Source organism: Podarcis erhardii, assembly GCF_964252035.2.
Source record: "Podarcis erhardii genome assembly, chromosome: 11".
NCBI lineage: Eukaryota > Metazoa > Chordata > Lepidosauria > Squamata > Lacertidae > Podarcis > Podarcis erhardii.
In genome coordinates, this window is record NC_138501.1 from 22285423 (window position 1) to 22346370 (window position 60948).

Consider the following 60948-nt stretch of genomic DNA (forward strand, 5'->3'; position numbering starts at 1 on the left):
CATTTTATTTTTTTGAAATAAGGTGTGACAAGTCCATGACCAATGCATCCAACCAGACAGCACTGGACATTGCTAAATTTTGGGGCTATAAGAATATAGCTAACTTATTAGCTAATGTGAAGAGTGGACTGGAGCCATTTTTCCTGACCAGTGAAATTGGAGAACGCGAAATCTATTTTTGCAGGACATTGCTTGATAGGAAGAGTGAGAAGAGAACAGATGTGAAATGGTTGAACATAAAACAGAAGCAGCCAACTACTGTATACATCCTTTTTTCAAATTTAAGTCCATTAGTTGCATCAGATGATGAAAAAGATACCTCCCAGTTTCCAAGAGTTAAACTCCATAAGCTTTCTTACAAGGATGTAAAGGAATACCTGGAGCAACCAGAAACCATCACGCTGATTTTTCTTGGAGTAGAACTTCAGGTGAAAGGCAGCTTGCCTCCTACTCCGAAGGGGAAAGAGGCAAGCAACGGTGAAGACGATAGTTTGGTTGCTTGGTTTGCACTCAGTATGGATGCTAATGCTGCTGATAGATTTATACAGAAGCATCAAGAGTGTTATTTTCTTCATCCACCTATGCCTTCCTTGCTGCAGTTGTCTGAAAATGAAGCTGGTAAGATCCCTAAGCGTTTCTCTTTTTAGTCAAAATAAAAATAAATTGTCCAGTAGCACCTTAGAGACCAACTAAGTTTGTTCTGGGTATAAGCTTTCATGTGCATGCACACTTCTTCAGATATTTATTTTGAGTGCATCAGACCAACACGGATACCTACCTGTCTCTTTTTAGTGCTGGGAGAAAACTGGTTGATTTTATTTATCCTTTTCAGTTCTCATTCCTAGCAAAGTTTTTCTGCATTCAATTTGTATTGTGGGTTACTGCTTACTGGATTGCCTGTATTGAGCATATGTCTTCAGCGAAAACCATAATATGATTCTAGGAATAAGGTTATCACAGTCACTGCCGCGGACACAGCTTGATGTGTCTTGCTTGCCTTTCTTGTCCCCTTTCCTTCCTTGTTCTCTACTGCTGCTCCTCAAGATGCAGCTGTATTTTCTTTCTTGGCTAAAGAAAGTTAGGGCTGATTTTCCATTGCCCTTGTCTGCTGTCTCTCACAGAAGCATTCTGGTTACGTGAACCGCAACCTCATGGGTCTTTAGCTTGGCTGTTTTGAAGATCAGGAACATTTCAATGATACAGAAACCATGCTGTGGTTGAGCTTTCAAGGCTGTCATCTCACACCGTACTTTTGATGTAGTAAATCGCCCCCATATGTAAAGACCCAAAGTGGCCAAAAGTAACACAGTATTAGAACGAGAACTTCTGTATCAGCTTTAATTGCATAACATGAAACGGTTCTTCTGTTGATTTTCATGGTGAATTGGAATGCTGATGTTGCAATCTGTGCTGTTGAAAGAACCCTGCATGTTTATTATTTGCACTTTGTGGTCACTTTTTTAAGGAGTCATCGCCCAGGCTAGATCTGTCCTGGCATGGGATAGCCGGTATCAGTTCTGCCCAACATGTGGCAGCGCAACCAAATTAGAAGATGGAGGCTACAGGAAATCCTGCTTAAAGGAAGACTGCCTCAGCCATCAGGGCATTCACAACACATGCTACCCACGAGTTGGTAAGAGAATTGCAAATACGTTGTTTTCTCCCTAATAGTGGTGCAAGAATTTCAGGGCAGCCCACTGTAGTTCCTTGCAATCTGAACTTATCTAGTTGAAACCAACCTAGCAAAACTGCACATGCTGAAAGGGAGAAGGAAGGGACTGTGGCCAGCTAGAATAATCACATTAAAACATTGGTTCCTTGTTTATTTTTTTGTATTAAAAACAGACCGTGCGTGACAGCTACTATTAATCAAGCCTGGAGTAGATCCATTGAAATAAGTGGTCTTAAGTTCATTGATACCAATGGATCTATTCCAAGGATGACTTAGCTGGCCATCCTATTCCTGTCAACTTGCACGCAAAACATATTCTAGTATAGATATTCTTTTTAAAGTTTTTATCTGATCTTTTGCATGCATAGTCTGACGTTGCTTCCACACTGATTTATTGCCATCTTCTTTCCTTTCCTCTCATAGCATGTATTTTCTTTTGTTTTTAATCGTTTGTTATTTATTTTGTCCTCGCGATCTTGGCTGATATTACCAGTTCTGTAATATTCACAGAGAAAGTTAGTTGGGTGTGGTATTAAGTGGTTCTTCAGAAGCTTAAACAAAGGGAGTTGTGAACAGGAGGAGACATACAAGACCGCTGAACCAACAGCTGGTGTTTCTAGTGACATTTCCTTAACAAAACTAGAAGTCAGCAAGATTTGAAACCTTTGCTGGATGCCTTGCAGCATATACATTTTCCACAGGTCATCAGTCTTTGAAACGTATTTACCTAATGGGATTGTCATATCCGTCATGTTGACAGCAAGGAAACGGTATAGGTTGAACAGCAGACAGAAAGGGGAGAATGCAGCAAGAAGGTTGAATATCAAAGTGCAAAAGGATTGGCTTGATACTTAAAAGATGGCGCTCAGGTTGTTTTAAAGCCCACAGATTAAAAGCAGAGTCACAGAACAATTATGAACAACAAAGTAACAGATGAAAAGCTTGAATGAACCCATCAAATGGTGGTCAGGCCAAAGCCCTCTGATTCCCCCCCCCCAAATCAATGATAGTTTGACATCAGAGAGGAGGACAAATGGGAATCATTTTATAACAATTTACACCAAAATATAGACAAGAGTCACAGGGTCCGTTCAGATGCAAAATCATATAGAGTTATTTTTTGGGAATGAGCAGGCATAAACCTCAGACTCATGTGCTCCCTCGCACACTCAGAGAAGTATGTTTTGTTCAAACTAGCAGTGCAAACCATGGCCATCACCTGAGGGATGCCTTAGTAGGGTTGGGGCCATTAGAAAATTGTAAGAACTTTTCAATGTACTTTTGTTGTTACTGTTATCATTTACATTTATACCCCAATTTTCCTCCAAGGAGCTCCAGGTGACGTTCATAGTTCTCCCGACGTCATCCTCACAACAACCCTGTGATGTAGGTTAGATTGAGAGTGAGTGAGTGACCTAAGGTCACCCAGTGAAAACACACACTGGAGAAGATTATTCTATTCCAGAAAGGGACTCTGGAATAGATAATTGAGAGAAGACAGAAGAGAATCCTGAAGCATAAGAGAGAATCCTGTATCCAACAGGACCTGGAAAACTTGCTGCCATGACTCTGCTCTGCAGGAAGCTGAATCTGACTGTTCTTTGAATTGTGCACTGCACTTGAAAATGTATTCCACTGGACCATTAATCTGTGACTGAAGCTGAAGGCAAGAATTGTTGCTGATTAGGTCACTGCTTTCTGTCGAGTGTGCAACTAGGTCATTTACTCCAGTATTTATACCAAACGCATACTGCAGCTCAGGGTAATTTATCTCCCAAGTTCACTTTTGGTCTAGGCAGGTATATTCCCGCAAGACATTTGTGTTACAAAAAACAGGTGGATAAGTATTTTTAAGGAAACTGCATTAAGATTACCGTCTAGGGGGCTTGGAGAGAATTGGATTTCAGGCTTTTAAAGGAGACGATAATGCTGAGTGAGAATGAGCACACTTATGTTCTTTCTTGCTGTCTTTTGAAACAGTTTAAATTTGAATACATTTCTCTCACTTGAATTCTAGATCCCGTAGTGATAATGCAAGTTATTCATCCAGATGGTAACCACTGCCTTTTGGGAAGAAAAAAAAGATTTCCTTCAGGCATGTTTAGTTGCCTTGCTGGATTTATAGAGCCTGGTGAGTTCTCTTTGTATATATTGTTTCTTTCCTTTATTTCCATCCCAGATGTTAAATATAAAACTACTCCTTTGCCCTTTGATTTCTGATTTTGAACTTTGGCCTGCAGCAAACCATATTACTTTGTATAGACATACCTGGAAATATGTTGGGTTTATTTTAATAATTCACTAATTTGTATACTCTGGGCTGGTTCTGAAGTTGTGTAAGCAGACTGGGGTGATTTTTGTCCCTTTCTCCTGTAGCTTCTGGCATCCCCAAAAAGAAAAAAATAACCAATTTCCCCAGGACTTTGGAACCCCTTCTGTGAAAGACTCCTTCCGCAGAGGGGTTGCCATGGAACTAATAATCCATTGTCAGTTTTTTGGGATGTCAATTCCGCTTTCTTGTAACATACATTGTGGTCATTAAGTCTTTTTATGCCTATATTGTCTTACGTACCTTGAAAAGTGAAGGCCACATGACATCCAAGATGTGCTCCAGGATTGCAGCGAAATAGTTCTAACGATATAACTGCACATGACTCTAAAGGCATGGTAAAAAGGTAAAGGACCCCTGGACAGTGCAGTGCTCATTTTGCTTCAGGCCGAGGGAGGCAGTGTTTGTCCACAGACAGCTTTCCGGGTCATGTGGCCAGCATGACTAAACCGCTTCTGGTGCAGCAGAACACAATGACGGAAACCAAAGCACACAGAAACACTGTTTACCTTCCTGCCGCAGCAGTACTTATTTATCTACTTGCACTGGCATCCTTTCGAACTGCTAGGTTGGCAGGAGCTGGGACAGAGCAACGGGAGCTCACCCCATCACGGGGATTTGGACCACCAACCTTCTGATTGGCAAGCCCAAGAGGCTCAGAGGTTTAGACCACAGCGCCACCTGCGTTCCCCCTAAAGTCATGATGTCAGGGTGGCTATTATAGATGCATTTTTATTGGAAATATTGCCTGCCTTTTATTTGTGATACTTCTGATTTGTGTTCTGATCTGTGCAGAAAGTTTCAGATCTTTTGAGATGCTATAAAGCACAGGATGTGATTCTAGCTTGGAGCTTTGTCAGTTAACTGTTCTTTCCCTTCTTTGATTAGGTGAGACAATTGAAAATGCTGTTCGAAGAGAAGTAGAGGAGGAAAGTGGAGTTAAAGTGGGCCATGTTCAGTATGTCTCTTGTCAACCATGGCCAATGCCTTCGTCCCTAATGATTGGCTGCATAGCGGCGGCAGTGTCTACAGAAATTAAAGTTGACAACATTGAAATAGAAGATGCCCGCTGGTTCAGTAGAGAAGAGGTAAAGTTCAATTTAATTTCCTTTCTTATTGATTGCCCTCTGACTGTATTGGTTAGAGCATGCAGTATGGATATGCTTTTTTTCCCCAGGCAGACAAAAGAGTCCTTGTACTCCTTATTGTACAGTGATTACGTTGAAATTGAAAATTATGTGTTGCTAAAAGAATTGGTATAGACAGTTGTTCTTGTATTGAGCCCATAGATCTTTCCAGTAAGTTGCATAGACAAATTTCATAAACAAGCTCTAAAATTCCTGTAGACATAGCAATCATCCGGATTTGGCTTTACCTTTTGTGCCATCCTGCTACTAATAGAGATGAAAATAGAAGAGGTGATCCTCTTTTTATAATAATAGCTTCCATTTGTATAAAAGTATTCAGACTCTCAACTTTCAGGATAATATACCACTAAAAAGTTGAATCATAGAGTGACATGGTTCCTATTTCCTCCCTGTCATTGCTTTTTAACATTTGGCTGTTTTCATTTCCAACAATAATAATTTAAGGGGCAGATCAGATAAATGCAATTCAGAGACCACCCAGCTGCCCTTTGCCTATACTCACTGAAAAACAAAGTGTAATCGGCAATCGTGTCGGATTACATACATACACCGAGGCCTAGGATATATTAGTGTCTTTGATACTTTCTAGAAAAGGTCATGGAGCATGCGTGTGGTTTTTCTCCCACAGGTTTAGTCATACATTCAGCAGAGGGAAATAGTAAACGATTAATTGCACAAGGAGGAGTGAGCTCAAATACTTTATGAAACAAATTGGGGCTAGCCCAGTTGCACATCTCTAAAGCAATTGGCTGCTAGCCATAAAATCCTTCATATAGTGGATCATTAACCTGATGAACTACGCAAATTTCTTTACTGGATTTAACTTGCTCAAATATGATATTTTGTATATTTCAGGTTTTGGGAATTCTGAACAAAAGGAACCAGAGTGCGTTCTTTGTGCCACCACATCAAGCCATTGCACACCAGTTGATAAAGCACTGGATTGGAATGAATGCTAATCTTTAAATTCAGCGAGCTGATTTATCTGTCTTGTATCACTGCTGTAGCTGCTACTGTGTTGGAATTAAACTAGATGTAATTAATCATTCAGCATCACATGTGACCATTTTAGGGATTTTGCAGTACAGTTGTGCATGTGTACTTTCTTTGAGTACAGAGGTCATTGCTCCCTGGTAAAACGTGTTAGGATTGCAACCTAAATCTTTTAGTCTCCAGAACATATTTGTGCATACGGTTCATTTCTCAAATCGCTCAAGGTCTAACATTGCCTAAAGTCGGGGATGAGAGAGGACCTTTTCAAATGTAACTTCCCACCTGAAAGTTGCATTCGCTTCCAACTGGTTACTCTTGATTTTACAGAGTTTACTTACACCTCTCTGATTTTAGCTTTCCCGGGCTGTTGCTTCAGGCTATGATACACTTACAGCCTAAATCATTCTACCTAAAGGCATTCAGCCGTTTCTCAAAACTAGAGCAGAAGAAAATAAGCTTTCTCTGGGCTGAAAAAACGGATTGCAAAGAGCTAATGCTTTTGTGTACTGGAGCAGGCTCTTGAGCCTAACACGTGGATACCTGTATTTCAGGGACTTTTTTGCTTCACAGACGAGCCATTAGGATAGAGGAAGACTGGGAGGGATATCAACTAGAAGCAGGTATTCTAAGGCCTCTGTATCCCTCAGCCACAGGCTGCTGCAAAAGCCACTTTTAAATAATTGGAGGACAGTGCCTTATGATTTTTCCACATAAATATAAACCTCTTCATTCCTATGATAGACCTCAATGAAACAGTTATCCTGCTGTACTTCGGTTGCCGGAGCCTCATTTGCACAAATGGTACACCAAATCCAATATGGACAGTAAGTAAGGTTGACATTTGAGTAAGTGAGGCTATACATTGCACTTCATCAACCCTTGAATACTCTGCTGAAAGCTTTTGCCGCACTCAATTTCTTTATTTGTAGTTTGCCACAAAAGTATTTGCTGTTGGTGTTTTATTGTGATACAGTCTTATTAAATATCTTTTGCCTAAGATGTTGTTTAAGTTTGCCCTAACTTTGTTTTTAAAAATAAGAATTAACGCAAGAAAAAAAAAACCTGGCCTTATCTTTCTCTCCCCCCTCAGTCTGTTAAAACACGTGAAGGAAAAAAGGTGGGTGCCAATAGGCTGATTAAAGGTAGGCCATTCTTGAAGCTCCATGGAATTAAATATACTAATCAGATTCTGAGCTTATGGGACAAAAATAGCAATGGAAAGAAGTAGACCAGGCCAATGACACTTAACAAGACTGTCTCGTCTCTTCGCTTTGTTTGGATGCCAATTTTTGTTTTAACCTCCTTGAAAAACTAGGAAGACTTTATATAGAATTTGCTCAGGTAAGTTGCTTTTCTTGTTCTTGCTACACCACTGACAATAAACTATATGCTTTTTCTCCCTCACCAGTCAGGTGGATAGAGGAATTCACTTGTGCTGTTATTACTGACCCAAGTTTTACAGTAAAAAAGGGGGGGATAAGTAAAAGGAGAAGAGAAGAGACAGTGGGGGAAGGGGGGTTGAATAATAAACCCCAATAAGTTTCCTAGTAGATCCACATAGTGACCATCTTAATGCAACAACTGAATCGTAACTTGGTGGTAGAGTATTTGCTTTGCATCTCTGCTGCCTGCTTTAGCAAATGGGAATCATATCTAAGGAAAATATTTAGCTCCTAGTCTCTGTAAGTATTTCTCTTTGTATATCACTAGCCAAATGTCAGCCAGATCTGATGCAACAATATAACTCTGTTAATTCACCATGTTTGCTCCTATGAAATGCAAACATTGTCTAATTTTCCACGATGAGAAAATCAACTCCTCTTAGCCATGAAGAAAATTGCTTTTGAACAAATAACTTGCAATTCTAAAGTAGCACAGTTACATAGATGTAAGTCCAATTGAATTCAATCCAATTTATTTCTGGGTAGAACTGCATAGGATTGTACTGTTAATCAACTTCAGAGTAAAATTAGTTCTAGGTTTTTAAGTGTGTTTTTTAAAAAAAAATTTTTTTTTTACTCAGCAAGTTCAAGCATAACCCAGTTTCTTTGTAGCAAATCTTATTAAATGCAGTGCTGTTTACTTCTGTGAATAAGTGTACTTGGGATCATTGCCTACTTCATCAAGTGTCTAATTTGACTATATCAGAATATACTTTTAAGTAAATCCTCTGAACATCTTGCTAGTCTTATCAAAAGGTACACCATACTTTTTAAGATGATTTGCTGTAGTGGGATCCCAAATTCACTTCAAATTTTGCTTTGGGTGATATCTGGTAATTTAGGAATATGCAACTCCACCTCTGAAAAAAAAAATAGTTATCTGTATATTTGCTTTCAATTGTTTTCTGCTGCCTTTGAGGGCAACTCATAATTCTAAGATTTACACACACACACACACACACACATACATACACATTCTATACCACAGTGTGAAGTGGGAAATTTTCCAGTGCTTTATTTTTCCACATAAAAATTTCCATTTCATAAGTTTTTTAATGAATCTATAGGTATCAATTGCAAGTCCAATATTAGTCACTCTTAGCAGTTTAAAAGTTTCTAGCTTTCTATACTAAATACAGGTAAAATAAAAATGCTAAATTGGAGCACTCTTCAGCACATCAGAAAAAGCTTGGATACAAATTAAACTGCATTGGAAAATTTTGCAATTCAAAATTCTCCAGAAAACACACACATCACATGGCTCTGCACCTCTAATATGAATGAAAAAGCAATGTACGTATCTCCTACATTGGTCTCTACAGCCACAGCGCTGTTATTCTACAACAGTTTTGATTTATCCCTGAAGACGCACTGTTCCATTGTCTCCTGAGACAGACAAATGCCAGGAACCTAGAGAGCAAAATTAGGATTTTGTCTAAAATTAAAGAGTCTTCATGCTGTTTTCAGGGAATAAATCAAAACTGAAGAGAATGTCAATACTGATAATTATTTTCAACTCCAGATAGAGTACTAGTTTTGATGTCTTCTCAGGCTCTATTTGGTATGTTTTTCAATTAATAACTACATACAACCAACATACCTGGGCTGGATTGATGGTCAATGCAAAGCTGGTAAGAAAGTTCTGGCTAAGATAATTAGGGATTCTCATAGGAATCAATCGGAGGAATGGATCAGTGGTTTGAATCTGTGTTAAAATCTAATCTCGATGAGTTCGGAGTCAATCGAGAAGTTTCTTGATTGGAACTTCTGGGGTCTGGGTTCTTCCATGGCTGCATTTTATTTAAAATTAAAATTTAAAAATCTAGATTGGAAACTTGGAAAGTGATGTGAGGTTATCCCTTCCCCACGCTGCCATTTCTCCATGGAAAATCATATTCCACCAACGTTGTTGTTTGCCCTTGTTGGGGGAAGAGTACACAGAACCAAGTTCAAATAATTTTTCTCGGATCCAGATTTCATTTTGCTGATAAAAATAATTATCTATCACTGGAGAATTGTAAAGCTAGATGAATGAAATTTTGAGACATTCACAACACTTTGTTATTATTCATGCCTCCAGAGGGGCATGAATAATAACAGAGATTTTCAAGAAGCAATACAAGCAAACGAGAAGGAAGTTCTCTGCCTGTGGTGCAAGCTTTGGTTTGCTGCCTAGTATTGGTTCATGTATTGTGGAGGAAACTGCAAAATGCAGAGTCTGAAAGAGATGAATAAACCAGTGGAAAGGAAGAGCTGTTAAAAAGTGGAAGGTGTAAAAGACCAGAGTGGTAAAACTAGATCATTTTGAAGGGATATATGTGTTGTGCATTCTATGATGCTATGGCCATACTTGGGTTTTTTTAGTGAAAGAAAAATGCTTTATTGCACAGTCAGAGTTAGAAGGGACCACAAGTACAATCTAGTCCAATCCCCTAAGATTAAAAGTCTCGTGCTGTACCAACTGAGCTGTCTAACAAACTGCAGATTTTGATACCATGGCTGAGATACTATGAATGTTTTATGACTATAAAAGTCATATTTTGGAAATGTGCTGTTTTAACCAAACTTTTCATCGCAGGAGAAAAGTAATGACATTATTTTATAAATAATTTTATAAAATTCCACTCCATTTTTTTATTTTATTTTTTGTCATTTTGGCCCTCTTCTTGATTTTGTTCATAGTCCCTGACAACTTCTGTTTGTCTTCTCTTTCCTGTCAATACTCCTCATTATAAAGTCATTTCTCTCCTTGTTTTTCAGAAATAAGCAGTTTAGAAGCTAGCAGCTTATAAATAAAATAAGGTTTCACGCTGGGGCAGGTATTGTACATAATGATAGGTGCCATAAGAAAAAATGTGAATGATTTGGTGGGCAAATATTAATAACTTGTTTGTTACTTAACTGTTTATTCTGGATCCAGCCAGAATGCTGCTACTTGTTTGGGAATAACCTTGTGACATGAACACTATTTCCATATGGCATGAGTCTAATCTTGTAAATGGCTGAGCAGCACTGCCATCTTTGAGACGAGGAAAGTAGGGTGTTAGGTACTTTCTAAGTTTAGGAGCTTGATAAGCACTTGATCTTGCAATCCTCATTCATTCATGTAATCCTTATGGAAGTCAATGGGGCCATTCATATGTCTGAGGATTGTTGGATCAGTGTCATTCCCAATTGACTCAACGTACCTTGAAGAGAAACCTGCAGTGTGGCAGGTGGCGGGGAAGGAAAACAACTGAAGACATCCGGTGCAGTTCTTTAGAAGGCTGCGTAAGATGACTGCACACACGTGTGTTGGGATTGGGTGTGTTGTCTGCTGGCAGCAATGCCACTGTGAGACTATTCACCAGTATTTTAGTAAGAATGTTCCTATCATACCATTGCATGCAGCTTCTTGCAAGCTCACACAGCCAATTGCCAGGCTTTTATGGTTAACACTCTTTCAACTCAAGAAATCTTGATTTTAAAAACTCAAGGCATTCCACCTGATTTCACTAAACTAATGGCAGATTGGAAGAACACAAACTGCTTCTTGAAGCAATAAACCCAGATGCCAACTTTGCTGCCACATATACCCGGACAACACCATTACTGGCCCCAACAACATCAAACATAACCATCTAAGGAATATTTAATTGCCCTTCAGCTCTCTATATTGGACAAACAGGCCAAACCCTATGCCAAAGGATAAATGGACATAAATCTGACATCAGGAATCACAAGACAGAGAAACCAGTAGGAGAACGCTTCAATATAGTGTTCCAGGACATTCTATACAAGATCTCAAAGTAGTTGTCATATTACAAAAGAATTTCAGAAATAGACTGGAAAGAGAAGTTGCTGAATTACAACTTATTACCAAACTTAAAACCATGGAGAGACCTGGTCTGAATAGAGACATTGGATTCTTATCTCATTATACATGATAAAGCTATTTTTGGCCATCTCATCCCTTGCTTTTTCCTGTAAGACCAATTGCAGTTGTTAACAGTCGTCAACTGGTTTACCACACCTATCAGCCAATCACCCATTCCCACCACCCTTCTGAGTAATATCCCTCCCCACCTTCTCACTATATATAAGGGTCTGGTGACTTCTGTTTCAGTGTATCTGAAGAAGTGTGCATGCACATGAAAGCTCATACCAATAACTAACTTAGTTGGTTTCTAAGGTGCTACTAGAAGGAATTTTTTTTATTTTGTTTAAAGGATCATCTGTTTTATGCAGGGGCAAGAAGAAGGGCGTCTGAAGTTTGGACTTCTCTGTGAGGTCTGTAAGAAGCCAAGTTAAATTATTTTTTAGGAGAGCTGGATGCAGATGGTCTATGGACATTGATCTTCGCATGGTCTTGCAGAGTGTGATAAACGAACATTAATAAATTCCAACAGAATCTACCACGATTACAGCCAACACATCTGTAAGATGTAATAAGCTTTCTGGAATGATTTCTTCCTCTTCCTGCTATATCTTTATATACTGTACTGATCGTCTCCTTGCTACAGAAGAGGGAAGCAGAAGAAACCCATGAAACAAATAAATAGAAATATGTTCATGCACCTCATATGTTTTCTTATCATTTGGCTTCATTGGATGACCCTGCATTCTCGTCTTATGAGAGAGATGTTTCCCTACATACATGAACATTCCCTTTAATGTGAACTGAAAGTGCCAAGGAGATGTCGCAAAATTCACTTTGTTCCGGGTTTGCTTAACCTTTTGGGTAGCATCCAGACATTCAAACCGAGATTGTTCGGACCTAGAAAAATTCATAGATAAATATCATCCACCTGGTTTTGATTAAGTCCATTTCTGCCTCTATCAGATTTGTTTAGCCAACCTTTTTGGGGGATATTGTGCAGCCCATAAAAAGTTATTCCCTAAGTGGAGATGTTAGAGACATTCTTTAAGGGGGAAATTGCTTAAAGTATCAGTGTGACTCTTCGATCCATAAGAATGATGAATCACACTGTTACTTGTACAGAGCTTTGAAAGCGCCCATTTTAAGTTGATCCTTTTAAGATGGCTGTACTTTCAAAAAGGTATACGGTATATTGCTATATTCTGCTGTTAAGAGTTAAGGGTGGAGGGGAAACTCACGCAGTCTATCTTTTCATCATCTGACAGTTAAAGTGTTCCATTTTTAAAAAATAGAGATTTTTCTAAGTACCATGTCAACACAAGTGACAGAGCTAAAAACTTCCTATCAACACCCTTCAAAAAAACGGATATCTTGAGTTCCGTAGCAGCTTTTTATATTTATAATCTGACATTATAAAATATTTTACTCTTTCAGTACCGTCAATTAATGTCTCCCCTGCCTTGGACTTTAAAATTGCACTGCCACTTGATGAAACTCATCATCATTTCATTCAGTGCCCACAGTGGCACCTGGCAAGCTCCTAAGCTCTGTATGATTTTAATCAGTAATTAAAGCACTATATTCAGCACTTTGCCAAACAGAGAGGTTAAACAGGGAGAGCCCTGCTAGAATTACCTGTGGGATTAGAAGGGATGTTTTTTGTTTGTAGAGAATAACACTTCTTAAATTAGGCAATGGATGCCTGTTTCATGATTGCTACTGTCTTTTTTAAAAATAAAAAGTGTCAAACATAATATTCAGGGACTACAGTTTCTCCCCCACCTAAAGTGATTGACAAGGCCGTGGTCAAGTGTTGGGTGCTCCAGCTCAACCAAGCACCCCATTGTGGGAAAACCCAGTGAAGTCGTGTTATTTAATTCATTTATTCTATCCCACTTTTCCTCCTAACAAGCTCAAGGCAACATATGTTCTCACCCCCCAATTTTATCCTCATGACAATAGCTCAGTTGGTTAGAGCGTGGTGCTGATAATGTCAAGGTTGCAAATTCAATACTCGTATGGGACTGCTGTATATCCCTGCATTGCAGGAGGTTGGAGAAGATGATCCTCAGGCTCCCTTCCAACTCTATAATTCCATGATTTATGACAACCTTTGAGGTAGGTTAGGCTGTGACTGGTCCAAGGACACCCAGTGTGCTTCATGGCTGAGAGGGGATTCAGGAACATCGGAAGCTACCTTATAGAGGGCCAGACTATTGGTCTATCTAGCAAAGCAGTGTTGAACTTCTGGAATGTGGAATAATGGAACAAATCTACTATTTCAACCCACTGGTTCAATCTGGAGCCAGACTAAATTAGTTGAGCAGAATTCATGGCTAACTGGTCCCATTGGTTTCAGGTGGAACCAAGTATGACTTAGTTTGGATTCAACCTGGTTTGTCAAGATATACAGTATCTATCTGATCAGGGGGATGTGAATAACTTGCTGGCCATTCCTAATACTTCCTGAGCCTTCAAATAGTGCTTTGGAAAAACTGAATCGGAACAACATAACATTCAAAAATATGAAATTTTGCCAGTGAATAGAGCATTGCCCCTCAATCTGGCCTCAGCAAGCCCCACCTGCCTGCCTTGTTGCCTGCAACCAGTCCGAGGGGGTAGCATTGGCTGGTAGCTCGTTGACTTAGATGTCTTTGTACAACTCAGTAGAGACAAGGATGGGGACAAAACTAGAATTAAGAGCAGCTGGATAGCTCAGTTGGTAGAGTGTAATACTCTTAATCTCAGGGTTGTGGGTTCATGCCCCACCTTGGCCAAAAGATCCCTGCATTGCAGGGGGTTGGACTAGATGACTCTTGTGGTCTCTTCCAACTCTACAATTCTATGTTTCTAAGTAGCTCTGCCTATCATTGGTTCTGGCTCCACCCGCTGTTGGTCTCCCTTTTATCCACTCTACCAGTTCCAATGAGAACCAGCCAATTACAGTGGTACCTCGGTCTACAAACAGCCTGGTTAACGAACGCTTCAGACAACGAACTCCGCAAAACCAGAAGTAGGTGTTCCAGTTAGTGAACTTTGCCCCAGAAGACAAACGGAAGACAAACACCGGTGGTGGGAGGCCTCATTAGGGAAAGTGTGAACCTCGGTTTAAGAACGCTTTGGTTTAAGAACGGACCTCCGGAAAGGATTAAGTTTGTAACCCAAGGTACCACTGTACTGCATTTTGCCAATATTGCAAGGGCATTGGTGCTGTATCAGATGATAGGTAAAGCCATTCAACATACTGTCAGCTTGGGCTTCTTGTCTAGTTCTGAACTTATCTGTGAATATTGACCTGGAAAAGGAGACAAATTAAAGAGGAGTGGAAACCTGAAAATGAATACTTTCTAATGATTATCTCCCTATCCCACTGCAGAGCAGAAGAGCACTGAGAACATTCAGGCCTCCAACATGAGCAGGAAAAGGAGGAGAAGCTACAAGAGCAGGAAAAGCTCAGATACCAGGGAAAGTAAGTTTGCAACAATGGTTTACCTAATAATAGGGACTGGGTTGGTGATACTTGAAAACTCCTTCCCTTGCAAGCTCCAGTTGCCAAAAATGTGGCCTGTGCTCAGTGGGATGGGATGCATCCCAAAGATAAATAATGGAAATCAATATGGTCATAAAGCTATTTTCTGCTGGAATTACTGATGTGTTCCATATGCTAATAAGAGCAGTAGTCTTGTAATCTGGTGAACCAGGTTCACATCCCTGCTCCTTCACATGCAGCTGCTGGGTGACCTTGGGCTAGTCACACTTCTCTGAAGTCTCTCAGCCCCACTCACCTCACAGAGTGTTTGTTGTAGGGGAGGAAGGGAAAGGAGAATGTTAGCCGCTTTGAGACTCCTTAGGGTAGTGATAAAGCGGGATATCAAATCCAAACTCCTCCTCCTCTGAAAAAAAAAATATATAAATGGGAGCAGTAGGTTTATGAGATGAGGTTTCAGCCCTGTGGGATTACAGTTTGTTTCAGGATATGCACTTTTCAAAAGGCTGTTTTTAACTCTTTCACTTTATGCTTAATAGGTGAAATGCAGACTCTGCTCAGTTTAGTGTCCAAATTCTCAGTTAGTTCAGTCACCACTGAATATTTCATGTCCTCAGATACACCACTGTGCAGTTTCTATGCTATATGCTTGCTCTTGATTGTTTACATGGAGAGGTTATAGGATTTATGTAAGCACACACAAGTTTTTAATGCTTGATGTTTAGTTATGTTTTTATATTATATTGGAAGCCACCCAGAGTGGCTGGAACAACCCAAGCAGATAGGTGGGCTGATGATGATGATGATGGTGGTGGTGGTGGTGATATTTATCACCCCTTGTGATGAACCACATGGCCTAAATGGAGGGCAAGATGCCAGTCAATAATAGGAGACCATGGAAACTTTCCTCTATGCAAACCAGGCTCTCACACAACTAGGACACCAAAACAGAGTTTTTCATGCCCTTTGCAGTGGAGCTAGGTCAATTACACTGATTGTTCGGCTTCCTGCCAAAAGGAAAGGTGACCACCCATTGAAGGGACCCGAGAGAGAAGTCTTCATGCTTTCCAGCTGACTTGTATTGGTAGATCTATAACAATTCATTTATTCTGGATGTGGAATATTATGACTGAGCGTAGTAATGACAACTTAGTTGCTATCGATGAATTCATACAGGCAGGGTGTAGGGGCCAAGGGAAACGCAGCTGCTGCCAAGTATGACAAATGATGGCTTCTTGTGAACTATGGGAGCAGCTGAGCATAATAAGCATGTACCATATAAGTGGGGTGTACTGTTGAGCAGCAGCGGGGGGGGGGGGAGAGACACAGAGAAATCAACTGTTGGGCATATTGCAAGTCAGCAATTATAAATGCATGCACCGCTTCCAAAAATAACCTTTCGTAAGATTAGTAGAGTTTGTGGAAGCTCGCAATAACAATGGAGACAGGCAATGTTTTCGAGACAATCAAAAGTGATTTGAGAAAGTTGTTATTTCCCAAGCTGTGCCCAACACATTGATGATGATGGACCCTCTAGCATAGTGGTTCTCAACCTGTGGGTCCCCAGATGTTGTTGGACTACAACTCCTATCATCCCTGAGCCTTGCTAGCTAGGGGTGATGGGAGTTGTAGTTCAACATCTGGGGACCCACAGGTTGAGAAAGGCTGCCTAGCATCTCAGGTCGAATCAGAGCTTCCAGACTGTTTGTAACAACACAAAAACCTACAAACCAGCTTTACCACCAAATGTAATCCGCATATACAGTGGTCACGCTCACGTGTAACAAGCTCCCAAAGAGCAGATTACAGCTGATTTGCTCCAAACCTGAACCTTTTAGCTCAGCATGGCAAATAAGCCAAGGTTTGGTTTCGTGTGCCGTCTGAATTTCGGCTTGTGGTTAAAGCACTCTCCTCCGCAAGGGCTGTGGAAGAGCAAAGCAGGTGTAAACTCCTCTCCAAGAGCCAGCACATTTGTGTGGTCCTGGTAAACCAAAGTTTGGTTTTCCACGTTGTGCAAACCAGGTGACTATGAGCAATGTATCCTCATTCCAGCTATGGCCCCGTCTGCACTATACATTTAAACCAGTACCATACCACTTTATTTTTTCTTAAAATAATTTTTATTAACTGGCCAATCAAATTAAATCAAATCACATCACATAAATTCCGAATTACAAAGCCAAATTTTAAATTTTGTTGAGGGGACCCATATTTCAAGATCCGAAGGGGGATTCTGATCATCTTCTTGCTACTGCGTTAATGTCCAAATCAGTCCAAACAAAGTTCATAATTCTATCCAGTCTTATCTTGCTGTTTCCACATCACCTCATATATTTTCTCTTTTTTCTTTATGATCTCTTCTGATAGTCTCCTTAAGCCGATAAACACCAATAATAATCCTGTGTGAATTTTTCCGTTCTTCCAATCCTCAAATCGAGATGGTTTCCATATATCATCGCCTTCATAGATAACAGCGCTCTTTCCATCATTAATTACAGAACTGTCGTTCTTAAGTCCCACTGAGGAGTTTCACCCACAATAGAAAAACAGCTCTATTTCTCTACTTCTCCTCTCAGACTTAAGTCCTCCGACAAAACTTCCCAATATGGCGACGGCACTTTTAACTGCGTCATTCCAAAGCCCTTATACATTCCACGCTCTTCTCAAAACAGGCTTTGGTTCGAAAGTTTATCTCCACACAGCCTTAAATCCACAGCTTAAGTCCTTAAAACAACATTTCTGGCTTGTGGGGGGGGGGTTCTTGTTTAATCACATATAAGAAAGAAAGTAAGGTTTTTTCCCCCTCCCCCATCAGTCCCTTTGCCATACCGAGTCTTGGCATATCTTCTCGTGATTTATACTTGCTCCTTCGACTCTTCTGGTTTTATCAGAGATCTCTTCTGTTAGCAGTCTTTACTCCCCCTTCTTCCTTGAAATATGTGCATTCGCTTCATCCAAATTGTTTCTTTTGAAGTTCTTGCAGCTAGTGGCACGGATCAGAGACGGCGTCCAGGAGCGCCGAAATCCCACAGGAGGGCATTGTGCCTAGTGCCCCCATCCCCACAAATTCGGGGGTGGTATAGGGCCCGGGGGGGGGGGTAGGGAGGCTATTTACTCCCATCACAGCCTCCAAATTACCTCGTGTGGGTCGGAGAGATGTTATTGTCAGCCATCTTCTGATGCGCCCCCTAGTGGCCCCCCGTACCATACCACTTTAAACCACCATGTCTTTCTCCAAAGAATCCTGAGAACTGCTGTTGGCTAAGGCTGCTGAGAGTTGTTAAGAGAACCATAGTCTTCTCCCAGAGCTACTGGGAAGAGGATTGACTGTTACACCAGTCTTGGAAGTGTAGCTGTGTGAGAGGAATAGGGATCTCCTAAAAACTCTCAGAAACCATAACAAACTACAGCTCCCAGGATTCTTTGGGGGGCTGTTTAAAGTGATATGATACTGGTTTAAATGTATAGTGCAGATGATTCTGACTCTCCAAAAAACAACAAACAAACAACCCAGCCTAGATTTCCAGGTGTTCTTTAAAAATAGTAATGTTCTTCTTCCTTTACTTTTCACTCTTCAGATGAACATATGCCAGTCATCTGCAGATGCCAGCAAAACACTGAAGGTGCTGAAGGCAGAGGAAATAAGCACCCAGTAGAAGCTAATAATCATGGAGCTGAGGACATAGGACAGTCAGACAAAAATAGAAGCAATCATTCTTGCACACTAGAGAATGGAAGAAAGAACAATGAGGGTGCTCTTGAAAACAGAGAAGAAGAAAACATATCTGACAGTGCAAAAGAAGGAAAACAAGAAAAAGATTGTCCTTTGCTTGCTTTTTCTACTCAGCAAGATGAAGTCTTAGCAGTGATAAGTGTTGATGAATCAGAAACCTCAACAGGAAACATCACACTGGAATGCAACTCCGACAGTGTGCGTTCTCCTCAGTTGGAGAATGTGTTTATTGCAGAAGTGAAATGTGGTTCCTTTAATATGAAAGTGGAAGTGAAGGAAGATTCACTTCCTGGAGCAGACTCCGCATCTGGAAAATGGAAATGTCCTAAGAATAGGTGTTATCATAAAGGCCACTGTTGTAAGCAGCACAAGGAGCAAAGACCATCCAGCAATCTTTCTGGAAAATATGAGACACCATCGAAATGCAAGATCCAAATGGCCAGTAACCCAAATCCATCCATGTCAATTAGCATTGTAGGGAAGGAAATCAAGGTGCAATATATCAATAGGAAGCAGAAACTAAGGGTTAGTATCGAGCCTGGTGTTGAAGCAAGGAAATGTGGCCTGGCTAGGAGCTCAAAATATGGAAACATGTCCAGTGATACAGATTATTCTACCACCGAGGAATCTTATTCAGATTTTGAGTCAGATTTTAGCTTTCAGGAGAAGGAGGAATCATTCACAAGTTACATGGGTCCAGAGTGGTATGCCCCGATACCTCCACCAGCTGAGTTTGCTGACTCTGAGGAAATCTGCTTAGATAGTGCCACTGAAGTTGTATCCTTAAGTCCAGCAGGTGACATGAACATGTCAGATACTTTCTCAGCTGCCTTAAATTGTGGAGAAGGAAGTGATCTCTGTCAAGAGAAAGGTGACAGAAGGAAGGAGTGTGCCAATGGAAAAGATTTCTATAAAGAAATTGTTTTTACAGAATTTAGCTATACTGGAGAATCTCCTCTAGAAGACTGCAGTTCCAGAGAAATATATCCTGGAAAGAAACCTAATGATGAGATGGGTGATGCTCACCAAGTAAGGAACAGCAGTCTAATAGACACAAGGAATATTATGCGTGTTTCACACATGGAATCAAAAAACACAAGAAGCAATTCTTTCCCAGCCACCCCTGTTGATATATTGTCATCATTTCACCCTAGAAGAGACTCTGGTTTCTATTCAATGCCATCTTTATCCTTAAAAGTGCTACCCAAGCCAAGCAAAGCATTGAACCCTTACAGCAAGAATGCCCATATGCCTACCAGCTGTACAGAACTTTCCTCAAGTTTTGCATCATTGTTTGGTAATTTCAGAGATCTTAAATGCTGCTATTCCTTCACCTCGTATGACCATGAAATGACTGTGTACCATGCTGAGCTGGAAGAAAACCTAGGCAATGCTTTTTTCATGGATCACTCTTTAGAATACATAGAGGACTGTAGAGAAATGGATTGGGTGGCTGGAGAGGATTTTCATTCCATTCCCAATTCCAATGAAGAACATAAGGAAGAACGTGGACCCACTGAGTTTCTGAGAACACTAGATGTATCTGAGGAATACACTGAACTCGCAAATGGTGGAAATGATTGTGAGGTTCTAAGCAGTGATCACTACAAAGTCCAAGCATACATAGAATTACAGAATGAAGAATTATTAAATCAAGTTTCCTTGCATTCTGGAAACCAGTCTAGTGACTATAAAGATGACAATAACATTGCTGCTACAGAAAGCATCCAAGGCCAATTCTCTGCAGAACAGCCCAATGGAAGTCATCAGCTGAGTATTGCAGAGTCCGATATAACAAAGAAACGGAGAAGATCAGTGATGACTGTAATAACTGGAGAATTAGAAAGAAGACTTATCATTCAAGGTGACAGAAAGTCTGTGGCAGAATCTTTTGACTTGGCAATAAAAAAGGAGCCCTTATTGCCCTGCAGCATAAGGGAAGCATTTATGTCACCTCTGTTGGATGCTGAGGAACCCGATTTTGATAATGAATCCCAGAGCTTTGCAGAAGTTGAGGAGATGCCTGAAGACATGCATGAAGATTGCCAAGATGCTTCTGCCCAGGCTGATGCTGTATCTTGCTCTTTAGAAGATGAGCAGGTTTTGGCTGATACTGAAGCACCCGAGATGCTTTCCAGCAAACAAGATATATGTTTGTCTGATCTTTCTGGAAAACATTTAGCAACAGTTCAAGTGCAGGAGTTACTCAAACCTAGTTGTGAAAAACCAGAGGTACAAAGTGAAATAACGACGGATTTGGGCCAGAGCCCAGACACTTTGCCCCCAAACAACCAGAAAGGTAAGTACTTCCAGATTCCTTGGAAACAATACTTTGTTCTTACTTTATGCATCAAGGCAAAGGATTGCAATGAAATGTCCTTCTGAGAACTAGTCAGCTTTGTTAATCATAAAGGGACCCCCTTCTTAACTCCAATGGAGGAGCAGTCTAGACACAACTTGCAAGTTTTACTCCTGCTTGAAGGACACATATTTTTGCTGCCTCATCTTACTGTTTGTGCAGATACCTTCCTTGACCCAGTGCCTTCTGAAAGTAGGCCTCAGTTGTTCTAAGTAGAATTAATACTAGTATGCTTTAAACTCAAAATGTCACATATTAGCAAAGTAGAGCTGGACTTGGGAATGCTGGTAAGGTTGGTAAAATGCTAACATGATCCTTCAGTAAGGTATTTCTTTCTCTAATCCAGTTATTTTCAAATTGTGTCCAATGGTGTTCCTAAGTTAGCAAGCCAATAATGTCAGGCAACTTACTTAAAATAGAGTTGCCTATCTTTCCTTAAAACATGGAACTGCATGGGGTCACTGGCTGAGTCTAGGCCTAGACAGCATCTGTAGAAAATGAGAGTGCACCTGAAAGACTTCCCAGAATTCACTGCAACATACAGCTGAAGCCATTTGATGTTACACCAAGCAACTGTTATCCAACACTTTCCACTGCATTCCCCCATCACTGACCATGAAAAGTTAGGTTTTTGTTTTTAAATGGGTTTGTTGCGCAAAAACATAAAATCTATTTGGATTGTGTATTGGCCAGTGTGCCATTGAATCCTACCTGCAAAAATAGCAACAGTCTGGAAAGCCCCTGGCACTTGTTCCAAACACTGCAATTTCTTCAAGGCCAGTTCAGACAAACAAGTAGCTCTTTCTTCAGATGGCCTTAAATCCATGCGTCATAGCAGGCCAAATAGTTATTTATATGTGGTGCAAGGCAGCTTACTATCCTCCAGATGTGCGTCAAGCTTATTTTGAAACTTGAAAGATGGCAAGGTAAAAAAAAGGGGGGGAACGAATAGTTTCATAACCTATGTCAAATTTTAGATATTTCATCATTCTTTATACTTGGTTGTTCCCCTTATCGTGCTGTGATTCCTGATGCATATATCATTGCTTCCTTAATTTATAAGAACATTTTAAGGCATAAATAAAGAAGAAGAAGCAATAATCTAAAGGGCACATGACTGGCTTTATAAACCCTGCTGCTGGACAGGATGCTGCAAAGGCAGCTTAATAGAGATGGATATAAACAAAGAGGCAACCAAATATTCCCTGTGAGGAGGAAAGGAAGTTTTTAGTTTCTGGAAAGTGTATACCGGGAAGAACACTGTATCTCAAAGCTCCACTCCCATCCCTGTTAAAGAAGCAGCAAAGTGAATAATTTCTAAATTATTAAAGGGCAGCTTGGTTTTCCTCTCCTCGCCGCAAACTGCTGTCACTTTAATATTTCTTTTTCTTCTGCTTTAAAACCTGCATAGTTTATTTTCTGTGTATTACTAGTTCAATTGGTTAGAGAATGGTGCTGATAATGCCAAGGTTGCAGGTTCGATCTCCATATTCCTGCATTGCAGGGGGTTGGACTGGATGATCCTCAGGGTTCCTTCCAAGACAATTCTATAATTCTATGTGTTTTGAACTAGTACTCCTACCAGTGTGCTTTCTGGAACAGATGGACGTTGTAACACAAACATCCCACCAGGCTGGTAAAGGCTGGGTTTAAACCAATGTTATGAAAACAAGTTCCCTGCAATATGATTACACCTCCCGGTGGACACTGCAGCAAATTGGTGGCACTGTGGTTTAAATAGGAACCGCTCCGGCGGGAAGGTAAACGGTGTTTCCGTGTGCTGCTCTGGTTCGCCAGAAGCGGCTTAGTCATGCTGGCCACATGACCCGGAAGCTGTACGCCGGCTCCCTCGGCCAATAAAGCAAGATGAGCACCGCAACACCAGAGTTGGCCACAACTGGACCTAATGGTCAGGGGTCCCTTTACCTTTACTTTCACAGTATCCAGAAGTATTCAGAACAGGGATCAGCAACTGTTTTCAGCTGTGGGCCAGTCCACGGTCCCTCAGACCATGTGGTGGGCTGGACTATATTTTGAAAAAAATAATGAACGAATTCCTATGCCCCACAAATAACCCAGAGATGCACTTTAAATAAAAACACACATTCTACTCATGTAAAAACATCAGGCAGACCCCACAAAAACCCAGAGATGGATTTTAAATAAAAGGACACATTCTACTCATGTAAAAACATGATGATTCCCGGACTGTCCATGGGTCAGACTGAGAAGGCGATTGGGCTGCATTCGGCCCTCCTGGCGTTAGTTTGCCTACCCATGATTCAGAAGAACCTCCAGCGCAGTACATGGGAGGAGGGGAGGGAAAATAGTTCGGTCAGACAAGGTGGAATGCGTTCGCAGGTGAAACAATTGGAAGAGTGTGGCATTGAAGTCCATCCACAGTGTTGAGTAGAGTAATTGGTAAAATTTCTCAGTTCAAAACCTTCAAGAGATTCCAATTGATTTCAGGGAAGATTATTTTAAAAACTGAATATTCAAAATACAAACACTTGTAAAAGATCAGCAGATAAAAATCCCCATGCCTACTGTGACACATGCATTCAATCCTAATGAAGTGTATTTAAAAAAATACAGGATCTCAAAGCAGCTGTCTTATTACAAAAGAATTTCAGAAATAGACTTGAAAGAGAAGTTGCTGAATTGCAACTTATTACTAAACTGAAAACTATGGAGAGACCTGGTCTGAATAGAGATACAGTGGTACCTCCGGTTGTGGACGGGATCCATTCCAGAGCTCTGGCCAGATCCCGAGGTTTTCGCAACTGGAGGTGCCTATTCTGTGCATGCGTGTGACGCAGTAGAGCGCTTCTGTGCATGTGCGTGTGGCAAAACCCAGAAAAATACTTCCATATTTGCTGCGTGCATATCCCAAAGGATTCGTAACCAGAGATGCTCGTAAGCAGAGGTACCACTGTATTGGATTCTTGTCTGATTACATATGCTAAAGCTATTTTTGGTCATCTGCATACTATCCCTTGCTTTTTCATGTAGGAATAATTGCAGTTGTTAACAGTCGTCAACAGGTTTACCATACCCATTGAGTCAATCACCCATCTCCTACTACCCTTCTGAGAAAAACCCTACCCCACACTCCCACTATATATAAGGGTCTGGTGGCTTCTGTTTCAGTGTATCTGAAGAAGTGTGCATGCACACGAAAGGTTATACCAAGAACAAACTTAGCTGGTCTCTAAGGTGCTACTGGACAGTTTTTTAATTTATTTTTAAAAAGTTATTTTCTCTAATGTGCAAATTTAACACTATATTTAACCAAGTAATCACAACTAAAACACATATATTTATCAACTAAGATTTCTTTCATTGGGTGATAGCCTTAGAAATAGTTACTAGCCTTTGATTATTTAGGCTGCAATCCTATATACACAAATAACTTATCTGTGAGTAAGCAGAACTGAACTCAGTGGGGATTTCTTCTGATATATGGTTAGGACTGCACTGTTTGTGCCTGTAAAATATGTAAGCATGTAAGCGGGCAAGTGTATAACACAGATAGAGCCACCTGAATACATATTGCCCAGTCTATATTCAAATATAATTGTAAAATTTTGCATTCAACTAAGTTTTACACAGGGTAGAACCATTAAAATTAATAAACATAAGTTAGCGGTGTCCATTATTTTTAATGGGTGTATTCTGAATAGGACTAGCATTGGATGCAACCCTTTATTTTGATTTGCTTAGAGCAGGCTTCCTCAACCTCCAGATGTTTTGAGACTAAAATTCCCACCATCCCTGACCACTGGTCCTGCTAGCTAGGGATCATGGGAGTTGTAGGCCAAAAACATCTGGAGGGGCGAGGTTGAGGAAGCCTGGCTTAGAGTACTGAAACTGTACATTGATTTAATATTGTTCATGCCTGTTCTGGTGGGAGCCTCACTCCAGTAAACAAGTGTTTTTGCAGGCATCCGTGCTTTGGACTAAAGTCCAAAGTTATAAAAGCAAATGGCTTTGCAACAGAGTTTTATGTTGGGCTCATAGCTGTCAACTTTTCCCTTTTCTTGTGAGGAATCCTATTCGGAATAAAGGAATTTCCCTTTTTAAAAAAGGAAAAAGTTGACAGCTATGGTTGGGGTCCAGAGTGCAAATGGAGATCCTGATCTCTTTAAAGAAAGTGGGAAGACTTTATGTTTGCAAAACCCATGTAAAGTAGCCATTGCTTCTTCCTTCTCAAGAAACAATGGGCACTTCTATAAACAAAGCTTTACCCCAAATGTTCAAGACAGGTTTTTCTCCTCTTTGGTTTCATTGAGTGATTCCCATTTAAAAAAAAAAAAAAGTATCTGCTAATACCGCCTCTAGCTTCCTCCTTTGAAATGATGCTCGGTATCTCTTTTTTTGTTGCGGGGGTGGGTTGCAATGACAGAGGTAAAAGGTAAAGGGTAAAGAGACCCCTGACCGTTAGGCCCAGTCACGAACAACTCTGGTGTTGCGGTGCTCATCTCACTTTACTGGCCGAGGGAGCTGACGTACAGCTTCTGGGTCATGTGGCCAGCATGACTAAGCCGCTTCTGGCGAACCAGAACAGCGCACGGAAATGCCGTTTACCTTCCCGCTGGAGCGGTACCTATTTATCTACTTGCACTTTGACGTGCTTTCGAACTGCTAGGTTGGCAGGAGCAGGGACTGAGCAACGGGAGCTCACCCCGTCACGGGGATTCGAACTGCCGACCTTCTGATCGGCAAGTCCTAGACTCTGTGGTTTAACCCACAGCGCCACCCGCATCCCTTCTGTGAAAGTATACAGAAGTAAATCTCTCATTTCAACATAATTTACTTGCAAATAAATAAAAGTAGGCTTGCAGTTTTATCCTGACGTAGAAAAGGGAGCATGGCTTGTAACATGTATTTAATAGTAAATACACTTTGCTTTTTCCCCCCTCCTGAAAATTGTGCAATTATGTAGCTGCTGCGTTGGAAGACACGGGCAAAATACTGTCTGATGAGCAAGCATTAAATGACGCCAGCAGTTCCCATGAAGAAGCAGTAGATCGTTGGGCCAGACGAAGGAAACAATTCCAAAACAGCAAGAGATGTGGTTCGGCTGGTGGGAGTTCCATAATCAGCAGTATCACAGAAGGATCAAGTGAGTGTTCCACATTTATTGCATTGGTCAGGAAAAGACATTTATACAGAGAGCTATGAATAAATTCTTCCAGTTTGAAGGGAGGAGCGCTCGTTGCATGGCATGGCATTTTCTTGTTCTAAACAGCTTAGATGGGATGGGAAACCATGGTTTGAACAAAACACGGTAGGGGAACCATAGCCACATGTGCAGAAGAGATGAAAGGAACAAATGGGCATGACATGTGTTCTAAGTTTTATAAACCATGGTTAAATACACAGAGAGAACATCTGGGCCCTGTTCTCTTTTAGCATGCTTCTCCACCTATTTATCTATAGATATGGGGGTCAGTCCTGCCAACCTAGTAGTTCGAAAGCACACAGTGCAAGTAGATAAATAGGTACCGCTCCGGCGGGAAGGTAAACGGCATTTCCGTGTGCTGCTCTGGTTCGCCAGAAGCAGCTTAGTCATGCTGGCCACATGACCCGGAAGCTGTACGCCGACCCCCTCAGCCAATAAAGTGAGATGAGCGCCGCAACCCCAGAGTCGGCCACAACTGGACCTAATGGTCAGGGGCCCCTTTACCTTTACCTATGGGGGTCAGAGTCTGGGTTTGTGTGTGTGTAGTTAGGTTTATCTATTTATCTGCGTTTATTTATCTGCGTTTTATTTATCTATTTATCTGTGTTTACCTTTACTCCAAAGAGCTCAAAATGACTTACCTAGCTCCCCGTCATTTCCCCATATTTTATCCTCCAAGAGGATACATTACACCGAGAGACAGCGACTGTCCCAAGGTCATTCAGTGAGTTTCATGACTGATTGGAGATTTGAACCCAGGCCTCCCAGGCCCTCGTACAACAGTTTAACTAGCTGTTATACACGCTGATCCCTAGCAACTACTGGCTTTCCACAAAGCTAGACAATATTCAGTGTAAGAGTGTGGGGGAAAAAACTCTCCAGAATCGTGTCACAGATGCAGAAATAAAATCTCCCCTCTATTCAGATAGATACAATTCTCAAGGGGTTTTCTCCATGACCTCCACTGATTGAATTAACCTTCATAATCTCTTGGCTAAAAGTTATTCCTCTAGCTCATTATTATTTCTGCTTTCCTTTCACTTGTTTAAAAGTATGCCAAATATACTAGTCTGGAGTCTCAAGAGGATAGCGTTCAAGCCTAATGAATTTGTAGTGCAGGCTGATGGGCTCCCCAAGTGGGAATCATAATGTCTAGGGAACAGCAAACGCTTCGATACACACATGCAGATGTCTTCTTCTGATTGGTCAGTAAAACTAAATGAACGTACATATCAAAATAAACTAGGGAAACTATATGCCTGAAATACATAATTAATTATTGCTGTTACATCTACCACTAAAGGAGTTGCATATAGGTTATTTATTTGTATCCTTTTCACTGAAAATGGGATGTTTTTGTGCATTTGGAATCCTCCCTCCCCCACAAATTGGTGAGGTTTTCCAGTTATTTTCAGAATTTGCCAAAGAAGAGGGGGGGGGGGAGAGAGAAGGTTAAATAAAAACAAAAATAGCCAAATTCATCAACTGTACCATTGCTCATATTCAACCTATCCTAATATTTACAAATAAAAAATTAATTCACTGTGGTGTAGTGGTTAAGAGAAGTGGACTCATAATCTGGGGAACCAGGTTCGCATCTCCGCTCCTCCACATGCAGCTGCTGGGTGACCTTGGGCCAGTCACACTTCTCTGAAGTCTCTCAGCCCCACTCACCTCACAGAGTGTTTGTTGTGGGGGAGGAAAGGGAAAGGCGATGGTTAGCCGCTTTGAGACTTCTGAAGGGGAGTGAAAGGCGGGATATCAAATCCAAACTCTTCTTCTTCTTCTATGCCTTTGCAGAAGATTCCTCTAATGAGTACATCACAAGTACAGAATGTAATTAACTGTCAGCCATGAAACAAGGAAAAAGCAATTGCTTCACCCTGCCAAAAATCACATTTATCTGGCAGTTATTTGACTTAATATTGGTTTCACCCCAACCACTTTCTTTAAACACTCCTCTGGAAGCAGATAGTCAGCAGTCCTCCGGCCAAATAGAAGTTGAACCCAGAAGAATGATGGGGGGGGGGCTGTGTGGAATATAGTAAGGAACCGGATCAAGTTGTTTCTGTCAAATGGCTGTTCATTGAGCATTCCTCATAGCCACCCAACAACCCATCACTCCTGACATTCTGGGGAATTTTGGCAGAAGTGGCTTGTTCACATGTTACGCTGCACACATGTACAATCTATCTCTACACATCTATAGGTATTTGTGTGAAAGAGTATACACTTGATAGCTCAATTTTTACGCACACAGACCATGCATTAATTGAACACTACATGTGAATAAGTGTACAAGGGTACAGCTTGGACTTGTGTAGACAGATTGCACACTTGCTGAATGCAATGTGTGAACACTCCTGTTGACACAGCTCAATAAATTGTGGTAAGATTTTGTGTATGTGTGGTTTAAAGTGATAATCCGTGTCAGGTTTGCAAAAGCCTTCATATATCTCCCAAAGCTGTTCTGGAGCACAGTTGAAATCCACATCTTTGGTGCACATGATACGATGCACAATCTATTGGAACATCCCCACTGAAAAAATGGCCAGGAACTGTGCAAGAGCACAGCAATTGCCTTTCCTCATAGCAGCAGTGCCTATCCTTTTTGTAATACAAGTCCTATCAATTGGTTCAATGGAGTGTATCTATACAAGACTCTGGACCAGGCTACCCTCTCTGGATGTTTTGGACTACAACTTCCATCAACCTGACTACTGGCCATACTGGCTGGGGCTGATGGGAGTTGTAGTCCAAAACATCTGGAGGTCTCCAGACTGAGGGAAGCTGCTCTAGTTCTATGCTGGGCCTTCCTTCTACTTGTCTGAACTAAGGACCAGGCAGCAGTACCGTAACTGAGTTAGGCAGGAGTGCCGCTTTTACTGTCTGCCAAAGGCAGTCCTGTGGGCCCACTTGCATCACATGTGCCAAGGCTGACTAACTACTTTCCACATGGTGGGCTCACTTGAACTCATCTGGAACTATCGCTCTGTAGGCTCTTCATAGAGTTGCCCCAGTACCCTTCTTGGGATACATCAAGGTCTAAACAAGGTAGCCTGTTTAAGAAGGAGGAAAGAGTTTGATGGGTTGGCCTTGTGGCTGTGTACAAACATGGACACTTTCTGTTGCATTTTGTTATAAAGGATAACGTTTTCCCATGAGACTCTGAGAATAGCGTCCTATCTATTGAATTGAACTGAATCTCTCCAACTGAACAAGCTACTGAGGTCCAGCGCCGAAGGCCTTCTGGTGGTTCCCTCACTGCGAGAAGCCAAGTTACAGGGAACCAGGCAGAGGGCCTCCTTGGTAGTGGCACCCACCCTGTGGAACGCCCTCCCATGAGATGTCAAAGAGAACAACAACTACCAGACTTTTAGAAGACATCTGAAGGCAACCCTGTTTAGGGAATCTTTTGATGTTTGATGCATTACTGTATTTTAATATTTTGTTGGAAGCCTCCCAGATGGGTGGGGTATAAATAATGTTGTTGTTTAGTCATTTAGTCGTGTCCGACTCTTCGTGACCCCATCAGGATGTATTTAGAGTAGACCCACTGAAATCAATCAATATACTCTGAGTTTGAGGTAGTTGGATTTCATTCAGTGAAATGATGTTGTGTCCATAAATACAGACAGAATGAGGTTTGGCACAACTTTAATCTGCATGATGACTCAGTACTTTGTACTGTAGGTCATAAGCCGCATTATGCTCCAAACAGACCCATCTGAGTCTAAATCATGTCCATGTTTTATCATTTTGTAAGATAGGTTTAGTTGGTATCATGTATAATGGAGTGACTTTAAATTCTAAGGTTACTGTACAGTGTGGATTGAAAAGCACTCAGTAGCAGATGCCACGAACAAGCACTGGGCTTGTCACACTGCATGATTCTTTGAATCATGTATTTAGAAAATCAAACACTGCCCTGTACCTAGAAATGTGACATGCCTAATGACTTGCTACTTGGAAGTGCTACATCATGAATGTTGTGATGCCTTATGTAACACCATGTTGATGAGCGCTGTCTGAGTGACTGAATTAACTGTGAATCACTCATCCATATGATCAAATCTGCTCCTGGGAAACTTCCTCTCCGTCTTTACACAGTGCAACCCTAAACAATAATCACTAAGCTTTAAAGCCTGTGGATTTTGACAAAGATAGTAGATTTGTGGCACATGGACCTTCAGTGGTCAAAACAAGAACACAAAGGTAAGTTCATGTGGGCTTTTGTGTGGAAGTCTATATTTGTGATTTTCTGTTCCCTGATCAAAGTACGCTAAGGTTATGTTACCTGTCAGGAGGGAGCTAATGGGAAGAAAAACCTGGAATGTAAAAACTGAGCCACAGAGAAATGTTTGCTTTCTGTAACTCTGCTTCTGTAATACTGAGCTGAATAAGAGAGGTCCTCAGACCTTGTCGAAATGTGTTGGTCAATGATAAAGATAGTCCTGTGTTCAGAAGTGGAAGAAGAGAATATTTTTAAGATGCTTTTGTGACACACACACAAAAAGAGGCACTTTTGGTTCTAAACTTAGCAGGCTAAAATGGAAGGTGGCTAGATGTGAAAGGAATAAAGTTTGAGATTCTGATAGATTGATTTTTACCTGAACTGAAGAGTCAAGATTAACACGAATGCTCAAACCTCTCCAGCGTTGCTTGAGTGATATTACTTATTATAGATTCACTTTTTCCTTCCCACACACACCCGCTGCTTGCCAGTTTCTATTCTTGACATTAACGAGCATCTCTGAATACTGGCTCATAATACTGAATCTCCAGAAGCTTCATCTGTTTTCCTAAGCAAGAAGAATGCATCAGAGTGCTTGTTTGAGGAGGGCAGACAGCTTGAACTGGGGAGCGGGGCATTAAATCAATGGAGCTTCAGTGGGATGGGGAAAAGTCTGTCTTTGAGCCACTTTTCTGATTTTATGCAGACATAGGAATTAGTGTGTCCTAGATTCCTAGGGCAACAAAAAGGGAAAATAGATTGTGTGACACCAAATACTTCCCCCCTCCCCACATTTTCTAGCTTGAATGTAAAAACTAAATTGGCTAGATGTGCAACTTGTGACCTCCCAAGTTGAAGGCATCATATCAGCTATGCATGGCAGCTCCCAAAACAGGAGCAGTACAGTTTTGGGGCACATGTCTGGCAATGTGTGTCTGGAATTAGGGGGGTGGTGGTCCCAAGTTGCATAGGCTTGCATCAGAATGAAAGTGTCTCTCTCCTGCTTTCTGTTCCTGGTTAGTAGTATTAAATGGTTCGGCACCATCAGGTACCCACACAACCCTGTGGAGCCCACTACCAAGGCCTGGATCCTGCAGGCTCTTTGTTCCTATTGCTGCCTGTTCATCTTTCCTCTCTGAGCCATGAAAGCACCATGGATATGGTGCAGCAGCTTCCAATTGCCATTCTGGGCAGTCGTGTAGGCTTGGGCCCAGAGAGAGGCAGGGCAAACAAATGGGAGCATTGAGGACAGTAGCCAAGGAGTAGACACTCATGGGAAAAGGGGGTGAAGAAGCCATCTTGCCCAAGGACTGCCCTCAAACCTGGAACAGCCACTACATCTCCATACATGTACACACAGAAAAGAAGTGTTTTCAGTGTCCTGAGCATAAATGCCACCAGCGCTAGACTTGAGCTCAGGAAACTTTGGTCCAAATCTTTGCTCAGCCATTGACTTAGTAACTGACTGGCATTGGGCAAGTAGTTTATCTTGCATCATTTGTACATGGTGGGAATGTGACTCATGCATGCACTTTACATCCTCTGGACTACCTCCAAACCATTTGTGTGTGTGTGTTGAAAATCAGATTATTTTACCGCCCATAAGTGTAATCTATTACAATGACTGCGAAGCCTGACCTTTTCTAACTTTATATATTTGGAAACCAAATCTAGAAAGCTTGAAACAGTTAACAGCCTCCTTGGATCAAACCTTTAAAAATGTAACACTTATGTTCACCACTTTTATTCCATTTCTATTGTGCCCTTCTTCCAGGGAGCTCCAAGACTGTTCTCTCCTCTCCCCTCCTATTTTATAAGGCAGTTTCAACAAATAGTGTTTAGGATCACCCAGTGAGTTTCATGGTCCTCTACAGACCATTTACATGTGGGCCCATTGAAATGTGCCTCACTCAGGCCAGATCATTCCCCCTGGCAAGATGAAACGCTTCCACTGATGGAACAACTGCCATAGCACTACACTGAATTCCTCCCTATATCTTTGCCGTAAAAGAATAATAATAAAAAAGATTCTGGGATAGGGAAACAAATCCATTCTCTTATTGTCACTTTCCAGTAAACTCGGAGGATGGCCGTTCAGTGGATCTAGGTCTGCGTGGTGAAAGTGAAGAGAGAGGTTTCTACACTGAGATCTTCCACTCAATGTCTTGGGTGTTCAGAGGGGATGACGCCAGTCCAGATAACAGCCCCAGGTGTCTTAGCAAAAGGCCCAGACCCGTAGCAGGTAACACCTATGGCTTTATTTGTATGTGCCTCAGATCTACAAATGTACATTGTGTATACCGTGTGTGTGTGTGTGTGTGTGTGTGTGTGTACACACACACACAAATTACCAGTTTAAACTGAGAGTCTCACCTGCAGCCAGTTCTCTCTGCAATTCAAAATAACAAAAAAGCATCTGCCTCTGGGGGAGGGGGATTTTTCCAGCTATATTAGAAATGCACGACGTCAGGTGTTTTATTTCTCTCTCTTTTTTGTCTTGTTTTAGTTCGTGAACGAACTGTAAGAATTGCTAAAGGAACGGGCGATTACCCCTGGGGATTCCGGATCCAATTCTCGAAGCCCATCCTTGTAACTGAAGTGGACACTAGTAAGTGATACCCACAAAGCTCATTTTCTTTATGAGCAGATCCTAAGTGACTTGCATGGCAGAGTGCTAAAAAAGAAGCTCAGAGCACCACTGAATTTATGATGACAAAGAGCCTCGGGGCAAACCGCTAGCTGGCAGCTCAACAAGTCTCCTGTGTTCTTTTTATTATTGTTGCTCTGAAGTTGATTTTCTCTGCAATATAGATAGCGACATAAAAGTATCATTCTGCATTATACCCATACTTAATTTTATAGTCCTCCTGCAAATGGATTAGGGGTTGCTTTTGCAAATGACGTTGGCTGTTATACTGAAAATGATAAGAGGAGGAACAGATGCCCATTTATGTGCCATTTACTTATTGATAAATGATCTTCCCTGACTGACTTTTCATTTAATGAAACTAAAAGGGTCAGGCATAGCCTGGGGCAATTTCCCCTCTCAACCATATATCTCTGCTAAGGAGAGGTGATGATCATGACAAAAAAGGTCAGTGATCCATATAAAGCAAGAAACTATTTGGCAGTTTAAAAAATCATACAGGCTTTTTCTTCTCTTTCTGAATTTTTAACAAGATCAGCTCCCTCCATCTGACTTGCTCCTGTAATAGCTAAATAGGATTCCTATATAGGCAGTGCTTTTTTTCTGGGAGGACACAGGGGTACACATACCCCTAAACATTTTGTGAATCTAAGTTTGGCCTCATTGAGGGGCAGTATTTCAATATGAGTAGGAAAATGAGAGAACCCCTAAAAGTTTTTGGTTTTTTTGAAAAAAAGCACTGCCTATAGGAATTATTTAGGATTATAAGCATGAGCCTACTACTTCACAGATATGTTCCTCTCCTTTCCCTCATGCGACTGATTTTGCCATTTCATGCAAGCCTAGTGTACTATGGCTTGTCTGTACCATAGTTTTGCTCACCGGTGAAATCTGCAAGTGGCTGTTTGCAATCCTAGAACACAGAGAAACTATGGTTTGAAGAAACCATCACTTACCAGATTCAGATGAAGTGGCAAGTTGGTTTGCTACTAGATCAGGAATGGAAATTTTCAGTTGCCACCCCCACTTGAGGGAAGAAGCTAGTGTTTGAGAAGCATGCTTTAGCAGTACATCTGAATGCTGTTATAATTTTGAGGGACCGTGGAGCCAGGATGGAGAAGTTGCTGTGTTAGGGCCAACTCCTGATTACATAGGAGCCAACTCCAGTCTTCAGCTCCCCCAGTAAAATATTTGAGGAGTCTGCCCCTCCCCCAGTGGATGGGCATTGCCATTCAAATGGTGTGCACACACTGTGTCATGTAATAAGTTATGTGGGGTGGGCCTTACCTGGGCTCCCCCAATATTTTATTCAAGTTGGCACCCCTGCCTGATTATGACATTTATCATAATTTTCCTGCTATACTGGGACCAGACTTCCATTTCTTCCTTAAGCCAAATGCTTTCTGAAACATTATGTTTGGGTCTTGGGAATGTCAGTGACTGAGGTGGATTTTCAGAAGCCATACACGATTCAAGAGTAGAACACAGAGAAGCCTAAAGTAGTTACCATGAAAACCATTTTGGCCATTTGCTTTAATTTCCAAATGGCAAGAGCCAATAATTCTGAAACAAATTCTTACAAAATGGCTTCTTCTGTCCAAAATGAAGCAAAGAGATCACAAAAAATTGCATCTGAAGTCCTTAAATTGTTGAGCATACTGGAATTGCTTCAGAAATCTCATATCACCTCTCTAGAGTTATCAGTCTGTTGAATAGCAGAATGGTCATAATGTATAATTTATCATTTTGCTTTTTTATGGAAAGAGCAGAAATTCACAGTGGTCTTGTATCTCTCATTCCCTGTTATCCTTCTGATTTCCTTCCCCATTGCTCTAAGACAGGACTCTGGGGTTTATGTTGTAAGACACACTTATTAAATCACAAGGTACTAGTTATGTTAAAATTTTACTTAAGCTAATCAAAGAGGACATTTGTGTGTTTTTTTCTGGGGGGTGGGAAACATGCCTACCTGGTACACTATGACAGTTTAATTATATACTGAAAACGGAAGGTAAAATTATGGTTCTGCTACACATCCTCGTAGGATTCAAATGCACCTACGTTGAACATATTTTCTGCTTATGTAAGTTCTTGTCTATTCCTAGCCTGACTTTATATAAGTCTTCCTATAAAAGTAGTCCATGCAGTTTTCAGCTGCCAAACAATAACCCAAAGGGGGATACCTTAGCACTTTTGAATCAGGCATGCTTTTCTAGCCTACCAGCAATTGTTTTTCCTTCTAAGTGAATTTATGGCTTCCGTCCTTGTTTGCAATAATGAGGAAGGCACGGCTGAAGAGCAAGAAAAATTCAGGCCTTTGACGCAGACTCTGCTCTTTTGTGTTTTGATCTTAAAATGCCTTTCCTTTGAATGGAACAGTGGGTGAGTGGGAATTCTTGCCTGTACTTCTGGTCTCTATACCAACATTGGATCTATTTCGGTTTGTGACATAGTATGATCTCTTTGTTTTCACTTTTAAGGGAGGAATTCAGCATAGCGCTATGGCAATCAGTCCAATATTTTCAGTTTGTCAGGTGGAACAACACTCTCCCCCCATGTTAGGGGAGGCTGTGGCCCCGCGCATGTGTTTTTGAGGAGGCATGACCAGGCACCCCTACAACAGGCTCTGCCATCAGAGCCTGGCTTGCGCCTGGCTGTGGCAACTGCGGAGGGAGGCGATGGAGCACGAGAAAGCTACAGCTTCCTCGTCCCTGGCCGCAGTTACGCCCCCAGGTGCATCCTGGGTACTCTTTGCAAGGGGAGCCACCACAGACTCCTTCCGTGCCCTGTGCCTCGATAACCGTGCCTACGATAACCAAGAATAACTTGAGCATATTCCAGATCTCCTCAACATTGTGCCTTCCTGATGTTTTGGACTACGACATCTATCAGCCGAAGCCAGCATGTGAAAGCTAAACTTTTCTATGTTTGTCAAGTTGCCCCCCACAAAAAAATGGCTGGAAGGAAAACTGATCCCCTGACCCCTTCGTGTTGTATTTATTTATGTTTGAAAGGTGAACTCCTCTTGGCATATTATCAAAATGTCCCGATTAAGGGCCCTTTCCCCCTTCTGTTTCAGACAGCTCAGCAGAAGAAGCAGGCCTCCAGATTGGAGATATTGTGATGGCTGTCAATGGAACGGACGTTAGCAGCATGCCACACTCAGAGGCTGCAAGTTTGGCAAGAAAAGGTAATGATACCAATGCAGTTAACTGCTTTGTGAGTCGAGGACCCGCCACCCGCTTAGGGATAAATAAGATACAAGGACACATGTATTTTAGGTTAATGGGCTAAATAAGGCCACAACTTTATTGGTTGCAGCATGTGAGTGGTATTGGCTTAGGCATTGGATCAATAGATCTATACTTGACTCCACCCCGCTCAGCGGGAAGTCATTTTGAGGGTTAACAACCAGTGGGAGGAGCTTGTTGATGCAAATACAACTGGAAGCTTCCCCTGACGTCACCGGGGGTCGTGCCATGGCCCTAGCCACCAGCAGGGCATCAGACAGGATCCACAACCACCTGATCCCTTTAACAGAATACCCAAAAGGTGAGGGGTAGGTGATGACCACAACCTGCCCTCCAACACACCACACATATTCCAATGCCTAACCGGCAATACCTGAAAAGTTGTGATGATTTGCTACGAGGTAGGCGAAAAACCAAGAGGCTGTAGCCAATTAGCCAAATGGATAAAAATTCCTACCAGGCTCTTTGTGCAACCAAGGCAACCAACCAAGGTCCATAACAACGTCAAAGCGTAGATATGACCTAAAGGAAGGGTGGGCGGGTGAGCCGTCAAATTCCGGAAGCAAAGTGAGGTCGCAGCACTGCCACAGCGCTTAAGTGCGGCTAGACCCCGCCCCCAAGCCAGGCCGATTGGCTGGCTGCAAGGGGCGCGGCGCAGCAGCCGGGAAGCGGATGCAGGGGGCCGAAATGCCCCCCTGCTGATGCAGGAACCGGCTCCTGCTCACAACCCCTCCCCTCGGGTAGCAGGAGAGGTCTTGCTGGGGTTTTTTTGCTCAGGTTTTTTGAACCAAGATTTGTCAGTTTTTACAAAGCAAAAACCATAAACTTAGATAGTGAAAATAAATAGGAGGCAGCCACCTTTTTTTGCTACAGTGCCCTGTTAATGACACAATATCATAATGTGGCAACATTTCCAGGGGAGAAAGAGTGCGTGGCGGCAACATTATTGGGCGTTCTGTCGCTCAACTATAGCTTCATTTCAAAAGTTAAAAAGGAAATAAAATAGATACCAGCCCTTGGGCATCATTTTTTAAATAGATTGTACATAACGTAGCAATCCCACCCCCAACACTTGAATCTCAAAGAATTTTTGTGTTCTCCTATGAATGTCCAAGGATTTATACAGACACACTTGCTCCTGCTCAAAAGTCTGTTGCAAATATGGACAGGGGAGAAATTAAATTCAGTTTGCATTTTTTAAAAAAAACTTCCAAAATCACACTTTCCAAAACAATACATGAACCAAAACATAGCCATCTCTTGAAATCCACACTCCTCGAAATTTTGCAGCACAGTTTTCCAGCCAAGGAATGTGTTCAGACAGGCATACTGTATATTACTAAGGCACAGGGGTTCGTGAAAACAGTGAAAATAACTTATGCATTGGAATAGGGGGAATTGTTTTGCAGAAATGCATATATTAGGCAAAATCACATACAAACATGTGCATATTAAGAGAAATTCGCACTAAAATGCTGATAAATTTTCATGAGGCCTAAAAAAAATAAAATCAAAAACTGATGTGGAAATGGGGAGAGAACTGAAGACTGGAAAAATGAGAAGCACAAAATTGACAGGTCTGCCTGTCACTAACTGAAGGTGTATGGGAGCATTTTGTGCAACTATTAATCAATTCCTTGGTTCAGAAACTATTCAGTCCTTGCCTTGCCCAATTTTGTCTAGTCACATTTGACTATATAGATTTTTTTAAAAAACCACTTTCTAGGAGCCTAACATCCTTCTGTTCACCAAACTCACTACCAAAGAGCCAGCACTCTTCAGGAGCTACAATTAGACTTTTATCTCCATGAGCTAGAGAGTGACAGGGTTGGTGATGAAGGCAGAGCTTGACATTTTTATTCCTACTCACATGTAGCAGGCTTTACACAAGTTCAGAAGGCCCAAAAAGGGCTATTGTGTTATCCAAGATGAAAATGTTTCTGTTGAGAAAATAACTGCTCTGAAAGAAACACACATGAAGGAGCTTTGGCCAGGCTGTTCTCCTAACTGCAGGTGCAAAATAAACTCTGGCCTAGGGATTATTTTCCTTCATGAGCTCTTGCAATAATTGCAAGGGGAAAAGCAGGAGCAAATTAAAGAGAGGCCAGAGAAAACAGATTGACATTTCTGATGTAAGTGTGCTTGAAAGTGCCACAGATTCAATTTAAAAAAAGAAAAAAAATCTTTCAAGAGAGAGCCTACCTATGAATTTTATCACTCAGCTACATTGGGAAAGCTGACTTTGACAGTAAGGGCAAGTTACTTTGGACATGCGGAGACTGATGGAGCAATAAGGTGACAGTGATCCGAGAGGAAAGCCTTAGTTGGATAAAAGACCCTCATTTTCTCTTTGTGCCAGCTACTAATATTGTTATCTGTTCATAGTATCACTTAAGTCTAGGCCAAAATGTCAGGTGGAAAGAGCACATTTAGCAATATTGCTTTTGGGTCCCATGCCTCAAAGACAGATGGGTCCTGACAGTGGCCTTCAAGACATCAATCTACTATTTATGTCTGGTGTTTCCTCAGGAGGAAAATTCATAGCTGGCTCAATGAACACGTTAGACCTGTCTGTGTATAAGAGAAGCAACATCCAGGTGCAACTAATATGTTACTTGATGAGGAGAGTGTTTTATACAGGGGAAACAAAATGCCACTTAAATTAATTTTGAATTATTTCCTTGGGATATATTAAAATCAAACCGTACCCTTTAGTGCATGTCACTTACTTCCACCATATACTGAATTCCACCATGCTATGAATTTGACAGAGATCAATAAAGGTTTAATAATGAAAAATGATTTCACAAGTGACTGACAAATTTACCTTGACACACATACCAAATTCTTTAATTATAGGAGTGCAATGCACACACTTGCGTTGAAGAGAATGGCAGTCACTTACCACATCTATCTCTATTTACTAAGGAGTGTTTTTTTAAAAAATATTATCAGTCAGGATGCCCCCTCGCATCAACCAGGCCTTAGGCTGATTAACATCCAAACACCCTTGTGAAAACAGGGGGTTATTGGTTAGTTTTCATTTTATTATGTATTTTGTGTTCTCGATTTGTATTTTGTATTGGATGAAGGGTGGTATACAAATTTAGTAAGTAATAATAATATAGAAGAGTTTTTCCCACCTCCCTGCTTCATAGACTTGGTTTTAATTTACCTTGTAATAGACCACAATATAATCAAATATTTCAGGTCCAGATATCTTGACATTGTTGGTTGGCTCTGATATCAGTCGTTGTCCCAACACCCCTCGCCCAACATGTCGAGGATATCTGCACAAACGAACCCAGTCAGGAATCCTGAAGGGCTGGAGGAAGAGATGGTTTGTGCTAAAGCATGATGGCTGCCTCTACTATTACAAACACAAAAAGGTAAGGCATGTGTATAATTATTTCATTTGTCCATTGAGGGAGCACGCTGGTAGTGGGTCTGTCCAAATTAAGTACAGTTGTACCTTGAAAATCAAATAGAATCTGTTCAGGAAGTCCATTTGACTTCCGAAAAGTTCGGAAACCAAGGCACAGCTTCCTATTGGTTTCCAATTGTGCAGGCATGCCGGAAACAATAGCGGAAGTCGTGCCAGATGTTCAGCTTCCAAAAAAATGTTCAAAAACCAGAACACTCACTTCTGGTTTTCAATTGTTCAGGAGCCGGAACTTTTGACTCCCAAGGCATTCTGGAGCCGAGGTACGACAGAAGTGGGCAGGCCATACCCATAGCTGTCAACCTTCCCTTTTTTTGTGGGAAATTCCCTTATTTCAGCGTCGTTTCCCACTGCTTCCCACTGCTATCCCAGATTTTTAGATATCCCATAGACTGTCCCTGGGACAGGTGAGGCTGCTGATCCCTTATTTTCAAATCTGAAAGTTGACAGCTATGGCCATACCCTACTCTGTTTTTGAGAGCGCTCTTTTTCTCTCTCTTACACACACACTCTCTTACACACCCATGCATTGGACTTCCGGGAAAGTGTAATGTTAGTCTACTTTTTTGGTTTGTTCCAGTTCACCAGACTCTGGAGCAATCTAATCCAGGCCATACACAAACCTCTGGAGACTGGCTGCTGAGGCAGCAGGGGATATTTTGTCATACCTAATGCATGTTTTGGTCACTATCCTTTGTGCAAAAAGTACATCTGGAACAAATTGCCCTTGTCAGAGGTTGGAACAGATCAGTTACAGAGGGCTTCCCCCTCCTTGCATCCATCTCTCTGTCTTGTCCCTGCCCACCCCCTTTTTCCTCTCCTCCCTGCCTTCTCTCCCTCTGAGCTCCCACCCCACACATGAAATAGGCCAAGGCCCATTTGAAGAAAGCTTGAGGATAGCAGGTCCCCTACCCCTGATTAAAAGGCTCTAATCTCAAAGGGTCAAAATGGATCCTATCTTCAAATAGACATGATATGTTCAACTTCCAATCAGATGAAAATGGAAGGGAATCATCCAAGTCTGAGGCCTGTTCCTCTTCCCTCTTGCAATCTGAGGAATAAATTTAGAGCACACCCTTATTTTTTTTTTATCTACTGGGTGATTGTATAATTATTGATTGCTTTCCAAATTTGATTTAATTACTCTTGGCTTAAAGCAAGTTACGTTTTGAAGACTGTCGCTAGGAGACACATCTTATTACATAACTTCCCCACTAAAATAAGCAGTAACTGTACAGGTAATGTAGCAGAGACATTTACATTCAGTTGTTTTCTGTTTATTTTCTTTATTCATATAAATAATAAACTCAACAATGTTAGAAATTAGTTCACATTTCGTGCTGAGAACCCCTCTTGTACTGAGTCCCTCAAAGAGCCAGTGATAATTTCAAACCATATCCAGCAGGTGGAGAACTTTGATCAGAGATCTTTTTGAAAGTACTGGGGAAAGTCAATGTGTGGGTCCTCAAATGAGATTTTATCAGACCTGAGCACATTTTAGCTCCCTAAACCATCTACTATCATGAAATAAAGGGTCAGTGTAACTGGAAAGAGCTGACGTGCACTGGTAGAGCATCTGCTTTGTCAATGGTCCAGCATCTTCAGGTTGAACTGGAAAAGATTCTTGTCCGAAACCTTGGACAGCCATTTGCAGATGGACCAGTACTTTCACTCAGTATATGGCAGCTTCCTATGTTCCTAATTGAAGCTGGATTCTTAAGATAGACCCAAAATATGACCTATTCTGTGTGTGAATGGGTGTGCATATATGTTTGACAACATGATTCCCCCCCCCCTTTTTTTTTTTTTTTGCATACAACGCTAAGTTGTTAACAGGGCGGTTGTGTGTCACTTAATCTAAATAGTATGTTAAACGTTAGGGGCTAACTTCTCCACTTAGTCTAGAAAAGTGGACTTCAACAGGTGGGTCACGACCCACTTCTGGAATACCACCTGAGGTGGGTCACAATAACAGCCAGGAGTGTCAGCTTGGCCCCACAACTGTGGGCACCCAGGGCTATGGGTGCCATGCAGCCTGCATGGCCCTGGCACCAAAAGTTGTGGGTGGCCAGCCCCTTCATGGGGAATTTTGTGGGCGCTTGGGGCCCCAGGGAGTTGGCAGCTGTGATAATAGCAGTACCACCAGGCAAATATATGGCAAAAAGTTAATAAAAAGGTTGAGAACCCACCATATGGGAAACCTCTGCAGAGGACTGCAGTGCCTGGAGACAGGCAGTCAGGTTGTGACAGCAGTGACCAGAGGAGGAATGACCACTGGGAGGCTTGCAGAGAGAAGAAATGCCATGGTGCATCCAGACACCTTCATCTGCCCCACCTTCAATGTCTTTCCCATATCAGTCTCTACAGCCACAGCAGGCGCTGTAACTCTCCAATGGTTTTACTTCACACACATACACCCCCAAGGTACACACTTCCAATGTCTCCCGAGACAGACAGATGCCAACACAACACACAGGTCCTGAGTTTGACAAGGTTGAAGTCAACCCCTCCAAAGAGTGTGAGATATGATCCATCAGCTACAAAACATCTACTTTATATATGTAGTAGTGCTTAAGGAGTCTTGGCAGTTAATCATAGTCTCCCAATACCGTATGTACAAATGAGGAACTGTGATGAATGGCTTCCAAACAAATTAAGATTTGGAATAAAACTTTACCCCACTAAAACACTCCATTCCATTCCCACTCCTAACATGCTTTTTTATATCCCCATCAGTCATTCAGCACTTTATGAGTCATCATCAATAGTCCTCATTGGTCAATTTAGGGAGTCTATCCTCTTAAGTCCCCCTTCCCCAATATTTAATTTTACTGTTTACAATTGGATTCAAATGGGTTATTGAATATTTATTTATTTGATATAAGTTGTTTATTTTAAAGTTATTGTGACTTTTTATATTGGATCAGATTGTTACTATTAACATTTGATGTTTTATTCTTATTTTATGTGTGTTGGAAGCCGCCCAGAGTGGATGGGGCAACCCAGCCAGATGGGCGCGGTATAAATAAAACATTATTATTATTATTATTATTATTATTATTATTATTATTATTATTACTTTTCTACAACCCAACCCTACTGAAAACTTCCTTTGGGGTGAGGTGTGATATTTTGGCTACATAAGAAATGACACTCATGTCTCAACACTGGAAACAAAGGGGATGATAAGGCCTTTTTATCATTAAAATGCTCAACACTAACCAATTTTTTGCTTATAGAGAGATTTGTTTGCATTTGCAAGTGCTTATTTAAGATCTACATATGTGTTTTGACTTTTTTTTTTAATGAAAGAGGCTTAGCCTCAGGACCTGTAGCGCCTGCTTCCTCTTCCTGCTCAAGGACCCACAGATATTGCAGAGACAGGAAGTGAAATGAGCCACAGCTCCCTAGAGAATCATTGCTTACCACCAAGGAGAGGATTGGGACAAGTCCCAACATCCTCAGTGGGAAAAATGATGCTATCAGCATCTATTTCTGCTGGGGAGAAGGCCATTCCAGTAGCTTCATTTCCAACCAGGGATGCTGGGACTCCGAGGCTCTTTTTTGTTGGTTAAGGTTGGTGTGCAAGGAAGTTGGAGCATCTGCTATCAACTTCAGTACCAACAGCTCCCCACTTCTCTTTGCGGGCACTTGGAAGGAAAGGCATCAGCAGGAGTTCACATTTGCAAGGTGACCCGAGTTTTGCTCACCTTGCAAATGCAAGCAGTTGTTCAAACAGGGGTGCTCCCATTTGCAAATCCCCTCCCTTTAAACAAAAACAAAACTCGTCACCTTTCTGTGCTATTCTGATTCCGATGTCACACAATATGAGAAAGGAGCAGCAGATGGAAGTCATTTTTAATTTCTTGTTTTACAAGTTTTACAATCGTTCACATCATTGGGAGCACAAATGTTGTTAGTTATAAGAATTGTGTTGTTTCATATATTGCTATTGTCTGTTTGTCAATTTATAGTTTGTTTATTTGATTGTATGTTGGTTGGTTGGCTGGTTGGCTGGTTGGTTGGTTTGCTTTCCTGGCATGAATGTATCTATTTGATAAACAATAAAGATATACAGTGGTACCTCGGGTTAAGTACTTAATTTGTTCCGGAGGTCCGTACTTAACCTGAAACTGTTCTTAACCTGAAGCACCACTTTAGCTAATGGGACCTCCTGCTGCTGCCACACCGCCAGAGCATGATTTCTGTTCTCATCCTGAAGCAAAGTTCTTAACCTGAAGCACTATTTCTGGGTTAGCAGAGTCTGTAACCTGAAGCGTATGTAACCTGAAGTCTATGTAACCCAAGGTACCACTGTATTTAAAAGAGAGAGAGAAAGGAGCAGCAGCAAATAGTCGTGTTGCTCAAAACTGTATAAGATTTCTCGGTGGCTTACCGGCAGACATTTCCTCCCAAAGGTAGATACATAAAACTCTATTTAAGAACCACACTCTGCATTACAGTAGGTGCACAAGCTCAGTGCCTTCAGGAGGCCCCAAGGCAAAGAGCTTGTGCAACTGCGTAGCAAAGGACAGCAAGAAAGACAGGGAAAGACCGTGTACTTCCTCACCACAGCAGCGGGTCACTCAGACAATCTAGGTCAACAGAACCTAGTCTTATAAACTATTAATAGATGGCTTAGCCTGATTATCACCAGAGGGCGTTGGTTATCTGAAGATGTGTATTGCCTGGGCTATCTTATTATCTCAGTCTATTCTTTTCTAAGCCAGGTAAACCTAATCCCGCAAGTGTGGGTTGTGCGTACACAAGCAAGCTTCCCTTCTGTACATACACGTACGCCACTTGCCAGATCGACTTCCACATGTCCAACTGGCTACTACATACATGGCTCCCCTGGCCGGATGCCAGGTGAATTATTTTATTTTGGGGATCTTGCATTCCACACCAAGTAGATGTTGCCAACCTTGGGAGAAGAAAAGGAATCAAGGCTTGGAGAGGAATTGGACCCATCCCCAAAACTAATAATTGGTTGTGTAAGAGCTGAGAGCTTCCTAAGGAGCAGTTGTAAAGGAGTTGGCCAGTTTGGGCAACTAGCCGTCCAGAGGCTTTTGAAGCCAGTGATGGGGAACCTGTGGCCTTCCAAATAACTTTGGACTCCAGCTCTGAGACCCTCCAATTGCAAAGGATGGTGGGAGTTTGAGATCAACAACATATGGTGGGCCAAAGGTTCCACATCTCTCTACTTTAAGCATTATTGCATGGTCTGTTTTGGCCAAGGGGACAACATAGAGTTGGAGACCATTCAGATAGATAAGCATCAGTACATCATCTAAAGTGACACCCTGGAAGTCAGATTGAATATGAACAATTTTGCTTTTGCAACATAGATGCCAAACTCATCATAACAAATACAAGATCATTCTATCTCTGCATGGAGCCAGCACAGATTCACTTTCTGGAACAGCTTTGCAAGTAATGGCAGCTGAGAGATACAATATATTCACTGTGATAATTGTCATAGCATTAGCCATAGTCTTCTAAAACACCGTGTCATAATTGACGACCTTCAGAAAGCATCCAGCACAGCCTGTACTCTGAGCAATCTCTCTTGCCTGGAAGCCGCCAGCCCATTTCAGACATAATGCTAAACCATAGTTTATGCTTAAAAGTAAAGGTAAAGGGACCCCTGACCATTAAGTCCAGTCATGACTGACTCTGGGGTTGCAGTGCTCATCTCGCTTTATTGGCCGAGGGAGCCGGCGTACAGCTTCCGGGTCATGTGGCCAGCATGACTAAGCCACTTCTGGCGAACCAGAGCAGCGCATGGAAACACCGTTTACCTTTCCGCAGGAGCAGTACCTATTTATCTACTTGCACTGGTGTGCTTTCGAACTGCTAGGTTGGCAGGAGCTGGGACTGAACAATGGGAGCTCACCCCGTCGTGGAGATTCGAACCACCGACGTTCTGATCGGCAAGCCCTAGGCTCTGTGGTTTAACCCACAGCGCCACCCGCGTCCCTTAGTTTATGCTTAGTTGTGAGAAAATACAACCATGAGCCTTTCCTTATATTATTGCCTTCCTCCTTCCCTTCTTCGGCCCTTCACATGCTTAGAAGGAGGGCAGGAGCAGGACAATGCTCTCCCTCCTGTGCTCTCCATCAGTTGGTATTCAGACGAATACTGATACTGAAGGTAATAAATAGCCATCGGGACTATATGTCCTTACAGAATCATTGAATCAAAGATCTGTACAGTTGGAAGCGATCATGAAGTCTCATCTAGTCTAACCCTCTGCAATGTAGATATCATTTGCCCCGTGTGAGACTCGAACCCATGACCCTGAAATTGGTCTCCTGCTCTACCAACTGAGCTAAAGTTGGACTATAAAAAATAATTTAGGGTATTAATTTTCCCATACACATGTCACCTGTTGCCTCCACCCCCCTATGATTGAACCAAATAACAGTTGCAAGGTGAAAAGAGAGGGAGAAAAAAAATCTTTAAAATTATCTTAATTTCCAACATTGCATCAAGAGCCCAGTTTATATAAAGTATGTTTTCAGCTCCCTGGGTCTGGGCCTTTCACATTGTCTCACTCCCTGATGGAACATCCAAGCCTGTCTTCTTTCAAGCCCACGTATTCACTGCTAAGTCTAAGTGGTTTATATAAAAGGCTTAACTATAAATAGATTTAGGTCTGAGCTATTCCTCCTAGAGGTACAATGTGCATTTGCTCTCCATTCTAACAGAGAGCTTTATCCTCCACAGGCAGAAAGTCGTCCCATTCTTTGTAACCAGCCTGCAATCTGATTCCATTTGCAGAGCCTCTGTGAGGCCCATTGTGAGTGGATTGGTTTGCTAATTAAACACTATGGTTCTATCTAGGCACTAATTCCACAAAAGCTTATGTCACAATAAATCTGTTGGTCTTTTAAGGTGCCGTGACACTCCCTTAGGCATGCTTTGTGTTTCCTCTTATTAGTCACTGATTAATTTTCTTTGCAGATGGAAAGAGCAATCTACAGGTTGCATGCTAGGGAGCTGCATGACCCTAGATTGGAGTTCCACTCCTGTTTCCAGCTCAAAGTGGACTACCCAGTCTAGGCCCCTGTGGGTTGGAAGCTCACTACATTGTGAGCCACTGTACTGAGGAAATGGTTTGGGTACCACAAAGGAGTGGGGAGGGTAATGGTAAAGGTAAAGGACCCCTGGACGGTTAAGTCCAGTCAAAGCCTGGGTGCAGCGCTCAACTCGCTTTCAGGCCGAGGGAGCCAACGTATGTCCACAGACAGCTTTCCAGGTTCTGTGCCCAGCAGGACTAAACCACTTTTGGTGCAACGGAACACTGTGGCAGAAGCCAGTGCGCACAGAAATACCATTTACCTTCCTGCCACAGTGGCACCTATTTATCTACTTGCACTAGTGTGCTTTCGAACTGCTGGGTTGGCAGGAGCTGGGACAGAGCAACGGGAGCTCACCCCATCACAGGGATTCAAACCGCTGACCTTTTGATCGGCAAGCCCAAGAGGCTCAGTGGTTTAGACCACAGCGCCACCCATGTCCCATGTGGGGAGTGTAGAAGCAATGTGACTCACACCCTCCTGAGACACACCCCTCACCAACCCTGCCTTGCACGCTGCTTGAGTTTCTTTGCCCTGAACTCTAATAATGGCTCTGGATGGAGGATAGAAGGAGAAGTGTGGCTGTGGACACAGGTGAATTTTGTCTCTGGACATGCCCACCATTGACATTTAGCCCCTTGGGATGCTATCCAGAAGGGAATGTGACTCTCAGGCTGAAAAAAGTTCCCCCATCCCTCATCTACAACAGAGGCACCGCCTTGGGCTGAAGATTATGGGGGGCTCAGTGGCCCAGTGGGCACGTGGTGGTGAAAGGAGGTACATCATTGGTAGGAGGCCTTGCCCAGTGCCGTGTAACTTCAATGTCCGTGGCTCCTCTTCTCTCACGCTCAGGAGGAGCCTGCCTTTGATGCTTCGCTATGCTCAGTTTGGCTAAGGAATTTTGAAGGGGACTGGTAACACTTCCGCCCCCTAGAGTTGGCACACCTGATCTATAGAAAGCTGTTTGGAGTGGTCATTGGGAGATTCACAGCATGGTGTCACCAGTGGGCTGATGATACCTAGCTCTGGTTCTCTGTTACAGCTGAATTGGGTATGGTGGGGCAAGTCCTAAGCTGGTGCCTAAACAGGGTGGTGAGCTGGATGACGGCCAATAAGCCCAATCTTTAGATGGAAGCTCTGTGGGTGAGTGATTCCTGGGTGTACGTGCCTCTTCTGGACTGGGCTGCAATCTCTCTGAAGGAATAGATGCACAGTCTAGGGCAGCTCCTTGGTCCATCTTTGTCCGTGGTGACCTCAGTGGCTAAGAGTCCCATAGCATTGGCTGCTATGCCATTATAGCTTCAGGGAATCATTCATTGGTAACCTTGGGATTGGACTATTGTAACGTGGCACCCTACAACTCCCATCATTCCTGACCATGCTGTCTGGGGTTGATGGGAGCTAGAGTCCCCATCAATGGTCCAAACAATATTAGTGATTCTGCATACAAAATGGGGCAGTGGATCTTATTTGAGATTAATTATGCCACACTAAAAGGATCTGACCTTGCTTATGTAGTCTTAGACAAGCAGCAAAATGCTTATGCTTCTCTCTAATGGCTCATTTGCATTTTTGAATATTTTGCAACTCTTGTGTTGCACAGCTGGACTGGGGGAGGCCTGGAATGGATCTGCATTTCTGCTTTTTCTCTGGCCGGATTCCTCCACCTCTGCCATCACCACCACCACCACCATAATATATGCAGAGTTTACAACAGATGGTGGATGAGAGCAGACAATATAATGTTGTCATGACTCAGATATGAGAAATCATCATGTCTCAAGTAAAGTAGACCTTGTGCTTTTTTTGAGAGAGAGCACAGTCCTCTATTTGGTGGGCTGTTCTGTCCAATATTAGGAATCATCAAAGGGGAGCCGTACAGCAGACTAACAGAGTCTGTGACTGCATTGCACCTGGTCATAGTCTATAGATATAAATTAGCATATGCTTCTTTTTTGCAGATTGGTACCATCTTTTATTGTTTATTTGTGATGCTTTTTTTTTTTTTTTTTTTTTTTTTGCATTACAAGCCCTTCACTGAAATTTAGGGAGGGCCTGCTTTGACAAAATTTGTTTGCTCTTACGATCAACAATCTGGTGTGAAAAGTAGGTTATGACGAGACTGTTCCTGTTTCAGATGGTAAGATTGTCAGTTATGCTTCACAACAGAAGTAAGAAAAAATGAGTGTAGTAAGAAAATAGTCCAGTAAATGCAGGGTTGGAACTGAGTCTAAGAGGTCTGGGGTATAAGTTGGACAGACTCATTGCGTAGGTTTGGCGAGCTACAGTATTTCCTTTCATCAGCCTGTTCCACTGGCTTGGTTCAGGTATAGCACAGAGCCATGGTTTGTTTGAACCTAAGACTGCCCACAAACTGTGGTTGACAAATATTGATTTAGAATTGCAATTGGAACCTGGTTTGAAAAACCACCATTTTACAAGCTGATCTGCACATCACTCTTTGCTGTTGTGCCTGAATTCAAGCACCATTGACCAACCACAGTTAAAGTCATTACTGCGCCACAAGAGGTTGCTGTGCCGGGGAGATGGAAATGAACTTATGAAGCTGAGCCTTGAGCAAATGAGAAACAAAAGCTGACAAGTACGGTAGCTTAAGATTGCTGTTTGCCTACTGTGGACATGGAAGCTAAAACCATGGAGTAGGTTCTTTAGTATGCTTAGCGCAAACCATGCGTTCCGTTTTGCATTACATCTGAACTCATCCACAGTCTTTTTAGGGAGTGATTTAAAGTGGTGTTGGCAGTCAGCACAAAGGTTAGGGCACACAGCATTCCCAGTGGGAAATTCTGGGAGTGAAGTTGCATCAGGAAACAAAATGCATAATTCATCAAGGGAGGAGCTTAGTAGATCACACTTGCAAAGGAAAGTATGACCTAATTTTCACAGCAATTGCTATGTAAGTATATTAGGCAAGTAGCAATCACATGCTCTGAGAAGAGTCCTCTCAGAATTAAAAGCAGAAGAGCACAAAGGTAGTCTTTCCTTTTGCTGCAGGGTTTTACTTTTTCTGAAATATTGAAGTTGGTCAAAATGAAAACCACAGCCGCTGGAAATTAAAGTAGGCTGTACAATAGGAAGTGTTGGAGGGTCAGTTCACTGCAAGCAAAGGCTGGCCTAAGACATTTTGCTGCCTGAGGCAAAGGACCAGATGGTGCAGTCCATGTACGGAAGCCAACTGGACTGGAGAGTGAATCGTACATCGACAGGACAGTGTCCTTCGCCACACTTGAGGGCAGTAAGCTAGCTTGGGAGAAGCCCTGTCGTCCAACACTTTGTCGCCACTGCCCCTCTTCCCCTTCTATCTGCTACCTGAGGCAACTACCTCACTGTGCCTAATGATAGGGCCATCTCTGTGAAAGCCCAAAATGATTCCCCTAAAAAAAGCAAAAAACTAAGTCTAGCATCATAGGAAAAGAACAGGACTAGAATGTGATCCTCTTGTAAAACATATCCAAAGCATGCAAGTATTTTCTCTTCTTTTTCTCACATTTGGGGGAGGTTAATGCATATGTTTCCTTCTAAGTAGAGCAAAAGGGATTGGGACAGCTGCAGTGAATCCCCTTGACTTTAAAGAGAAGGCATGATTATCCTCAGGGTCCCTCCCAATTCTATGATTCTATGGAATCAGCTTCTTTTGGGGAAATCCCATAGTACCTAGCTTTACTATGCAATCTTTGCTTTTTAGATGAGAAGCAATTTGGGGAATTAAAGGGGATATTTAGCAAAAACACCACCACCATGTCTCTTAAGCGCACACACACACACACCCCGCGGCTTTTCTCAAAATCTTTTTTTCTTTTCTTCTTGTCTTCATTTCAGGATGAAGGAAAGTGCAGACCATTAGAAGTCACAAAGTTAGAAGGTGCTGAAATTGGTGTGGACAGTACCCTGGGCAAACCCTTTGTATTTAAGTGCATTCCTCAGACTGGAAACAGGATTTTTTACTTCTGTGCCACATCAAACCAAGAGATGAAGAGGTACACAATCCACTCACTACATTCCTTTCTATGTTTTCTTTCTTCCTAGTTCTGCAAAATGGATTTGCTTATTAAGGTCAATTGCCTAAGCAGCAGGCAGTCTCTTACTGCAGGAGAGAAAACATTTGCACTGAGATTTAATTAGGGTTACCACATATACAATTCTTCCCTCCCCCATCAGCATTCTGTTAGTAACTTGCATAATATGTCATTTTATTTTGCATTCCTCTGGTTTTTTGTTGTTCTTTAGCATAATCATTTAAGAAAAGCAGTCCTGGATGGACCAAACCAAAGGCCTCTCTGATACAACATTTTCCATTTATTTATTGCATTTAAGACGAATGCCTCGCAAGACGGAAAACCCGCTAGACGAAAGGGTTTTCCGTTTTGGAGGTGCTTCACAAAACGAATTTCCTATGGGCTTGCTTCGCAAGACGAAAATGTCTTGCGAGTTCCTGCGGGGTTTTTTTCCTCCCCCCCCTTTTTCTAAGCCGCTAAGCCGCTTATCCGCTAAGCCGCTAAAAGCCGCTAAGCCGCTAATAGCGCTAATCCGCTAAGCCATCAATGGGCTTGCTTCGCAAGACGAAGAAACTGCTAGACAAAGAGACTCACGGAACGGATTCTTTTCGTCTTGCGAGGCACCACTGTATATCCATCTTTCCTCCATGGGGCTTGAGCTGATGTACAGTTCATTCTCACAACAATTCTCTGAGATAGAGGTTAGACTGCGAGTGAGTGACTGGCCCAAGGTCACCCAGCGGCCTTCATGGCCAAGTGAAGATTAGAACCCTGGTCTCCCAGGTCCTACTCCAGCGCTCTAACCACTTCACCACAGCGGCTCCCTGCTTGTTTCCAACCAGCTTCCTGTGGGAAATCCGCAAGCAGGGTATGAGGTCAACAGCCTTCACTCACTGTGATTTCTCCAGCAACTGTGTTCAGCCTGCTTTCAAGATTTCCATTTCCGCATTCTCTGCATATTCTATACATACACAATTCCTTCTCCTACTAGGAGACACCAATACTGTTTTGCATATAGGTAGCTATGTGCATATTTGTCCTCCGATAGCAGAAGAAAAGAAGTATGGCAATGGTGGAGATGAAGAACATTTGCAAAATGTTTCTTCATACCAGTATGAGAAATGCTGTGAGGACGTTAGCACCTGTTTTTGTGAGGTACAGACTCCTGCCTGTGTTTGAAATTGGCCCTGCCAATTATTTCATCATACAGGCCTGTGTAAGTGAGTAGCTATCTACCATTTTCCCTAAAGGGCCACAAGGCCCCCATGCAGGATGTTGCACTATTCCTGTCAAGCAAACCTATTCTCATCTATGTTTTTTTTCCCCTCCATAGGTGGCTGGAGGCCATGGAGAAAGCTGTGCATCCCGTTCATCAGGTAATCCTTGCCAGAGCCTTTGTTTCTGTTTGTGCATCTCCGTTTCTAATTTACAGACTTTACATGCTGAGGGTGACCTTAATTTGTGCATAGGCTCACCAAAGTCTACGAGAGAGTACTTGACAAGGGATTAAGTCCCCCTTCTGGTCTCTCACATATGCCAATCCTAGGGCACATGCTGAGTGAGTACTTTATCTTCATGGCCCTCAGCTCTTGGCAGTCATTCATGGGGCAGGCGGAACCAACTTCAAGTGTTCTGCATGCTATTTGCAAACCAACAGGTGAGCTGCTGTGTGAAGCTGCCCTGCACTCTGGGATCTCTCCGTATTTGTTCTTTGTTAGCCATAGCAACAGCTTTGCTAAGCCATTCTTGAAAACAGAAACATTAACTCTGGTGGGGTATCCAGATTTGCAACTCCAAGCAACCCTTAACAAAGGACCAGAATTCCTCAATAGAAAGAAGAACCTCCAGCCCTCCAGATGCAATCCTCATCACCCCTAACCATGATGGTTCAACATCATCTGAAGGGCTACCCTGGTCTAAATGCTGCCAAAAATACTATATATACAAGAATATTAAAGCAGTCAGAACTATGCAGGATGTAAAAATAAGTCAAACATTGCTAAGACCAGGGGTGAAAGGTTTCTTCGGATAATGTGGTTTTAGACCATTTCAGCCTTTTAGCAATTTTCTACTGCTCGGGAAACCCATTATTTTTATAGATTACTACTTTACTGCTACGCTCTGGTTAAGACATCATTTTGTTTTCTTTTTCATTTCCTTTCACATGAACAGATGCACATACAATCACACAACAGGTCTCATTAGTAATTTTTGCTTACAGTTTATGGTTTCTCCCTTTAAAAAAAATGTAACGGAATAAGCGAATGCTAAATTACAATCCTCTTCAGCCTGACAAGCCACGCAGAGGGGTGCTGTTGTTTTTTAGGCAAAATAACAAGAACTCCCTTTTGCAATGGACAGTGGTTCTCTTTATTGCAAACTCAATGGTGCCACACACTGAAGCATTGGTGCTATGTCATCCTAATGAGACTGAGAGTAAAGCATCTATTCCGCATATGTGCTGAGCATCCTTTCAGTCCTCTCTTTGCACTTTGCCACTGTACATCCCAGAAGGTTCACCGGCAAGGGATGGCAGGGCATGCACTTAACAGTATTTCCTGAAGTTAGCTCATCTCCTCCTCTGCTGGCTCATCAAGGCTCCAGAGGAAATAATGCAATTTAAAGGGAAATAGATCATCAACATTGTATGGCTTCTCTCCAAGGTCTTCAAATGAGCAAAGACATAGGCTGCTTACCAATTTTGCTGATAAACAAGCACATTTGCTTTAGACCACCGAGGCTCAACTCTTGAGCTTCCATCTGATGTGAAAATGAGGAGAAATGACCTGGTTTGCAGCTTGATCCTTTTCACATAGCCACGCGTTTGTTTGTACATGAGACCGTGGCAACCTGATTTAATTCTCAAGAGTTTTGTTATCGTTTTCAGGCCTGTTCTGCATAACTAGGCATGGATATATGCACACCTTCCACTCTAGGTAGCAGCAGGGGAATTTTGAAAGATGTCAGGAGATAAACAATCGCAATAGATCAAGCAATGGCCTTCATTCAAGCTGTTCTCTAAGTTGTACAACCTTCCAATTTCATATAAATGTCAGTAGGAGCTGTTGTTCAGTATCCTCTGCTGTGTGAGCAGACTTCCACTCATGCAAAGCACTTTAGTACTTCTTCTCCCCCTCCTTTTCCTTGCAAACTCTCAGCCCTCTGGTGCAGATTTTAGGTGTGAAGCAGACGAAAGAAGGGAGAAGTGCAAGCAGAAGGTCAATCTGCTGGTTGATGGGCACCAGTTGGATTGTCCTCTGTTTTTCTAAGAATCTTTAGAATTGTTTGTTTGCACACTCTACTTCAGACAATGTTTAAGCAACTAGTGAGCTATTTGATTTATTATCTGGACTGAGTAGTTTTTATTAGCCTCGGGAACAAGTACCTCTAGCAAAGCCGTTGTCTGAGTAGTCCCATCACAGACAAGAACCACAGCTTAATGTAATGCTGCTCAACCCTAACTAGAGATGTTTGCAGTTATATGCTGAGTTGTGTCATGGCAAGGCATTCTGATAAGACTTCATTAGGGACAGCTCAAGAGTTTTGTGGCAACTTCAAGACTAAAAAAACTCATTAAAGGCTAAGCTTCCACAGACTAGGGCAGGGGTGGGGTCTATGTGGCCTTCCAGTTGTGGTAGGGCTACAGCTGCCATCTTTCCTGACCATTAGACATGTTGGCTGGGGCTCATGGGAGCTGGAGTCCCACAATATCTGGACTGCTTGCAGGCTCCCCATCTCTGAATTGGAGTCTGTTCCATCAGATGCAGCATATGCAATATGTGATCATGTATTTGTTTGTGCCACAAGATACTTAATATATTTTGCTACAGCTGACTAACATGACCATTCCATCTAGAAGCTAACTTCAAAGCAAGCTTCAAGCTTTGCAAATGCTAACATCTGAAAACGGCTTCTAATGTTAGATTCCAACTGCATGCCTTTCAGGCCCATATATTAAGATGAATGTCAGATGAATGTCAGTGTAATTAAAGAATGGGTTCATTTCACTGCTTCAAGCATGCATTCTTTATTCTCATCCCCACCAGATGTATTTGGCCAGATACGTTGCTTAGCAAATCGTCATTTGACATATCACATGCTACATTTGAAGGCATGAGACTTGAGAAATGTGCTGATTAATGTGATATCCAAAATCACCGTGAAGCTAATAACCAAAATGAGAAATGAGCATTAAAATGGGCACAGTATGGATTTATAGAATGCTGACAGCAGGAAATCAGAATTTAACAGGCCAGAGTATGTGCCTTATGGATTGTTGACAGATCTGCCCGTTTCACAATACAGTGGTACCTCAAGTTAAGAACTTAATTCGTTCTGGAGGTCCGTTCTTAACCTGAAACTGTTCTTAAACTGATGTACCACTTTAGCTAATGGGGCCTCCCGCTGCTGCCGCACGATTTCTGTTCTCATCCTGAAGCAAAGTTCTTAACCCGAGGTACTATTTCTGGGTTAGCGGAGTCTGTAACCTGAAGCGTCTGTAACCTGAGGTACCACTGTATAGACTGGACAAATTATGAGATGACATCTTAACTTTCTAAATTCTTGCGGCTTTAAATATGCTTGGACATGTTTGTGTGCATTGAGCTCATTTAACAACAATAAAAGTGGTCTCTTTACTAACTCCAATGTGCAGAACCACGTCTGGGTAGATGTCACCATGCACAACACAAGCCTTCCACCACTTGCCATCAAAAACCCGGAGTGCCTGGGACTTCTTCACCAATTGGACAAGAACAAGGACATGTGGGTTCAACACTACTGCATTCTGAAAGATGGCTGCTTGTATTTTTATGCCAGCATACGCTCTACACATGCCCTTGGTAGGTGGTCACCTTTCCTCCTCCTTTTTTGAAACCAAGTAGGTTTTCCTCCTATACATAATACAAAAATTCCAATAATGCAAAACAGGAAGCTTTAGTGTGGTATAACCGTTAGAGGGTTGGACTATGATCTGGGAGACCAGGGTTCAAATCTCCACTCAGCCATGAAGTCGATGGGGTGACCTATGCTTTGCTAGGTCTACTTTCAGTATTCCTTCATTACATTGTTGGAGCTTTGGCCTGCCATTCCAGGGGTTCTGATTCTTACAGTGACTTTTGAAGATACAGCCACTTTATTTTGTTGTGACACTGTGCATCCTCTGCAACACAGAAATATTACATAAAATGTCAATAAACAGCTGACGAGCAGAGCTAGAGTTCTTGGGAGTCGGTCAAGGAGGTGTAGTACACCTGATGTTATCTTGAGAGCCTTGCTCAGGAAAAGCACCTGATCTGTTAGGTCGCAGGAACCTGTGACCCATTTAGCCTCATACTGGCAGTGATTTCCTCTGGGTCTCAAAAGAGACGACTTTCCCAGCCCTGATTCCTGGGTTTCTTCTTCTTTTTGCTGGAGACTCTGGGGCCATCTGTGTGTATAGTGTGTCCTCTACCTTTTGCCTATTGTCCCTCTTTCTTTTTCTAGGTGGGATTTACCTGCAGGGATACACTGTGAGTGAACAGGCCCTTGGTTCCAGGAGGTCCGTGATTGAAGTGAAGCCACCTTCGGAGGAGTTTAAAACCTTCTACTTATGTGCAGAAAGCGTGACCGAAAACAAACGGTAGATGATGTGCTCCTCTTTCCTCTGAAATTCTTTCTCTAGCCCATTTCTCCCTGCCTTTTCACCTCCTTTCCGTAGTTGTAGACAATGAGTGAAGTAGAGAGTTTTGAGGCTTCTGAGTAATTGTCTGGGTGGTTGACTACCTTTAAGTAGAACTGAAGTTTTCTATGAACAATTATGGTTCAAATAGGGACATTATTACTGTGTTTCTTTTAAAGATGCATTGAAGTAGAGGTTCAATGGGAAAGCTTGGTGGGAAGGAAACTCAAACACCTCTGGAATAAGAAAAAATGAAAATAAGTACAACTGACACATTAAGGACATATTTATTGTGGCATTTATAAAATGTGCACACAGAGGGGGGAAATGTAAACAGTGGAATTGAAAAGGCTATGAAATGCATTGTGTTATCTCTGTACAAAGCTCAAATATATACAAGATATAAACAGAACAACAGTAACGGAATTTAATGGCATGTTTCTACCTTTGCTATGTTAATTTATCACCTCTAGTAGAAGAGAAACTTGAGTCCTAAACCAATACAGTCAAATCTGCTGATAAATTCTAATTCCACCATTTGACAAGAGAGTCTTCCTTTAAAGCTCTCTGTGTGTGTTGGAGAATGGTGACTTTAAGGCCACATAAGAGAGTAGAAGGAAATGAGTTGTGCCTTCTTAAAATCTTAAAATCCTAATGAGACATCCATAGATAGACAAAGATATCCATACATGACAATTTCATCACAGTAACTGAGGAAACAGCGTCCCTGTGGAAGTGATCTATGCTAAGGGGAATGGTCCTTCAAACTTTTGATGCATCACATATAGTGAAGTAAGAATGTATCATTTTCCATTCCCTCCTGTATTCATCACATACAGCATGGTTTCTATTCTACTAGAGTCAGTGGCAGAGCTTCATGCTTCGGCACGGGGGGGTGGGGGGGGGTGGAGAGCAGGTGGGGGTGGGGCTGGCGCACCACCCACAGGGGCATGGCACCCAGCGTGGGTGGGGGGCAGCCACGATGGCACCCCACCGGGATCGCGCTGCCAGGGGCGGTGCACTCCCCTCGCACTCCTCTTCCTCTGCCAGTGACTAGAGTTTGTCTTCCACCAGAAACGTTTTCGATGAAATAAAGAGGGGAATAATGTAATGAGAATATAATTTATATGGCAAAATTATGCAACTTATGTAATTTACACAGTTAATTACGTAAAGTGCATTGTCATTGCGTTTTCCTCAGAATTTTCCACATCCTTAATCACAGAAAGAACAGGATTTATCCTGTCTTGACTTAAGCCACATTTTGTATATTAATTTCCAGGACTTGGTACAATGCAGACAATCCAGTTATCTATCACATGTCAAAACATTCAAACCACAATCTCAGTCAGTTAGTTATCCATTTTATTCTGAATCCCACAATGCTTTCCATGCCTGGCTTAAAACTAGATCAAAGAATAAGAATTTCATTTAGTGACCAGCTCTGCCTATTCCTTTCTTCCAGATGGATCACGGCACTGAAAGCCTCAGTCAGTAAGTGGTTGCCATTAAACCAGGCCATTCAAGACTTCATGAACCGACCATTGGAGGAGACCAAGATGTGAAGGGGAATCTAATACAGTCTTCTGTGCTGGGCTTCAGAACAAGTGTGTACCTGCTACCAGCAAATGATAATTTAGTAACATTTGATCATCACATCTCTCATAACTTACAAGCTGCACAATTTTGTAAGCAATTAGTAAATAAACAAAAAGCCCTTCGTGTGGATATTTCCCCGTTTGTTTTGTGTCTTTTTTTTTTTTTACTGTACCTACTACGCAGGAGGAGCTACAATTAGATGTGTTGTTATGATCTTATTTTCAGTGTGGAAAACATCATTCTCTAAGGGTTGTGGGGGGGGGTTGCATGTTTGCTCTTGGGAGTTGTTATCCTGTGCTTTTAAACTCAAATATCCCTGAATAATATCTTTCCCATTTTCCTCTGGAGTTTCAAGCACATTTGCAAGCTAATACTAATGGACAACTGCAGTTATAAATAGCAGCATATAATTTGATGTGCAGACATTTCAGTTGACTTAATTGTAGGTATCTATTGTCACTATAACACATTGATGATGTTTTTCACAGCAGTGAATTGGTATTTTTCTCCCCAGATGTCCCTCTATGTTCTTGCCAAAATCATAAAAGCATTACCAATGTTATTTTTTATGGGTTTTGGGGGCGGGGTTGTTTTTTTTTAAAAAAAGCCATTTTGTTTGTTTAAATCAAACTTATTCCTTTGGAAAGAATCATGATGTATGTATGTATGGTGTTATTAATCATGGGTGTAATCATACAATGGTTTGTCTTTATTGAAACCAGGCTATAAGGTTGCAGTCCTACAATCACATGGAAATATGCCCCATTGACATCTATAGAAGTGACTTTTAAGTAGACACATGCAGGACTGACCTGGAAATCTATGGTAAATAAGATTGAAGGCATAATGTTTATCAAACCAGACCAGAAATTTATGCTTGTGGTTTATCATGAAGCCCCTTTCCTGCCCCATATAGGAGAAAATGTTCATCTCCATTCTGCAGAAAGCAAACCACAGAAGGTCTTTTCACAATGGCCTGCATGACTACAGGTTCCTTACTGAACAACAGACAAATGTCAGAGTTTTGAGGCTGACTGCCTATCAATTGGCTAAAGGACACCAAATTTTATTTCTTCCACTCCGTGTTTCAAAAAGTTTTATTTACCAGAATGTGGCCATTTTGGTGTCCTCCTCCCAAAAATTATGTCTAGTTTATTTCATCAACTGATTTTGCACAGCTTCAAAGGACAGTAGTGGCGAGTTAAGCTTTCTCTTGAATCCTAAGCAACCAGCATTGCCAGATTCTTAGATGAAAATCCAGTTGCCTTGTAACCAGACTTCAATGGCATACCCACATATATGCCCATCTGCTGTGCTGGCATCGTGCCCCACTAGCAAGACAGAGTGCTAATTTTAAATGAAGGGGGGATTTTATAAAGAGGGGAGTGGGGGGGAATTATATTTCATATACACCAAAGGATGGCGATATTAAATTGTGGGTATTGCATAAAAGAGACTGTTCAATATTTATGGACACTTCAGGAATTAAATATTATATTTCTCTGATTACAGTGCTGTCAGGTGTAGCTTGTTAAATGATGGCACAGACTTTATTTGCTAGCGGTTGCTTCCTGTAAGTTTTTCCTGCTAATTGATTAAGTTTCACTCTGTTTCATCAGCTGAGCAAACCTACAGCAAACTGCTTTGCTGATTTTACTGTAGCTTTTTGGGGGCAGGGGGTGTATTTTATTAGTACTGAGCAGCCATTGTACAAAACATATTAAATTTCAAAACTTCCAGCTTTTATGCTTTAAAAATGATTCCACTAAGGACAGAGGGATCACTGCATTTTGAAGATTTCTTAATGGTGTCAGGCGGCAAACCTGTACAATCTTACCTAAGAGTAAGTGTGTGTGTGTGTGTGTAATTTAACTAAACCGACATTCCATTGAACTCACTGGGAATTACGTCTGAGTAAACATAGAGGATCCTTAATGCCACATTGACACTAGCGTTTGTGTACACAATCTGTATGGGTTAAGAATGGTAAATAGGTGCAAACACACAAATCCATTCATTATGTGACTGACTGAACCACAGTAGAATATGCTAAGCAAATGTATGATAGCCAATAAGGAAAGCATGAATCTGTTCATTTCCGTTTCTCATTTTCCCCATCAGTTCCACAGCAATCTGCATTTTTAAAAAATCCTCATGGAAATCCTCCAACATTTTAGTGTAACTTTCTCCTAAGAGGCACATTTTTGTATGCATATTTAACAATTTTGTATGCAGTTTTTACAATTATCCATACTTTAATGCATTTTGGGTAAGTTGTTTTTCATGAACGTATGCATTTTTATGCATGCTTCCCCCTAATACATGCATTCTGAACACTGTGATTGGAGACCTGCTTTGCAAAATCTGGAGAAATGCGGAATTTGAAGGATCATTGTGTTGTAGCTCACCTTTTGGCTAGAGAAGTGTGAAGTAGGTCATTTCCCATTAAAATGGAAAGGAAATTGAATTTCTGCCCCATCCATATAGCCAGTTAAGATCTACCTACTTAGTTGTGAGATAGCATGTGATCATCTTTCCAGTTTTTCACAACACATAATTCCAGATTCAAAGCAAATCATATCCTTCTCTCACCTTCTACATGGGATTGACTGTAGCTTTTTTAAAAAAAAAAAAAGGAAAGAAAGAAAAGTGAAAGAGGAGAGACACTAGTTTGGAGGTCAACATTCCTTTGTTAGGAAATGCTCTGCACTGTTGCCAGTAAATTTGCTGCAGCAGGAGGAGATAATTTAAACTGAACCATTTGTCATCTGCTACTAAGATATGACAGAAACATGTCCCAAGGTCTGTTAC

At 41.9% G+C, this 60948-nt stretch overlaps 2 protein-coding genes across 2 annotated transcripts in view; both read left to right on the forward strand.

Annotated features, from left to right (window-relative positions):
• Positions 1 to 7139, forward strand: part of NUDT12 (nudix hydrolase 12) — a 9726-nt gene extending 2587 nt beyond the window's left edge. The window contains exons 3-7 of the mRNA XM_081880517.1: positions 23 to 618; positions 1466 to 1633; positions 3690 to 3803; positions 4890 to 5089; positions 6005 to 7139. Of these exons, the coding sequence (XP_081736643.1) occupies positions 23 to 618; positions 1466 to 1633; positions 3690 to 3803; positions 4890 to 5089; positions 6005 to 6115 (1189 nt within the window). The 3' untranslated portion in view covers positions 6116 to 7139. The remainder of the gene's footprint in view (positions 1 to 22; positions 619 to 1465; positions 1634 to 3689; positions 3804 to 4889; positions 5090 to 6004) is intronic.
• Positions 7140 to 14822: 7683 nt separating this feature from the next.
• On the forward strand, positions 14823 to 58268 carry LOC309352096 (uncharacterized protein). The gene is made up of 12 exons (XM_081880322.1): positions 14823 to 14912; positions 18509 to 20962; positions 25968 to 26147; positions 32516 to 32683; positions 32948 to 33049; positions 36168 to 36278; positions 39550 to 39728; positions 50704 to 50861; positions 52213 to 52255; positions 55534 to 55720; positions 56364 to 56499; positions 58004 to 58268. Exons 1-12 carry the CDS (start codon positions 14855 to 14857, stop codon positions 58101 to 58103), a joined length of 3876 nt encoding a protein of 1291 aa, XP_081736448.1. The 5' UTR covers positions 14823 to 14854; the 3' UTR covers positions 58104 to 58268.
• Positions 58269 to 60948: the final 2680 nt, after the last annotated feature.

Coding starts and splice junctions, on each gene's coding strand:
- LOC309352096 (XM_081880322.1), top strand. CDS start 14,855: ATGAGCAGGAAAAGGAGGAGAAGCTACAAGAGCAGGAAAAGCTCAGAT. Junction 32,684..32,947: donor AAGGCCCAGACCCGTAGCAG/GTAACACCTATG, acceptor GTCTTGTTTTAG/TTCGTGAACGAACTGTAAGA. Junction 56,500..58,003: donor AGCGTGACCGAAAACAAACG/GTAGATGATGTG, acceptor CCTTTCTTCCAG/ATGGATCACGGCACTGAAAG.